This window comes from Amyelois transitella, chromosome 23 (genome assembly GCF_032362555.1).
Source record: "Amyelois transitella isolate CPQ chromosome 23, ilAmyTran1.1, whole genome shotgun sequence".
NCBI lineage: Eukaryota > Metazoa > Arthropoda > Insecta > Lepidoptera > Pyralidae > Amyelois > Amyelois transitella.
The window spans coordinates 4,203,631-4,275,719 of record NC_083526.1 but is presented as its reverse complement, the minus strand read 5'-3'; the positions used below and the strand labels follow the sequence as shown (position 1 = coordinate 4,275,719).

The following is a 72,089-nucleotide window of genomic DNA, read 5'->3' as shown; positions in this document are numbered from 1 at the left end:
CATTCATCCTTTGTTTCAAAAGCAATCTCCGACGTCGAGGAATCAGGCCAAATCCTACACCGCCTGGACCGCATCCCATACATACAAGCTGATCCGTTACCGTCTGCATTGCGCCGACGCATACATACAAGTAATTCCTAGGTGCAAAATATGGTAACTACAGATGTGGTATCCGGATTATAACCGTAAAAGATTATGTATCCAACTCCGTAAAGAAAAAACAAAAAACTCAAAGAAAAATGTGATCATAATTCTTAGGTTTAGATTATTGACATTATAAATGTGGTATCCAAATTATGAACATCCAAGATAATGAAACCGAAACTTAACCCACATAAATGAAGAAATCTCAAAGAATGCAATGAGATAAATTTAGACAAAAGTGATTCCTGCTTGCAGATTACAGAAACTATAGATGTGGTATCTAGTATTCCTTCGTATCAAAATCTGTCTTAGCGAATCCAGGTTCATGGCATAAGTGTAGTGTGTCCCTGCCTTTTTTCATATGAGGATTTAACAGGGACTAACGCTATAAAAAGAACAGATAGGCTGGATCAAATACAATCAAGATGGGGGTATGTATACACAATTACACTACTCTCCTTGCTGATAAAATTGATGAATGAAGAAATCATTAATATGCTTATAATACGTGTATCGTAATACTAAGATACACGTATCTATTATAAGCATATTAATGACACAACACATTAAACAAGTATAACTACATAAAGAGGGTTATTCTGTTTACTAGTTATTTTGTCAATGGATCTGAATGCATGTTGTGTTCAATTACTGGTGCCACTTGCACTGAGATGACGTTTCAGATTATTCTAAACTAAATGAGCTATGTCACATACTATCAATCAATATCTACATGTGAGGGATGGTCAAGGATTTATTTTCAAAATAGGACAAGAGGTATCACTTAATGACGTCAACACAACTTCTACCGCCTCCTGTTATGAAGTCCTTTGTCTATGAACCAGAAACATACAACATGTATTCACGTCTATATCACAGATAGACAGAGCCAACAGTCTTATAAAGACTAATAGGCCACGTTTATTTGTAATTTAAAATAAGATAAAAAGTAATGAATCCTCTTGCAAAATAATCAAGTATCTTTTAATTCCAACTCAAATATTAGTCAAGCAGATTTCCTTTACTTCCAAAGCAAATAAATGTAGAAAATTCATACGTCCAGCACGTCTTTATGCTTATCGAGGTAGACAAAGCCGACAGACTTGAAAAATTCGAAGGCCCACGTTCAGCGTGAAGCTGAAATTAAGATTCAGATAGGCTAGTCCATCGCCTAAAATAAGAATTTTGGATTGAGTAAACAATCTGCACAGGAACAGAATCCACACACATAAACTATGTTTTATCTTTGTACCCAACCAGCATTGAAGTTTCAATAAAAATACTGATAAAAACATAGCAATCTGATTAATATAAGACATAAGTCCGATTACTACGGATTTCCAAGTGTTTATTTATAACATCGGAAACAACTCAAGTATATGTATAATGAAAGTGTTAAATTTATAACGATACTTAATAGTAAACAAACTGAAATACCTATATTAATCTTTATTAGAAATGTGTCTACACTTACCATTAATGTTGTCTAGACTTTAATATGTTATTCTGGAAATGAATGAACGCTGTAGTTTACAATTCACCAAGTAAGATTTAACAGGAATATACCTAGATATAGTCGACGGGACTGAATATCGAATGGTGTACTAAGAGTTTAAGTTTGAGGACTCGATATTATACTTCTTCCGTCTAGTAGGAAAAAATAACAAAATGTGACGCAGATTGTTAAAATCAATGAAGGTAAAATCTTGGGATTCTTGTTAAATATCTAACAGGTCACGTCTTTATCCTTTAAGGGGAAGCTGTCTACCCGATATTTTTTTAAAATGACCACGTTCTCCTTTATGTTTTAATGATGGAATTGAGATTCAAATAGTGACAGCCAAATGGCTGTCTTTAGGCAATGACGTAAAAAAAGTTTTCCAAATTTTTAGTCGCTCTCTAGTGTTAACACTACATATGTCTTTCTTCACTACACTTCAATTTACTTCTATTCCCTTAGTCGTGTCTTAAAAATTTAATTATTTAAAAATACATAACAAAATTGCTTTGCCATCAAAAACAATTGAGTTCCGAAATGGTTTTCGAACGTGAACTTCATTCGATTGCGTGGTAATCGGACCCCGGGACCCAACAAAACTCGATTAAGCAAACCGAAATTAAAAAAGGCGGAAGTTTCCCGAGGATTACCAAGTTGGCGATGGAATCCCTTGAGACTTTAATTTGTATTCAATGATGAGATCACAGCTATTTGCCCAACCTTGTCCTAATTATTTGTCCTAGTTCACCCATTTTAAGGGTCCTTTTTTCTTGAAATAATACAGGGCAAATAACACAAACGAAGTTAGTCATAAAATAAGTTTATCATTATATGCTTAGTCATAGATTCGACATTTTATAATGACTTATAGGTACTAATTAAGATCTAAGAGCTAGACTAAACAAAGATTTTTTTCTGATGACCTGACTGGGAATTGAATCCGGGACATGGTTCACAGGCACACTACCACTAAGCCAAACAGACCGGTTCTTTGGCTAGAAACTGCGATTCTTCTCGCAAAACTGACCGAGTTAACAAAAAAAGTTTGCATTACCTACTCATCTTTTGTTATTAATTAATTTCACAATTAATTATCTTTTCCACATTATTGGAAAATACTGTTTTTCAAAACAAAAAATAAAGTTATACATATTTTTCTTTTACCTTTTTGGGAATGATTTTGAGAAATTCCCTGAATGATTAATTGCTTGCTTTAATTGATTGATTGTTTGTGAATGTATTTTCTTGGCAACATTTTAATTTCATGCAAATATTCTTAAGTCTTTCTTTTTAGATTTTCAAGTCAGTATTAATTTTTCTTTCTATTTTTACTTTTATATACATACACAGATATTAGGGTGTGGTATATATAGCTAATACATTTGGGATTCTTCTTCAAGGCGATGGGCTAGCAACCTGTTTCTGTTTGAATCTCATTTCCTTCATTAAGCCATAAAGCTGAACGTGGCCTTCTTTTCAAGGCTCTGTAAGGGATAAGACCGTGAATTAATGTATGTATGTACACCACGAGATAAACTAAGAAAGTCTTTTTGTAGTGTTTATAAAAAATAGACCCTTTTTTTGCAATATCAATTCATTTTTATCTGTAGAGGACACTTATTGAGGACCTTAAAGAGTTTTTTGTGCAAAAAAATTGGTCCAGGTCCGCTTTCGAAATGCATTGGTTCTGACCCTCGTTTTGTGCGATCGGACCATAAATATATATTGATTGAAATGTACCTTTTGTAAACAGTTTTCCTATCTCGCATTAATCCCCAATGACATTTTACTTTACCAACTCTAAAGTACTTGGGAAGACCCTTGATCCTAATTTAGAGTTTCGATAACAAAGTTAACCCTGATTTAAGATACTAATCTTGAAGCAATGACGCATTTCATAAAGGCAATAGCCTATTGATGTTAAAATTAAACCATTGAACGGGGCGGTGGGCTAAAAATAATTATATAGGAGACCTTAGGCTGCGGTTTGACTGGAGCGGATAAGTATTCAGTGGAACAATTAATAAATAACAAGAAGAATTAAAAATAAAATTTATAATCGACCTTTTTGTTGACAAACGGATACTTTTTATATTTTCCTTTACTTTTCTACTTTCAAATCAGTTTGGAATAAAACAGCAATCTTCAGGTAAAAGATATGACCAGCAAAGGCGCCTAACTGTCCAAAGACCTTAAACAAAATTACTAGCAGTGTTACTTTCAGGACAACGCATTGTTAAAACAGTCAAACAGACTGTTTTCGGTCGATAGGACCCTAGAATTTGCACCATCGATTTCTATGGATAGAATAAATTCTGGCAGGGTTGAAGCAAGAGACTATTGCACAGTTTAACACAATACGTTGGCATTGAAACCGTAGTTTAGTTAGTTCGTGTCCCACATAACCACCATTAAGGAAACCGTGTCTAGCCATTTATAAAAAATAAACAGAAATCTCTATCGCCATCAGAGGTATAGAGAGATATGAACACTAGCTAATCTTCAAACCGTTGCGTATCATCAGCTAAGCGTCAGCCTTACCCCGTGGACAGGCGAACGAACAAATAGGTCATCGGGGGCGCCACAATAGTTTGCTATGTGAGGCGTCGTCTCCTGACCAATACAGGCTTGAGATTCGCTACTGGAGTGGAGAAGTCTGCTTTTTATCTATCAAGGTATTTCATTGCTTCTTCTTCTTAGTCGAACACTCTTGTTAGAGTGGTCGTGGTTGCGCAGACGAGGTACATGGAAAGGTGTTCGGCGGGTCGTATTCTTTCCCTTCGTCTTAAGCTTCTTAATCATTAGCAAACAATTCGTGTAAGATGTCACATTCAAGACATCATAGGTCTACAATATGATATTTGGTCAGCCTTAGTTAATGTCACTTTTTTTAATTCCTCGTTAACATCATCAGGTTGAACAAGGTTTTTTCCAGTTTTGTGAATAGCCACACTGTCACAATCTCTAGGTTCTGTCTTCACCTTACCTTAACAGCTCGTAAAAGTCCACTGCTGCATCCCCAGAAATGGAGGATTTTACCCAAAGTCACCACGCTGGGCAGGGATGGTGTCCACAGTGTCTATTGATACTGGACTATGTTGTAGCGTATGAAGCGACGCTACCCACCTTCCCTCCTCCTCACCTCCCACTTAATGCTGCTCCCGATGGCGCTATTCTACTCTGCTGGCAACAAATGGTCTACGCAGTTAGGGGTACACATGTGATAAGTGTATAATAACGAGCGTCAGTATGAACATGTAGGCACGGGATTAATTCCTACCACGGCCGTCGGCTATGTACCACTTACTTTTTTCCGAACATTAGTTTGAGTACTTACCACTATAAGTAATAATATTACGGTAAGGGAAAACATCGTTAGGAAATTTTCACATTTAGATTATTGGAACCATGATCCAATATGGATTAGGCTTCCTTATCCAGGTGGCGGAGGTCAGTTGCTTTGTGTAAAAAGACTATGACTACTCAATCCGGGAATATGGTCAAAGCCGCACCCCGGGCTCCTCTCCAGAGATAGATAAATAGATAAAACTCTTTATTGCACCATAAGAGTAAAACATTCAAAACAGCACAAGACAAACAATGATGGTACAAAGGCGGACTTATCGCTTATGTAATCTCTTGCAAAAAAAAGGTAAAGAGGTGGGGATCTAAACAGGACTAACACCAGGCAAAAAAAAAATTGAAAGTTTAATAAGTAAATTATTTAATAATCTTTACGAAAGATTATTTTTGATAGGCGCATAAACTATTCGAGTGCAGTATTAGTAGGTCGTCGGGTGAGTGCCATGAACAGATTTCTTACATTGTACTTGTTTTATTGCTCGTAAATATTCTTCCGCCGCGGTAGATTGATAATACCAACTTAGTTGCTAAATAGCTCAGTTCAGTATACAGAAAACTGCTATTGTTTTTAAATTGCATTTTTAAGACGCTTTCTCGTTGTCTGTTTAATCATTTCTGCTGTTGCCTCGGTAATATTTTCTTCTATTTTGTTTTGTTTCTTGAAATGTTTTAGACTTCTTACTTTGTGTAGAATTTCTAGAGGCCAAGCTTATTTAATTGCAAATAAAAGCTGGTCAAGGTTTTATAAAAAATATGTTGGTTACAAATATTTTTTTTAAATGTCTTACAAGCATAGTGAAGAACACTTAAATAATCAATTATATGTAAATCTAATAAGGTAAAAATTTAATGCTAGAAAAATTAACACAACAAAATGGAAGTAAAGACGGCCATACAGCCATACAGCTGAACGTGACCTTTCAGTATTTTCAAGACTGTTGGCTCTGTCTACGCTACAAGTAATATAGACTTGACTATATGAATATATATATGTATGTATTACATGAAAAAAAGGATGCGAGTGAAGCCAAGACTAAGCTTGTGTTAAATCAAAACTTTTTAAACAATTAAGTTATAAAATTTACTCGTGACAACACAATCAAAAATTATGCCCGTGATTGAAACGTATGTTAGGTAATTAATAGTAGGTATAGATAAATTGTACGAAAAATAAAATAAAGTCCTGGCATTTAAATAATAACTGTTACAATTTTAAATTTAAAGGTGATTCCAAATACTTCTACTCAAATTTTGAACCAATGTCTTTTTTGGTTTAAGAACACCCAAATGAAAATCTAACGAACCTTGTTTCATTTAAATACTACCTACTATTAATGTTAATAAATCATAATTACTAGTACAAACTATCTCAATAATTCATATTCAAAATTATCGATTTTCATATTCAGAATAGATGATTGAGTTCGCAACTAATAATTCCTGTCGACTAAGGATTTTGATCTATTTGAGCCAAGATTATTTCGTAGATCCATTGGGAATCACCTGGACTAATATTATGTTTAATGAAATTGATTGATTGATACCTCTAAAAGAGATAAAACTGAGTTATTGTATTGATTTCATTAGAAGGAGAAGGATATAACAAAAAATATTATTTTCGTAAATATTAAATACATACATAAAATCACGCCTCTTTCCCGGAGGGGTAGGCAGAGACTACCTCTTTCCACTTGCCTCGATCCCTGCATACTTCCTTTGCTTCATCCACATTCATAACTCTCTTCATGCAAGCTCGGCGGTTTCGGGTACTTTTGACCTGACCCTTTACCAGGACGTCCTTAATTTGATCAAGATATGTTCGTCTAGGTCTTCCCACCCCGACCTTTCCCTCCACACTCTCCATGTATATCTGCTGTAAATATTAAATTAAATAAAAAAACAAAACATACCTACATTATAATACGCAAAAGAAAATAAATGGCGTTGTTGAAGACGCGCCTCGTGAAATATCCAATATGTCTTCAGTTAATGCGAAAAAAAAGGATCATCATGTGTTGTTCTTAGATCGAAAATAAATGTAATCACTGAAGAATTGAGATTAAAGCTTGAGCTAAAACAATTGAGACAAAGTCATTGAAGTGAGTAACGACAAAGTAATGAGACGAATATTTCAATACTGACGAAAACATCAATCACAATTCATATTGTGACTTAGCAACTTACCATGACGTTTGCTTACATCTTAATTCTAAGATATATTTGACACGTGGCATTTCTTTTGTCTTATATTATTCCGATTTCTATAGATCTAACGATATTCCAAAGATAAGGCACGTATGCAATCAAAAATAATATTTGGCTAGTATCGATCCGATGTCGGCGCTAATCTGGATTAATTTAGTTGATTTGTCTGTGTTCACGGAGAATATATTCACTGGAGAACGCATAAGCTCATTTTTCCAAATGTAGTTATATTATCGACCGAGCGGGCGAATCGAGTGGAGTTTCCCAATCAACTAGGGGAAAATAGTTTTTTTATATGTGTGTTTGTAACGCGATAACTGTCGAACTGTCTGATTTTTAAGTTCGTTGTAGGTAGTAGGACGGACATCCGAATCAAATAAGTAGTTTTTGAGAAATTCACAATTTTGAAGAGTTCGCGAGGTTTTACTTCCGCAATTTTCTTGATTTGAAAGGTTGATAATCTTAAAAATGATATCTAAAATCACAAATTAACTTTATCATTTATCATATAACTTTGAATTGGGATACATTATTAGAGGCAAGTATACCAATGTACATATACGTGAGAATGAGAGGGTAGTGGAAATAAGAAAATAATCATACTACTCGTAACACCTAACACTAATGTAATTCGGACAGCTAATTTGCTAGATGCTCGCTAGTAAATTATTTCTACTTTGTATGTTTTGTTTTGTTAGACTGTTATAAGTGTTGTATTATATTTAATAACCTGTTGTTAGTTATTTTTGGTACCTGAATCCCAGCTACGGTGAGGGAAAACATCGTGAGGAAATCTGCACATTCAGGCAACTGGATGTGACCATGATCGATCCGACACGGGTTAAGTTCCCCTGCAAAGATCAGAGTGGAGTCGTTTAAAAATTTGACTCATCCAAGCTAGGATCCAAGGTCAAAGGTATATCCCGGGCTCCTCTCCAGAGTGGCGAGGATGCAGCCGGGACAACATACATACATACATATAATCACGTGTATATCCCTTGCGAGACAGACTTGAGATTGAATGGTGACAGGTTGCTAGCCCATCGCCTAAAAGAAAAGTCTCAAGTTTATAACCCTATTCCTCTGTTTCAATTGTTGTTTTATCACAAGCTGTCTGAGTAGAAGAAGTAGATTGATTTTAGTCCAGAGTTTAATTACCGCACTACAAATTGTACGAACAGGGCGACCAATGGGAACAATCGCTTTGTTGCTTTCTATTCAGACAATGTACTAGCTGAGAGCCTGGGCTATTTACATACATATAATCACGTCTTTATTCCTTGCGGGATAGGCAAGACCTACAGTCTCAATATGACAAAGGCCACGCTTAGCTGTATTTGATGCTAGGCAATTTCATTTATTTATTTATGTACATCAAGGATTTAAAAATACTACTAGAACATAGACTAAGGAGAAATTTAGTATAAGGGCACAATTTAGACATTTTCATTTGTATGGTAAGTTGATATTATTTCGTCAAGCCATGACATTGACATAACAAAAAATCACTAAAAACTGGACGGCCATGGTCAGAATTTAGATTCAATAAGAGACAGGTTACTAGATCATCGGTAAAAAAATGAATTTCAAATATACGAACATATCCCTTGATAACCTTTTACATCCTACACGGTAAGGGAAGCAGCTGGCTCACACGATTTCGTCGCTTCGCTCCCTAACGGACAGCTCGGAAGCAGTATATATTATGTTTAAATAAAATATATAGTTTTAAAAGATAAAATAAAAACCATTAAGGTTTTTACAAATTGCAATGAATTTATTCAACAATTTATTTATGGTTCTTATAAATCGATCAGAAATTACATGCAATAAATCTGAAAGCTCATGAATTATTCCGCGGAGCTCCGACGACTCCGATATTTCACCGTGTCTTCTACTAATTGGCGATTTATCATGATTAAATACAAGTTTTTTGATTAATGACTTTTGCTAATCTGACGAAATTAACATAAATACCAGCGGCGTCTTTTGTTTTCAGCTCAGCGCAATCGCATTTTCGATTTAGTTCTTAGGTATAGTTTTATTAAACTTCATCATGTAATCTTAAAATCTTATCGAAGTTAAATTAAAAGAAACATTTTATGGTTAGGTTATATGTTAGTCAACTTTTTCTTTTCTAATATTACACGTTTATGAGTTCAAATACTATGTTAAAAACAACTGAAAGACAAAACCAATTCCTAGTGACATTATAAAAGATAATCTATCTAATTTGTTTGTCAGTCGGTACGCTTATATCTGCTACGCTTTCATGCTTTACTAATTTTGATTAAATCCTAATGGTTAAAACAGCTAACATATTTTTTTCCATGGCAAGGAAAAATTTAATAATTACGAGGAAAGCTCGCAAATGCTTGTAATCAATAAAACAAACACGAATAATATATATATATATACGGCGCAAAAGTCCAAAGAACAAAGCTTCAAATCTTACATGCAAAATGTTCTAACAGCGCCGCGAACACAAAAGCGGGCTAAAAAAACTAAAAATCGCGCCGCGCGTGCGATTTAGTCCCGAACGTTTTGAATTTGGATTACGGAGCACGAGGAAGGAACTAAAGTTTAATCCTACTGTAGGTCCCGCATAGTCTATAGATTTAAAATAGACTTAAAATTTATTTAGACCTGATATTTAATAATCTTTTGAAATTTAAAGATCATTTATTTACTTTCTATAAAACTTTATTGAGCCCTTTAGATAATATTTTGCAATCATTGTCAAAAAGTGTGTTTATAAAATGATTTGAAAGTTTAGATCACCTGAAAATGTTTCTATTTTCATTTTATAATGTACCTAATTTGTAATTTCATTTTACAACTGAAGTTTGGTAATTATTTCGCAATTTTTATTTCATACAAACATTATTGTGTGACCAAGGTGTACGTTCCTACCTACGTAGGTAGGTGGCGAAGGCCTTAAATTCAAATATTTTATAACACACACACTATTAAAATTTGGTCTGTATTGTCAAAAAATAATATCTTTACTGCTCAGAAAATATGCATGATTATACAAATTAAAATACAAAACAAAAACATTTCTTTAATTAATTTCGAAAATAAAGGCCATGTCTAAATTTCCGTTGCTCTTCACGTAAACCCACCTTGATCTAAAGAAAGCGCGCAGCGTTTCTGCAGTCGACTTTTTGACTGCGCTTTGTGATCGGTTTTATAAATTACTTGCATTTTTGCAAAACCCATTACTTTTAGTGCAAATGTACTAATAATACGATATAAATCGTTTAACATTCGCAAATAGTTACTTAAGACGTTCATATAGAGTTATGGATAGTGGGCGTCTGTAGCTTATATAGATACCTATAAGGCAAGCTTGGGATTCTTCTTTTAGGCGATGGGCTAGCAACCTGTCACTATTTGAATCTCAATTCTATCATTAGGCCAAACGGCTGAACGTGGCCTGTCAGCCTTTCAATATTGCAGGCTCTGTCTACCCCGCAAGGGATATAGACGTGATTATATGGATGGATGGCGTCTGTAGGCCAATGGATAAGGTGCCTGAGTAAAATGCGTGAACAGTGCGCGTGGTGGCACAGATTGAAATCTTCAGTCATTTATTAATGCCTGTTCTTTATTATGTACATTCGTTTGAATGCGAACGGATGCTTTTACGGTGAGTGAAAACATCATGAGGAAACCTTCACTTTCAGGCAACGGGTTAAATAGGTTTTCCTATAAAGGCTGCGGAGGTCAGATGAGGTCACTGTCGCGTTAAAACTCGACTCACTCAATTCTGAAACACGGTCAAAGGTACGCCCCGGCTCCTCCCAAAGAGTTGAGTATATATAGGAGGAAAAAGAAAGAGTTTAGGTATGAGTTGAAACATTCATTGACATCAATTCCATCATTAGCTGACCGATACCTTTCGGTTTTTTTAATATTGTTGCCTTTGTCTACCACATAAAGGGGGAAAAACAAGATATGCGTTCTAATACACTATTAATATTAATAATCAAAAATACACATTATTTTGAAACAGTAATTACAATTACAACGCATAAAACATGGCGTTTGTTTGCTGCCAAAAAGTTAACTGTCCTGATTTAGGTTTGACTGCTTCGTCTTAATTTATTGCTGTAGGAACAGTTGATTAATTGTTTAATTAGAGAATCACGAGATTCCTGGACGGAGTGGACGTGCGTTCAGGAATCTTGACGATTTGTTTCGAGAAGATAAATGTCTGTTTTGATAGCGCTTGAGCTGACTTAGAAAGTATTTACATACTTGTATCACGTTTATGTACGAGTAGCATAAATATTTATTTATTTGGTTTGTCATAAAACTTTACCGTAAAAAGTATCAAAAATAAATATATAAGCAAATTTAAATTTAATTTGTTTTATGTACATATAGTTCAATTATTAGTTTTAAATTTTGTTATAATCCATTTAAAATAAATTTTGTTATTGCTTTATTAATGAAATCATAAAATCATAAGATCAGACTTTTGCATAGATTGTGGCCGTGTAGAAAAAATAGTTTAAGTTAACTATAAAAAATAATTTCAACTTTAAATATATGGCTACCCCTCTTCTGCAAAATTCCATGGAAATTAAATAAAATAAATTTTGCCTTGCGAGACTTAACTCATAAGCTTAATATCGGGTCGTGATTTTCACGAACTTATGAATTTTCTAAATGACAGATCCATTGATTTTAGAACATTCTAATATTAATTTGACCCTTTATGACATTGTGAGAACGTTAAAAGAGTTAAATTTAGCAACCATCTGACCTGTTTCGCGCGTCGAATTCGGTAAATGCTGACCTACTAAACAACCAAACACCAAACTGATTACAATATGTTGTGGCATGAGACTGCACAGATCCTCGTGTATAGATTACCAGCTTTGCCCTTCTAGTTACTCCACACTGGATGTATACAAAATTTCATGGAGATTGGTTTAGTGGTTTTGACGTGAAAAACAAACACAGAAACACATTTTCACATTTATAATATTAGTACCTATGAATATCTTTTACGTAGGTATTCAATGATAAGAACTATATCTTTGTAATGGACCGATTTTGATGAAACTAATTCTCTTGTGAGAAACCGAGAAATAAAACCTACACATATTATATTAAAAAAATTTCAGCGGTGATGACCATTCTTCATGATATATATTTTTTTTATTAATTGTATCTAATGTGTCCTTAGTCCGAAAATAACTCTCTTGAACTACTGCTACTCATATCTTCAGGCCTGAAAAATAGATGAATAAATATTGAACAACACTCAACAGTCCATAATTAGCTCAAATACTCTAAAATCTTAGTTTAAACTTTACTGTACAATATAGATAAACAAATAAATAAAATCATTTTTCAGGGACGATTCTCATTAGGGCTGATCGTATACGAGGCATAAGATCAATTTGAAAAGTTACATTCATTATTAGTTGCTATTTATACTGCACAGTGTACGACCACACCACAGTGCCGTGTGGTTCCTGGCAATTAAGAATAGGTCCACTCAAATTACTAAAATATCGTGCAACACAGACGGGGTTGACTATTACGACTCATTGCTAACTTAAAATTGATATTTCTTTAGACCTGAATCTCAAAGGCGCCGCGGTAGAAGCTTCCCAGTCGTCGATTTCATTTGCAGCAGGCCTAGAAAATAAATAAACGCAGTTATTTTCTTTTATTTTGACGACCTCTGTGTTAAAACTTAATAAAATAAGAAGAAATTTATTCATAGCCATTTACAAGATTGCTTGACAAGGAAAATTTTTTATAGTACCTATACAAAACACAATGCTTAATACATACCCCTCAGGATGGTTTCTCCAGGATATAATTTTTTTTCTGATTTCGAAACCTCTTGCGTAAGATTTGATATTGCAAACTGAATTCACATCCCTGTAAACAAAAATTTTGCATAAAGAATGATATTTCAAGTTATGCACAATTAAAATGATGATGTCAAAACCAAAAGAGCTTAGGTACCACTTCTACTATTGTACAGTCTTTTATAATTAAAATTTTTATGGCGGTCCAAAAATGGCGTACTAAAATAATGGTCATAGGCGCAACCCGGGTTTTTCTTTAGAGAGGTGGGAATGTAACACTAAGGCGACAAAGAAGAAAAATAAATCAGTTTATTCTTACCATGATTCAGTTTAATTGAGAACACAACTAAACAATCCATTGCATTGGGTGCTCGTGGGCAGAAAGAGTTCAACAAACAATGAAGAGGCAGTGACACGATGAAAAGACATTGCGTCTTTTCATCGTGTCCAATGATTTCAATGAGTCGAGAGGGAAGGGCTAATTGACTTGGGATTCTTTTTGTAAGCGTGGGGCTAGCAACCTGTTAGTATTTCAATTCCATCATTAAGCCATATAGCTGAACGTGCCCTTACATTCCAAGGCTATTGTCTCTGTCTATCCCGTAAGGAATAAATACCTGATTTTATATAGATTATATATATGATATCTTACTGTAATACGGTCTCATTGAGGACACAACTGAGAAACAGCCCATTACATTGGGTGCTTGTGAAGAGAAATGGCCCCACACATCTCGAAGAGGCAGTGACTCTGTAAAGAGACGCCACGCCAATGAGGTATTCCCGATTGCCTATAAACGTAACGAGAGGTCCGCCATGGTCGTTCTGAAATTATAATCATACATACATACATACATATAGTCACGTCTATTTTCCTTACGGGGTAGACAGAGCCTATAGTCCCGAAAAGACTGAATGGCCACGTTCAGCTGCTCGGCTAAATGATGGAATTGAGATCCAAACAGTGACAGGTTGCTAGCCCATCGCCTTAAAAAAGGATCGCAATTTTGTAAGCCTTTCCCTTATCCCTTAGTCGCCTTTATCGACATCCATGGGAAAGAGATGGAGTGATCCTATTCTTTTTTATATTGGTGCCGGGAACCACACGGCACTATCTATTTTATTATTGAACTTTTAAAGGGCTTCAGGATCTAATGGGTCAGTCAGATCATCAATAAAACCAGATTCAGTTCCAGGGCGTCATTGCCGCCAACATTGTCCTCTTTCTCCATACTCTTCATCAGTTTTAAACGTAATAGCGTCAAGTCATAGAATCTGTAATAAAGGGTGAACTCTATATTTGTAATAGGTCTCCATATTTTCCTATGGATATCGTTAAAGACGTCTAAAGAAAAGGCAAACTCATCTAAGTACTAAGCGCAACGTTAACCAGGGTCCAGTATGGGACATAGGGGTTAGTGCGAGTTTTACTCGATCAAACGCGTCGAGCAAGTCATCACGAATTTGTATGGAATTGCATTAGTGCCATCGCGTTACCACTAGATGGCGCTGATCAAATCACTTACAAATTCACGGAGGAGGAGGGATAGCCAGAGATGATGTAGCAGGTTGCTAGCCCATCGCCTAAAAGAAGAATCTCAAGTTTATAAGCTAATCCCTTAGCTGCCTTTTACGACATCCATGGGTATGAGAGGGAGTGGTCCTATTCTTTTTTTTTTTGGTGCCGGGAACTACACGGCACACGGTTCTGATGATTTGTCGGCTATCAATGAAAGGTTACCTGACAGATTCCCTTTCCTCGAAGAACCTTTCCATCAGTTGTTGCATATCTTCTTGTGTTATCGGAAAACGAGTTATTTTTGCACTGTTTAAAATATAAGGTGTTATTAAATGTAAAAAAATATTATGTACTTTGAACAGAAATTAATTTATTACTCTTTATACCATTTGCATTTCATATGTTTAAATGGTGACAAAAACAATATAAGTACTCTAATAAACAACGAAGACCCAGGCTAGCACAATCATGATTAAATATGGCAAGATAGTTTTAATATTAAAAAAAAATATTTAATGTACAGACACACTTTCAATTAACTTTCTGCATGTATAAGATGATAATGATTTTGATGATATATTGATTTCCAAATATATGAATAGACCAACCAGTAAAATAGCTAAACGTGGCCATTCAGTCTTTTCAAGACTGTTGGCTCTGTCTAGCCCACAAGGGATATAGACGTGACCATATGTATGTATGTATGTATGTACCAACCAGTACTCCTTTGATGCCGCGTTGTTTTTCGATCTCAGTAACACATTGCTCCTCAACAGGATTCGCTCTGTGAATTATGTTCCCTTGGTCGTCTATATTTCCTGGTGCGTCAACGCCTGTTCTAAAAAATCTTTTAATGGTAAGTTTAATTTTAATATTATCAGCGCTAACACTGTCAATGTCATTCAATTAGCATCATAGACTATTGGCTCTGTCTAGCCCGTAAATCATAATAATACAATACCCTATGTCCTGCTTCGCACTATACATATGTATACAAAATTTCATGGAGATCGATTTAGTTTTGAACTATTATTCATTATTATGGGACACTTATATATTACTTAATATGTCGTTTGGTTTCATAACATTGGTTGACGTCAAATAAATTAGTTAAAATTAAGTTTACTTCCGCATCCAAAGCGTCAGTACAGAAGAAGCGGTGACAAACTGCACTGGAGCATTTGCTTGAACAACGAATAATAATGTGGACGAGAGAATACATTGTTGTGATTAATTGGCTTATATGAAACAAGCTGTGCCCGCGACTTGATCCGCGTGGTATAGTTATTTTGGGCATTATTGAAGCTCTCAAGGATGAATAATTTTTCCCGTTTTTTTTTTCACATTTTTCATTATTTCTTTGCTTCTTATAGTTACAGCGTGATGTTATATAGCCTAAACCCTTCCTCGATAAATGGTCTATTCAACGCAAAAAGAATGTTTCTATTAGGTAGAACAAGTAGTTCTTGAGATTAGCGCGTTCAAACAAACAAACATACTCTTCAGCTTTATAATATTAGTATAGATTTAAATAATAAAAATAAACTTACACAGCATATTGTTGTCGATAATTTTGGTAAGATTAAGATTGGCGTAAGCTTTATGACATACACTTCTCTGCCGTATTATTAACGGCGCATATTGTAAATACTTTACATTCAAATCTGATTTGTCCTCAGGCTGAAAGAAAAATTTACGTATACATACATATAATCACGTCTATATCCCTTGCGGGATAGACAAAGCCCACGGGTATGAAAAGACTGAAAGGCCATACGGTAAGCTGTATGTCAAAATGATGGAATTGAGACTCAATAGTGGCAGGTTGCTAGTCCATCGCCTCAAAAGAATTAATGATACAACAGACAAAACTTCGGGAGTAACATAGCATTTCTGTCGGACAGAAACGGGAATTTAAGTATAACGCGGGCGGAGTTGCGGTTAACTACAGAATGACTGACTAACCGGTTTCCAAGTCAAGTTGTGGCCCCATCCATAGACCTGCACATCGATTCCTGGATTTTGGTATTTGGGATCAAAGTTGATGTCGATAAAATTGGGCGGGTAACTACATTCAGGTGGCGCTGAGTTGAAATCAAACTCGGATTCCACTTTAGCGAGCGCTATGTCGATATTGGACCAATATTCGATGTTTTCGTCGAAGTCGTAAGCTGTAATTTGAGCACGAATGTGATTATGTTAATATTTTAGAAGCAAACCAAAAACAAGATCAGACTACCTAAGTACATAGATATAGACACGTCTTTTTCATTTACTTAATTTCAAACAAGGGAAAGGCTTATAAACTTGGGATTGCTATTTGAGGTGATATGCCGGTTGCTAGCAGCTAAAACATCACTTAAAATAACAGCAATATCCGTAAATAATTACCTATCTGAATCTCAATTTTATCATCAAACCTTGGCTCTGTCTGCCCATAACAAATAAAAGACGTGATTGGTATTTTATGTAAAATACCTAGCAGTTGTATCGTGTGGCTCCCGGTACTTAATTATAGGACCAATCCATCTCTTTCCCATGGATGTCGTAAAAGGCAATAAACTTAGCATCGTTTTTTGGGCGATGGTCGAACAACCTGTCACTATTTCAATATCAATTCCATCATTGAGCCATAAAGCTGAACGTGGCCTTTCAGTCTTCACGAGACTTGGCTCTGTTGGCCACATTCTATTCTAAGTATTCTAAGTATAATTTAATATTGTGAAGTTGACGTTGTTGAAGAAAATGCTGCAGTGCAGTTTGTTACCGCTTCTTCTGCACTGACGCCTTGGAAGCGGCAGTAAACTTAGTTTTTAAGTAATTTATTTGACGTCAACCAATGTTGTTAAACCATACGACAATTATTAAGCGATATAATAGTATCCTATAATAATGAATAAAAATTTTGAATTTGAATTTGTCAACCTCGTAAACAACATTGACGTGATTGACATAAAGAATACCTACACTTCGGCACACAAGTCATGACGATTCTCTTCCTAGTCTTTCTGGTACATGGATGCGTCCGTAAGTCCTCTGTCCTAACATATTCCGAGAGTCCAGAAATGGCGAATATGTAATCAACACTTTCGAGACACGCCGAGGAGGTCAGGATGAATAAACTAGTCACGATAGCGCCCCCACAGAGCCAGGTCTCATCAGGAGACTGGGCGCTTAAAGCTTTTACTAAATACACCTGGAAAATTAAATGAAGTTTCCCTACCTAATAAGGCTAGTTCCCACTAGTTCAATTGGTCAGTTCAATCGTTGTTCTGACCAATTGAACTAATTTGTGTTATAAAAAGAGGTGAGTACAACTTTTTTGTCTCAGTAATTCAACTTTCGGGAGAGTTGTACCAAGTTGAACTACTGAGAAAAAAAAAGTCTCACTAGTTCAACGATTGAACTGACCAATTGAACTAGTGGGAACTAGCCCCAAATAAAACTGCAGAATATTCAAAAATTGGCAATGTACGAGTTCTACTCGCCTTGTAAGGGAAAAGTCCGCATGGATATGAGTTAAACCACTGATTCATATTTTATTTACAGACCATAAAGGTCAAGAGTACCCGAAATCGACGAGCTTGCATGAAGACTGTTACCCATTTAGGCAATGGGCTAGCAACCTGTCACTATTTGAACCTCAATTCCATCATTAAGCCATACAGCTGTACGTGACTTTTGACGCCTTTCAGTCTTTGCAAGACTCTGCCTACCGTCAAGGGATATAGACGTGAGTATAAGAATGTAAGTATCCGTCCATTGTATCAACGTTGTTTATACAATTATTAAGTTAAAAGAAATAAATATGAGACTTATGAATGTTATATTTACAAGTGGAAAGATCTATCTCAGCCTAACCATCTGGAAAAGAGGCAAGATACAGGACGTACGACTCTTAGTCTTAGAGCCAAAAACTTAGTTTGTACATACTACGAGTATTATAATAAACAGTAACTAGTTCTAGATCAGATACTAGTATAATTAGTTCTACATTCATTCATGTTTTTAATGTAGACACTGTGCATTCGTCTACGATTTAGATTTAAGACATCTATGTATATTTGTAAATTGACGTCCGTGTAGTTTGTTCCGCCGCTTCTTCTACACATGCGCTTTGGAAGCGGTAGTAGTTATAATTAGATTTAAGTGATGTGACGTCAATAAGTGATACCTTTTATCCAATTTTGAAAATAAATCTATTCTATTCTAACGATTTATTCGTCTATTCGTCTCTCGTCTCTGCGTGTTCCAGGTTGCACTCTCCACAGACTACATACAACTGCAATACATTATGTAACACTTACCACGTATCGTTTTTTCGCATAGACTGTATCGCCATCCAATATCTTGCGCTGACTATGAATAGTATGCACTGTAATAATAGTTTATTCAAATATTTATATCTTAACCAGATGTTGCCGCTATAGGTTGGCGCCGGAGTAATATCATTTGAGTATTAACTTTATAATCCACCTGTGAAAACCCCGTTCAAATCCGTTGAGTAGTTTCGAAGTAATCGTACCAGACAGACAGACATAAATTGTCTCTTTTTGTTTCTGTTAGTCTTTGTTAACCGCCCCCTATCAGTTCATTGGAAAAATATTTAATGTAACTCCAGGCACTTAATTTTTAATACAATTATGTAAATTGATGATGGATAATTGATATTATACCTACGTAAATAAAATGTTTAACGTAATTTAATTATTTAGTTACGTGAGTCATTCCGAAAGTTTAGGGAAACTAAAAAAAAAATGCTTGCAGCAAATATTTTTGGGCTTTGTCATCAAATTTTATTGCCTCAGCTCTTTAAAACTCAAAGAAGACATACTCACAAAATATAAACACGAAATGTAAAAACGTTGATTTAAACATTCCTTCGCAATACTATGCAACTTGTATTTATCATAACATTTTGCAAACTGATTAAATTTCACGGTCGGTTGCCCTCTGAAATACTCAGTATGTACTTAATAAATACCTGCTACCACAGACATAGATATAGCTAGACACCGTGAATGCATTATTTAATTCTAGACATACAATCACGTGTATGTCCCTTGTCCGATAGACAGAGCCAAGTCTTGAAAAGACAAAAGTCCACGTTTTTCAATGAATAAATAATGAAATTCAGATTCAAAGTGGCAGGTTGCTAGCCCATCTAGGCATATTATATCCTATTTTCACTCTTTCCATCTCTCCGTTTAGCGGCAAAAAAAGTAAAACCTAAGCACAGGTTATAGGTCTAACTTCTATCTTTGACGCTTCGAATGGAGTGCCTTGTTGTGTTCGTAGATATATCATCTTCCCATATCTCACAAATGAATCGAAGAAAGCGGATATGCTGATAACCGCTGTAACATTGAAAGGTGTAAGTTAAATAATAAAACGACTGATTTACCTTATATCTGACGTTTACTTACAAGATTAAAATATTCAACAATATTAATGGAATACAATATTGAAAACATAGGTCAGATGTGCATGGGAAAGTTTACATTATTGTTATAATATACAAAAAGAAACTATGAAACAGTAGCTATCATTGTATGGTCTATACTTAACATATCTTTACAAAATTTACATACATTTTCATAAGGCTTATCATAAAAATACCTAAACTAACACCATAGGATATAAAAATTATGGAATCTTTTAAAGTTTTATCCTTAATCAATAATTATTAATTAAAAATGGTATGGTATTTTAACATTGAAGGTAATATGTATTTGTTAAAAATATAAACATCATTTACAGGTATTCTTAAAATATATTCATTTATTTGAACATTCCTACTTAACCTACTGATTTAATTTGGGGCGAAACAGCTCACGACCGCCTTGCCGTTGTTTGCATTTACAGAAAATAGATAGTAACATTTAGAAAAGAAAAACATTTGGATGTCAAACGAAAAAAAAAATTATTCTTACAGAGTAGATCAACAAACAATACTTATAATTTTGTTATCATAAAAGGTAATTATAACCAAACTGCAAAACCAACATAAATAAAAAAATGTCAGGATGAAAAAATAACTCGCAAGACTTTATTTTCTATAAATCTCTTTGACATCAGCAGATTTTCGTTTCCCTTCGTCTCTTTCCAATTACCATGATTATATGGAGGTATGAAAAAATTCAAGGTCATATTCCCGTTTGGAACTTGCTATGTCAGTATTTTTCAAAGTTAATTACTTCCCATACTTATTATAAATCACACGGCGATCGTAAGTGATATTAACACACATAAACATAGTATATAGTAGCACAATTAACATTTAGAGAGCTACCCTAAAAATAGAAAATAAAATATTATACTCTCAGTCAACATGGAATTTTTAATGATTTGGACAATAAATGGACGTCAAAACTACGGTTATGTTCTTTATGATAAACGTTAAAATATTATCAACGTATTATGTCTTTTTATGTGGCCATAACTTAAAGACATAGATTTTGGAACGCCGTACAAGTGATTCAGGATGAATTCATACGGATTTGTGAGAATCAACCAATAAAAGCAACCCACTTTTGGTAAAATTTAACCTGGTTGGCCGATTTTTTAAAACCAAGCCTCCGCTGTAATATTAACCTATAGGCATATGGACTTGATGGTATACTATTGTAAATCTTAAATCACAAAAGATTAAATAGTATATAGTTTCTGATAATCTGAATGGTGTCAAAATTAACAAGAGTTCAAATATAGTAGAAATTTATTAGTTTTAACGTTAAAAGATTTGCACTTGTTAGGAAGACAATATAAATTTATATAACATTACTTATCGTCAAATTTTATATATCTGAGATCTTTAATAGTGTGGACAAAAAAATTATAAAACTTAAAGTATTGTAGGGACATAGAGTGACGCTTACTAATTTTTTATAATTATATTTGAAATTTATTTGGATGTGACGTATCGACAGTGATGCACATTTCATTTATTAGTAAACATATTAAAATTGGGGTTTTTAAAAAATACATACACTAGATGGCAAGAGAATGAAGTCAGTCATCTAACTGCTATCAAAATATCAGGAAATTAACCTATAACGGCCGATCGAACGCGGTTATTCACGAAAGTTGAAAAGAAATATGTCCTAAAAATATATATCCAATAACAAAATGAAACATAAAATAAACCGATACTTTCTGTTGTATTATCGCCAATGTTTGATTTTCAGATTCGCAACAGATGTCCATAATTACAACAGGCTTTGAGACTCGACGTCACTGTGTTGCCATCTAGTGTCATAATCTTGTAAACTCTGTACGGAGTTGCCAGGATTGTCATTATTTATTCATATAAAAGTAAAATTACAAACACACATTTATAGTATAATTACGTGGTGTATCATTTTGTATGGTCAACCCCTCTAGCCAAAATGTCAATCGACAAACGAAAGTGCTGTCGTCAAAGCGATAGCCAAAAATAGATTTATCACTAGATGGAGTAATACCATAAAAACATGTCTTAAAAAAAAGATGGTATAATTTTTATTCTAACTGCGGTAACTAGCGCTATAATAATCTAAGGCGTCAGCGGCTACTGGAACGCTTCCGAGCGTTTGACACTTGGCTATAGGGGCAGGTCAGGACCAAATCGTATAGAGGATTTTTCAAACATTCAATTAATATTTTTATACTATATGATATAACAAAATAACGGTTTCATCTATTAATCAGAAGGTACCCATGTAAGACCCACAGGTGGGGTATTTCACCGATGGGTCTGGTTCCGGTTGGTGGTGAAGCACTCTTCGCAGACTCTCACCGGCTTCAATTGGCCAAATCGTGGTAGCGGAATAGAGTTTGAACTGCACGAGGCGCAGAATACTTTGCCTGAAGAGGTAAAACAATTTTATATTTATGATTGTTATGATGGTCTTGTTACTATACAAATAATATTTACTCAATTAAATCATACACATTTAAGAAAAAAATTACTGATTGATCGAAGCAAATTTGAATCTCAATTCTAACAGCTGAAAGTAGCCTATCAGTCTTTCAAGACTACTGGCTCTGTCTACCCCGCAAGGGATATAGACGTAATTATATGTATGTATGATCGAAGCACACCCCTACTTAATTCTTAAGTACAGGTCCTTACAAGCTAAAATATGGCATAAGTAAGTAACTTAAGGGCAGTGTAGTAGGAAATAAGATACAAAAACTAAACATGAGACTGACCGCAGTTGCGACAGTGGTGCCTCCTGCGGAAGGCGGTGAAGTGCGCCCGGCAGCGCATGCAGGCGGCCGCCGCGATGTCCGGCACCCACTCCGGCAGCCGCTCCGGCCGCTCCGGCGCCGCGGGCGCGGGGGCGGGGCTGCGGGGGACAAACAAAAGATCAATATAACTAAATACCTACAGGTAAGGCGACAATTTCCCTTTGAATGTATTCTTAATGTCATGTCAAACAATTTGAAACTTTTAGAAAAATATTATCTATTAATTATAGACCTAGACGAACGTATCTTGATCAAATTAAGGGCGTCTTGGTAAAGGGTCAGGTCAAAAGTACCCGAAACCGCCGAGCTTGCATGAAGAGAGTTATGAATGTGGATGAAGCGAAGGAAGTATGCAGAGATCGTGGCAAGTGGAAAGAGGTAGTCTCTGCCTACCCCTCCGGGAAAGAGGCGTGATTTTATGTATGTATGTATTATAAATCATCTCGGCATGTTAACAACTTAGCGGTGGAAGAACAATCTACAGTGCATACGGAACAGTAGCCGGCTGGTTATCAGTCGCTCGGTGACCACGGATCATTGTAACATGATTCATTCGAAACGTTCGAGATATATAAGAAAGTGTGAAACCTGTATTATTTATAAATAGTTTAAAACCAGTAAAAGAAAAATATTGCCAAAAAAAATAATTGCACGAAATCATCAATATTCCTTTCCTCTCTATTTAACAACGTAATGTATTTTCGATTGAATTCTCGAGATTACTGAAGGTCGGGATCAGATAAAGAACACTGTGAGAATATATGCTTATCATAAATTTATCATTCATTCAAATATGCTATGAAAAGACAAGAGAAAATGAGACTATGAAAACGTTCATTCTTCCATAGTACAAGGCCGACATAATGCAACTTCAGATCACTTACGTATAAGTCTTTATCCAATGCCAAATGTACGAAATCGATTTCTTTTTGTAATGAAGAAACCGTTCTACCAAGGTACCAGGCAAATATAACTCATAAGAAGATCACGTTTAACATAAATCTCCACTGACGCTTGCGAATAAATTACTAGTATTATCCACAGATTTTCTTCAAAGCAACCGTTTTAAGTACTAGGCTATCATAACTCATAACATCACTTACGTATAAGTCAAATCTCCTGTAGACACCGAAGCTTGCAAATGGCTGGTGTTATCGACAGATTTCCTTCTCGGTGCTTCTTCGGCGGCGAGAGTGGTCGCGTTGACCGTGTTCCGACGGACCAGACGCGAGTTCGATTCTGAAGGGGTCGAGTCTGATGTGCTGTCCGCGTACACTTCCTCGGCCGAGTATACGCTGTCAAATGAGCTGCCTGGAATCCACACATAATAAAATAAATCCATCAGTAAATCCTACTTCCTACTAATATTATAAATGCGAAAGTTTGTATGTCAGTCCATACTGACATACAAACTTTTGCGTGAAAACTTCTGAACCGATTACGATGAAATTTGGTATGTAGGTAGCTGAAGACCCAGAATAACATATAGACTACTTTATATCCCGAAGTTTACGCGGGATTGATAGGGTTTTCCATGCGGACGAAGTCGCGGGCGGTCTCTAGTATACTATAATTGTAACTGACCGATGTACTAGAACATCTATATATATGAACAGCTGAAGCCAAAAATGTGACTTTTAGAATTTCCGTCTGTTATGTAAATATGTAATTGCAACACGTAAAAACTGTTGCCCCAAATTGTGAGTGGTTTGCTCAGATGTAAGGCTTGGTCTAACTTAAAATTCACTAAGCAGGTTTTTTTTTTGGACTGTGAAACATATTTCACTGGAGTATCTATAGTCTGATTCATAGAGAACACCAACTTCAGGATGTTCAGTACATCAGCAGACAAGTTGATTTGATATGGGACGTGATATATTACCATTCTGGATGACTTGGTCCTCCGTGGCCTCGTACTCGATGGTGTCCTGCTTGTCCGGGGTTGGCTCCGGTGTGTCCGGAGTCTGGTTCATGAGGAACACCGACTTGAGGATGTTCCGTAGATCAGCAGACGAGTTGATTTGATATAGTACGTGATATATTACCATTCTGGATGACTTGGTCCTCCGTGGCCTCGTACTCGATGGTGTCCTGCTTGTCCGGGGTTGGCTCCGGTGTGTCCGGAGTCTGGTTCATGAGGAACACCGACTTGAGGATGTTCCGTAGATCAGCAGACGAGTTGATTTGATATAGTACGTGATATATTACCATTCTGGATGACTTGGTCCTCCGTGGCCTCGTACTCGATGGTGTCCTGCTTGTCCGGGGTTGGCTCCGGTGTGTCCGGAGTCTGGTTCATGAGGAACACCGACTTGAGGATGTTCCGTAGATCAGCAGACGAGTTGATTTGATATAGTACGTGATATATTACCATTCTGGATGACTTGGTCCTCCGTGGCCTCGTACTCGATGGTGTCCTGCTTGTCCGGGGTTGGCTCCGGTGTGTCCGGAGTCTGGTTCATGAGGAACACCGACTTGAGGATGTTCCGTAGATCAGCAGACGAGTTGATTTGATATAGTACGTGATATATTACCATTCTGGATGACTTGGTCCTCCGTGGCCTCGTACTCGCTGGTGTCCTGCTTGTCCGGGGTTGGCTCCGGTGTGTCCGGAGTCTGGTTCATGAGGAACACCGACTTGAGGATGTTCCGTAGATCAGCAGACGAGTTGATTTGATATAGTACGTGATATATTACCATTCTGGATGACTTGGTCCTCCGTGGCCTCGTACTCGATGGTGTCCTGCTTGTCCGGGGTTGGCTCCGGTGTGTCCGGAGTCTGGTTCATGAGGAACACCGACTTGAGGATGTTCCGGAGATCAGCAGCGAAGTTTGTTTGCAGTTGGTCAGCGACGCCAGCGATGCAGACGAACAAACGGTGGATTAGGTCTTCACTTGACCTGGAATCAATAAATCAATATTTAAAAAAAAAACTCATTATTGACAGGCTACTTACAGCCGTAACCACTAAACTGAAACAACGGACTAAAGTTATAATAATAATGAGGAGTGGATCCGATGTAACTTATGATTCATAGGGGATTATTCAAATGCATATGACGCGCTAACGTATGATGGACGTGCTTTATATGATAACATAAAAAAGTCTAAGATGCTCCTAGGACATCTGTGATAAAGTTAAAATTAATCTAAGTTGGACCAATAATCGAATCCGAGAACTGATCAGCTCTACAAACCAAACCAAATTACTGGATTACAGAAGCAGAGAAAATGTGTGCAGATATTTTTTGATATTAAAAATTCAAAACGGTTATTCATTATTATGGGATTTTCGTTTCACAACATTATTTTATTCGACGTCCACAGATGTTGACTAAGCTGCCGCATCCAAAGCGTCAGTGCAAAAGAAGCTATAGCGGTTATAAACTGCACTGGAGCATTTCTTCAATAACGTCAACTTTACAATAATTCAAAGTTGAAAGAGATGATTTAGATTGGACTATAGTTTACAGACAGAGAGCAAGAATGAACCACTGGCATATAAAGAGTGTACATACGTAAACTTTTCCCTGGCTTGTTGTCTCGCCGCCAACTCCTGCGCTTGCAGCGCTAACGCTATTTGCTCATCGTCCGCACATTCCGAAGCGCCGCAAGATGTTCCGCTGAAAAAATATCATAAAAAACTTAGAACTTCAATTAAGATAATGAACATATTTTTATTATTTTGTACCCGGAATTGTTACACCACAAAAATATTTTAAATAAAAAGCTCGACCAAATTTTAAACAAATAACTTTGATATAAAGTGAAGAATTTCTACAAGTTCAAATTGCCTGGGCGGCAGCTATATCATGAATAGAGCGGCCAAAGGTACTAACTTATAATGCATCAAAACATATGGGCAATTCTGGCACGAAATCGCACGTAAGAACAGAGTAGAAACGTCTGTAATAAACATTTCAAATAGATTAACTTACCTCTCGTCCACAAAATGGTCCAAATTCAACCTCAAAGGATTATTATTCTGCGCCGCTCTGCTATCCAACAACACGATCGCTGGCGACCACATTTTACTTTTCTTTCTCTTACTCTTCCCACTCTTTCTCTTCTTATGCCGCGATGAACTCTGCGAAGTGTTCGCGCCACTACAACTAATATTATTGTCTTCAACTAGCGAACTAATTTTCTTATCCGACTCTCTATGCCTTCTTAACTCTGTAATAACTTCGTCTATCGTCATATATTCCTCTTCGGGCACATTCGCGCCCCAGTCTTGTGTTTTATCATTCGTCGCCTCATTCAACCCCTCCTCGTCTGAACTTAACCTATTTAATACATCTATACTCGACGAGCCAGCTTCATTCTTTATAGCATCTTCTTCGACGTAATTAATATTAACAGTGTCATTATTCACATCAGAAAATGAACTTTCCAATGTGTTTTTGGTGTTTTTCTCATCAGGACTATCTAGTACCCTGTTTTGTTTCATGAAATGATTCCCTTTTATATCCTTGCTTTGATCAGTATCAGGCGATCTATCTAAACTAGTATTTTCTGTGCTAACACCGGAATCTACTGGCGATTCGTGATCACTTTCATACCCTAACATAAACTTGACCCTTTCTTCATCTCTATCCATATTCATCTTCGCTGATTGAAAACTAGTATTGTCATTGTCATCATTAGTTTCATCTGGAAAGTTCTGCCTGTATTCCTCGTTGGTCAACAGAAGAGAACTCAAATTCGCATTGGCTATAGATATATTAGTATTTACAATTTCACTGTCGATGCTATCCGGTATAATTAATGGGAGATCATTATTCATCATCGCACCGTTTATATCTAATTCCTCGGAATTGAAAACGGCCGAATTATTGTGTGATAAGGACATGACCGCCGGGTCGTGGTTTATCGCGTTCGGTATTAGATATCCGTGGCTCGTCGAAGGCATACAACTCAATTGTTCGTTCCTCGGCCCCAAGAACTCTGAATCTTCAGTTATGAGTGGCATATCGTTGGTTGAGAACGAATGCTTTTGATGTTCGATTTCAACATCGCTCGCGACAATCGACGAGAGACGATCTGCTATTTCTGTGACTTGTTCGTTCAGTGACGTCACTAGATCGTGGTCAGGCATTTGTCTCTCTGTAGACGTCGACGCCGCGTTGATGACTAAGGGATCGAACATCATAAGGCCGTTTGTGGATAGATTCCTTAGTGATGCTAGGTCATTAGAGTCCGCTCTGCTTTGCTTTCTAGATCTCTCTTCGTGGAATGTGTCAGTGCTGGCGGTGCCTGCGGAGCGGCGCTGCCGGAGCTCCGCGTCGGAGTCGGGCTCCGGCTCGCTGCCGGGCTGCGGGTCGTCGGCGAGGCGCTGCAGGCCGTCTATGAGGGGGGTCATGACCTCGATGTTGTCGGGAAGGTAGTCCCCGTCCGTTATTGTCGGTTCGCTGGAACTAATCGAAATATATTTTCGAGGAGATGATCAAACTGGGGAATATTATACACAATATAATTATTCTTACAATTAGGGAAAAATGATAAAATTTTATGCTTAGGTTTTCTTATGATGATCAAATGTGGTCAAGAGGTGGAGGTCGAGTTTCCTCATTAAGAACGCGACAAACGTACCGTGTCTGTATCTCTTATAACACGAGTTATACAACGCCAATAATCAAACAAGATTTAAAGGTCACGTTTAGATGAATGAATTATTTGATCGAATTTAGATTGCACCTCATTTTATTAATTGAATAAAAATAAAATTGCAGCACGGGAGGAGTAGCAAGCAGTTAGCGCATTAAAACCTTTCCCACTATTATTCATATCAAATACATGATAGTAAAAAATAAAAACCATACCTCTGTGTATACAAATCTCGACAGTGTGCGTGGTCCGCATAGAATCTGGAGACGAACTCGCCTATGTCCGGGTAAGGACATGATTCATCGTTTGTCGTCTCTGCAGCTGAAAATAAAAAGGTTCTGTTAAAATAAATGTTACATAGAGTAGCGACATCAGAGCAGTACAAGATTAATTAAAAAGTCAGACCCCGCCGCCATCTTGGTCACACAGCAACGTCAAAAGTTATGACATTTCCAACTACGTAGTTAAGATTTCATTTCCAAAGTATAAATTTTGGCAAAGCGAATAAAAGATTGAAACATACTAGGTTTAAAAAACAGTCACTTTAAGTAAATTTTCGAACAAATCCATAAACCAAATGTGACATCAATGGTGTAATTAACTAACTACTTATTGTAAGTGTTAATATTTTTTGACTTAAATGTTAGGTCTACATTATAACAATTTCATTTCAGAGGTAAGAGGAAGATCTAAACATGCCTGAATTGACGTCGGCAGGGATCATCTATGTGGGTTTATACGTCAGAAAATGGTCAAAATCTAAAGATTTGCAGCTCGGGACAAGGCTCGCCAAGTTATCTAAGTCCTTATTGATACACAAAACGCGACATGACCTCGTTTAGTTTGTTATTTGTCTATCACGTGACGCAGAAACGACACATTTGTGTAAGTTGAAAGTACATAGCGGCCTCAGAATCTTAAATTTAGTACACATTTAGCACTCTGTATATATGTATGACATGCCGTGACATGCGTATATGTGAGATTAACATGTCCAATATCCAGAGGAGGGAGCCAATCTTATGCTTCTTTAGTACTGGTATTGTACTCACCTAGTTCACTTGATAACTCGTTTAGTACACGTTTATTGCAATCATTTAAAACACGTTAAGCACTTGTTCGGAAGTCATCTAGTATCTATCTAATCTAATATATTTAAACGAGCAATTCTTGTATATATATATAATCAGGATCTCGGAAACGGCTCCAACGATTTTCATGAAAGTTACAGATTAGGGGCTCAAGGAATCGATTTATCAAAATCCTAGGTTCGAGAAAAGCTCGTTTCCCAAGACATATAAACATACTAAAGTAAGATGTTTGCAAAACTTGACTAATATTGAAACACGTTCTACCAAAAACAAAAAACTGAGCAACGCTCGGTCAACCAGGTACTACTAAGTATAAAAACGTGAAAAGCTGTTATACTGACCTGGTGGCAGGTCGAGGCTGGCCAGGCCGGCCACGCCCTCGTTGGTGCACAGCAGCCGCTCCAGCGCGCACAGCTCGCGCCGCTCCAGCGTCCACAGCAGCGAGCGGATCTTGTGCAGCAGCGTGCGGAACGGCCGGAACATGTCCGACATCTCCTCTGGGAAAAACAATGCAAATACATTAGTGCTGTCAACAAGAAACGAATCCTATTCTTTTTTCGTTCTCACAATGTCGTAAAGGGTCAAAGTACCTAATATTAGAATGTTCTAAAATCAATGAATCATTTAGAAAATTCATAAGTTCGCGAAAATCACGACCCGATATTAAGCTTATGAGTTACCTCTAGCAAGACATAATTTATTTTATTTTATTTCCATGGAATTTTGCCGTGTGATTCCCGGAACCAATACAAAAAAGAATAGGACCACTCCATCTCTTTCCCATGGATGTCGTAAAAGGCGACTAAGGGATAGGCTTATCTACAACTTGGGTTTCTTTTTAGGCAATGCGCTAGCAACCTGTCACTGTTTGAATCTCAATTCTAACATTAGGCCAAATAGCTGAACGTGGCCATTCAGTCTTTTCGGGACTGTTGGCTCTGTCTACCCCACAAGGGATATAGACGTGACCATATGTATGTATGTATGTAACAAGAACAACAAACAAAGGAAAGGTAAGTTCCTCTTATTAAACAGTGGGAGAAACAAATACATATGTACAAGAAATGTACTACATAGGTAGTTTAAGAGTCGACGACACGACCAAAGAGACTACATCTCAATCTAAATGTAGCATATAGAGTTAACCAAATATCTAGTTATCCGCATTGAACTCTATGACGCGGTAATAATAGGCAAATTTGCAGTGATTTTGGATAGGTTGATATGCTACTAACCTACCTAATATATCTTTTTTGAACGAATTTGCTTATTTCGGACATTTTTTGTAAGATTTAAATCTATAGATAACCCTAAAATTACCGTGACGAAATCATACCTGGCGGTTTGTCTATGCTCAACGGCCCACTGGAGTAAATGAGGAGGCCGCTTACTATGGCGAGGCGAGGCACCGCGAACATCAACGCTGGATCGTAGGAGTCCACCTGGATAACAAAAAATACAATCAATTTTTGATGCACATTGCAGGCAATTTTCATTGTAATACTAAACATGGACATCGAAATTCTCAGACAGGAATATGATTAAAACGCCTTGGCGAGTTCTAAAATTGTTGCGGTTTAGGAGAAAAATTCTGACACCATTGTTTGCATAGTTAAGGCAACTAGTCAATAAGGTGAAAGGCACATTGTAAAATAGACTTGACATACCCGATCCTAACTCATGGTCAAAGTCCCGCAAACCCAGGTTCCTCTCCAGAAAGGTGAGAATGTATGCAGGGACTAACGCCAGGAGAAAGATTGATTATTATCCCTAAGAGGCTGAATTCGTAAACAGAACGACTATTTGATGAGCTTCTACATCATTGTTTATTTCTCACTCTGATAATGGCGGAATCTAGGGATAGGGAAATCTAAATACCTATGGTTATATCTTCAATTACACGTAGTCACCAATGCATTCTGACCGGTAATATCAAGAATTGAGAAGAAAGGTCTTTAAGATACCTGCTCCTGCGTCAGCAAGTTCTGCTTGAGCGCGCGCCGCAAGCTCTCAGAGAACAGCACGCAGATCAGCTGCTGGGCTTCGAACTCGTGCGGCGTCTTCACGTTCACCATGGCGCTGACGTAGCACAGCTCAAACTCCGCGAACAGTCTGCAAATATTATTATATTTATATAATAAAAGACCAGATTGATAATGGTATATCCTCAATTCTTAACTCCACTTGCTACGATCCTTACAGACCTCCCGCTTCCTCTAGACTCATTACTCTTTAAATTTTTTTTTTCTCTCGATTCGCTAAATATATAAATATATATGTTATATGTTATGGAAGTATGCAGAGATCGTGGCAAGTGGAAAGAGGTAGTCTCTGCCTACCCCTCCGGGAAAGAGGCGTGATTGACATGACATTTGACAACATGACTATTGAGTGACATAATATGTATGTATGTAGGTTATATGTTTTAAAACCTTGAGTTTCTTATACGTTTCGCTGTTACCCCATAACTATAACGTAGGGATTTTGAAAACAAAAGTGTGTGCGCATTATTTGAGCCCGCGTGCACTACCTTATTAAGCTCTCATGCAGATAGAAGTCAAATGATAATTTGAGAAAAATGATTTTGTTTACCATAAGTGCAGAAGAGAAAATGTTATAATAAACTTTAGTTCCATCAGTAACATGGCGAAACAATAACGGTAGGTTACTACGGAACACTAAAAAGTTGTCCCAAAGGGTGATTGGTTACCCTTTGAAAAGTAAAAATATAAAAAGGAAAGTATTAACAGCATATACAATTAAAAAACAAAAACATGATATGTAAAAATTATGTCATTTTTTTCATTCAAGTTTCTGGCCGGTTTTTTGTTGATGTCTATTTTTATGCCAAAACTAGTTTATAAAAGTCACGTCATGCTTTAATTATTTACCCAAAATAGTCCGTCATCATAAAACCTGTCCTTATAAAGCACTTGTGCAGTAGATGCTTACTAAAGGTTCAGTCTAATATTAAATTTGAATGCTTAACCGTGATGGAAAGGAAGATGATGGCTTGATGGATTTTGGCCTAATAATATTAAGATCCATTTTCGAACGGACGGACAAACGTTTTGTTTCGGACACATTTTGAGCGGGATTGTGAGTCATAAACGTCTTTGCTCAATTTTAAAAAAGACAGTGGCATTCTCACGTTTCACTCGGACTCGACGACAATTTTTCAATAAAAGAAATATAGTAATAAGATACAGACCTGTCAAATATCCTCAAGCTCTCGTGCAGCATATCGTCATGCTGCGAGAGCGCCAACTCGCGCGGTCTCAGACACTGCTCTCGGAGCAGAGAGCGCACGGTCTCGAGGCTGCGCGTGAGAGCCTTGGCCAGGGGACGCATGGCCGCCGATTCCTCCTCGCGGTTCATTATGGAGGAGCCGGCTGCTAGGCACTGGAAAGTTGGAAATAATTTAAGGAATTGAAAAAAAAAAGAAAGAAAATCCCCAAAAAAGTATCAATCGACGTAAGAATCATATCGCTGCCATACTTGATGTGGTAGTAGTGGTGGCCATGACAAACGCCAGGATAATGATTACAGATGTATATATTTATATATATCCGGGGCAAATTACACAGATATAACACTATTCTATTAAACCAATGAAACTTTGAAAATACGCAAAATGGACCGCATAAAATGGAAAAAATAATAATAATAATAATGCTAGTAGCGAATACTAGCAATGTAAGCAATAGAATAAAAGGTAATACCTCAGCTCCAAACCACAGCTGTCCAGCCAGATTATCCTGGAGCACGTCCTCGGGAAATTTGACCCGAAAACCGCGCGCCACCCGCTCGTCTCCTAGCAGCTGGTCCATTATCTGACTTGTGATGTTTAGCACTCGGTCCTGCAAATTGGGAGTTTAAAAAATGTTAATACTACAAAAGAATTAGTACAAAAATTAAACATCATTTCGAAAGGGTTAGCGTCGTGTTATGTTTAGCAAATAAAAACAGTACCTACAACTTCTCTTTCTCAGGCGCTATAAGTGAATAAGTAATGAAAAGTAATAAAATCTTATTTTCTTTCTTATTATTAAAAATTCTTTATCATAATCTTGTAAATAGGGTCACAGAGATGAGACGGAGTCACCTGTTTAATAAGTTTGTTTGTTTATAAACTCTTTATTGCACATAAAAAATAAATATAACAAATTGCAATAAGTTTTGTTGTATATGCTCTCTCAGGTATATAAGTAGGTATAAACGAATCTCAGCGTAAGTGGGTACGGCAAGACTTAACTTCTGACTCTCTCATAGAGTATTTCTATGACATTCTGGGTTGTTTGCTTAAAACGCAACGGTTCACCGACGACTGAATGTATCTTCAAATTTGCATTATGTAACTGTTTAATGCGTTGGCAGTTATACGATAAATTGACTGCCTGTCGACAACCCTCCCTGAGAAAGTCTTCAACGCCAATTCACATTAATTCATTTCGTTAAACATTAAAATGCGCTCTTTCCGGCAACACCGAATAACGAGTTTTGAATGACATTAAACATAATAATAGCATTATTGATTTCACGATATCGTATTGATGAAATCGGCCTCGGCGACAGACGTGGAAGCACGTCTCGAGTTCACGGTCTGACACCCCGCGGGGTTACGTTTTTCTAATTTATCATTATTAAGGGTAACCGGGAAATTGTATTACTATAGAATAATATAGTCTGAAGGTTCCAAATTCTTTTTCTAAGAAGAATAAAATGAAATCAATGGGAATGCTGGCAGAGATTTATTGGAAAGAAGCTGTGACTATATACCATATTTCTATGTATTTCTATCTTCTATTGATGTTTTGTATACAAAAGTTTTATGTACCTAAACAAAAGTGATCATATCTACAAATTACAGTGGAGAAAGTTGTGAGGCAGCAACTCTTGATTATAAGTGTAGCTGTGGACCGAGCAACATGAAGAGAACTGACAAGGAAGGCCGACCCCAAATAAATGGGAAGAATTAGTCGACAAAACACGACGACATTGAAGCAACTGACCTTCTCTGAATATTTACTTATGGATTAGACTTTTCATTAACATTTTTAACTTGTTGTTAGTGAAGCGTTGTCCAAATCAAAAATAAAAAGCATTTTGTTTGAAGAAGAAGTCGACCATGGGAAGAAGCCAAGGATAAGAGAAATATCTCTTATCTTCCAAATAATAGCACACTTTAGGTATGGCAAAACAAAGAGATTATATTTTTATTCTTCGTGCAGCGTACAGTTATAAATATGATTCATAATATATTTTAGAAAAAAAAACGTCTGTACGATATCGATAAACTTACACAATCTTTATATAAACTTTGCTAAAATAAATATAATTAGATAAAATAAATTTACCATTGAAATTGTTAGGAATAGGGATTCCCCAGTGCACGTGGCATTGAAAACCGGTGATACATGACAAGATAAAACAGATACGATGCATAAACCAACACCAACTTTTGGCGTAGTGTAATTTAGAAATTTTATTGGACTAAGTACGGTCCTTTTGTAACTTTTGCCTTTACCAACCAATCATTTTTTAGCTTTAGAACTAAACATAACTTCAGGATATGATGATGGATAGCCACCAAAGATATAATATTTACCGAATATTTTAGGTGGCGAATAATATTAGTCTTTTTCAATTATTATTTAAACAATCGAGCCAACAGTCTCTTGAGATTCCGAATGTCACTTTCATCGATCGAGTCTTTGAGTCGTTGCCATCCCATCGCTCAAAAGAAGAAGCCCAAGTTTATAAGTATGTATATCCTTTGAATAACTTTTATATATATGTATGTTTACTGTATTATATACCTACAATGACCTACATACAGTATTATAATTTTATTTTATTAAAAATTATTTTGCACGGTATTTTCTCTGATTTATCACTTACATACATAAATACCTACATATGGCCACGTCTATATCCCTTGCGGGGTAGACAGAGCCAACAGTCTTGAAAAGACTGAATGGCCACGTTCAGCTATTTGGCTTAATGATAAATTTATCATTTATTTACCTAAAAATAAATATTTCGGCGGTAATTGCATCGTCCTTACCGCTTTGTGAGGAAACCGTGTCAAATATTCCAATATATTCAAATGAGAGTGCGAGTGAACGATTAGTGCAAAACACGGCCGGTTTGGGCAGGCCATTCGAACCAGTTCGACGACATGTTGGCTGTTACGTCTGCTTTTTATGCGTATTACTGTACCATTGTACTGCGTAGTTACGATGGATTAATTTACCTATGTGACATATATATTTAAAGTTGAACTGACCTTCATAGCCAAACATCTGGTGGCAGCAAATATATATTTTAACTTTAAAAAAATAATAAGTAAGAACAAAGTCTATTCGCAAATAAAAACGTGAAATTAAATAGTTTAGGCGAAGGCAGATAAATATAAATTGATTTCTTTTCCATAGAGGGCGTCATGTCAGGTATATCTGCCTTTAACTGTACTAATTATTACGTGGTTCTGAGCGTTTTTCATCTAAAATGTAAATTGCGACAAAATTGAGACCTATGTAAAATTGTGACGGCCGGTATGTATGGGTATAAGAGCCAGATGCATAAATTCCATGTTTGCCAATAATTTGCATAAAAAAATATTAGTATGCAAATTAATCATTAATTATTCATTGCCACTCGTATAAATACCAAAACCCAGTGCGATTGTTTCTCTACTTGCACTCTGAACGTCTGATGAAGCTGTAAAGGCTTGATGATGAACCACATACCCTATAATATATCCTCCTATCTGCTGACAGAAGCTTCTCCAAGACATGATCAGTCTTGGCTGCCATGGAAGTCAGGCTTAATGGCTCCGGCGCCATTACTCTCCGGATTCAGGTCGGCCCAAGCAAGGAGAGGTAGTTATGTAAATGGTTTTCTGAGTGGTGTTTCTCTTCAAACTATTGGACACTTACTGTGTAGCCCTGCATGCAGACAAACGCTTAATCAAAGTTCGTGAATACTCCTGCACTTCAGTGACATCATACTGACTGGTCTACTCAATTATATAATACCCAGACTGCTTGCTAAAAAGAAATGTATTTTAATGGTCAAAAGATCCAAATATTGACACGGAAAAAAAACTTGTATCTATATCAGTAGGTACGTAGAACGCATAATACACATAGTAGGTATGTCAGATGATAACAATAACAAATCATTCGCATGCGAAAGTAAATGTCAACGGTATTTTTATCTTGAACACATACATTCGCGGAAATGATTTCATTGTTCAGAATTTAAAAATATTACTCATGTAAAACGTGTTACAAGCATATTATTTCTCGAGTTGATCGAAACATTATGCAGTATGTAAAAGAGCATGCAGGGATTGTGGTAAGTGTGAAAAGATGTAATCCCTGTTCAACTTACGTTATGTAAGATCAAAACATACCAGAACTAATATCAATTCCAAAATGAGAGATCAACTAAATGTGGCCTTTAAGTCTTGTATAATATCATAACGATGTTTATATGATCACAACAAGTTGTTTTTATTAATTTAAGAGGTTGCATGCTGTTCTCGTTGCAAAGAAAAATCATAGTGTGTGCCATCTGCTTTTCTTTCCGCACAAACTGTACTGAAGACTGTCCACAGAAAGGCTGTGATTTAGGATTTTTTAATTATACATGATGGGTGCAGTTACTATTTCTGAACCTCAATTCCAATAAAGACAACCAGATAAACGTGCACTTCGAATCTTGGAACCATGACGTTGGTTTACCCCCTTAGGCATACAAACTTGGTATACGTTTATTAGTTAAAGGTGTTTAGTAATATGTGTCGACGGTTCAAAAGGATGAAATTATATGACTGGATTTCTTCTACCTAATAGTCACCTAATCGGTTTCGCCAACGACCATTTTCGCATTATTATAAGCAATAATAATAAAATGTAAGAGGGACGCACGCTTTCTAGAAACGCGGCAGTGTTGGAACCAGTAAGTCGATACAGCTTCGAAAGTGGAGTAAAATTTATTGACTAGCCATCGACTGCGGTTTCGTTTACTTTCCAAAGAGATTTCAATATAACAAAAAATTAAATGTTATATTATCTGAGAAGTCTACCTAAACATTATCACAAGGAACTTACCCGTGGCGAAGTTATCATACGTTTTTGACAAAAAAGACAAATTTGGATCAATATGAATGTAGTTCATCCACGCGAAGGAAGTATGTAGAGATCGTGGCAAGTGGAAAGATCTAGTCTCTGCCTACCCCTCCGGGAAAAGGCGTGATTTTATGTATGTAGTATGTATGTTGAATCTAGGAAATTCAAGTATGAAACCTATCTTCCACCAACACTCTTAGATTGCATGAAAAAGGACAGTAGCACTTGGTAGTAGGATAAAACTAATTGTTGTTCTAGCCACGAGATATTTTACACATTTTTGCGGCACCACCATTGCGGAATTAATGCTATCTCTTTTTTTAATAAATCTCAAGTTTGGTTTAATTATACGATAGTCAAAGAAATTAAAAAATTTGTGAATTTCATATTCGGTCGGAGTTCGGACGCGGATAGTTTCCTGACATTGGTTTTCATTCGTCATATGGTTATTGGACCGGCAAGTTACGAGTACCTACGCTAAAACTTGGTCATATGAAACCAATTTCGAGCAAGTTTCACTGGCGGTCAAAACACAAATACTTTGTCCCGCCAATTCATATAAAGTTGATTTTAATTATATTTAGTAACCATTGCAAAAAATTGTACCGTGTGATTCCCGGCACCAATATAAAAAAGAATAGGACCACTAAATCTCTTTTCCATGTTTGAATCTCAATACTATTAATAAGCCAAGCGGCGTAGCGTGGCCTTTCAATCTTTTGATGACTGTTGGCTCTGTTTACCCCGCACGATATAGACGTGATTATATGTTATATTATAATATGTTGTAAAGAATATAAGATATAGATCCACATTATGTTGTCTGAATGTAAAACTACTAAATCAAAATTACTTAATCCCCCGCGACAGGACTAGATTAATAAAGACATAATGAAAGACATAAATAACAGAAATGAAATATGGCAAAATTACAAAACGAACCCACAAAATATATTTTTGGAAAAAGAATTTAAAGTTGCTAGATCTAAAGCATTCAACAACATACAGAAAACTAAAAAATCGTATTACTTTAAGTACTTCAAAGAACACACAAGCAAACCGAAGAAGATGTGGAGGGCTATTCAAGAATTGGCTAACAACAAAAGAAGAGATCCTGTGAAGCTGAACAAACTTGTCATGGACTCAGCGACAGTAACGGATGAACAAGAAATTTGCGAATGTTTCAATCGCTTCTTTTCCACCATTGGCTCAACTCTTGCTTCCCAAATCCCGAAAAATCGATTAGCCGGCACTCGTACTTCACGTGCATCTGCAACGAGATCTACTGAACTCACGAACTTCGCACCGGCAACCGCAGACGAAATCAGTCAGATAATTGATGATCTGGACCCCAATACGAGTTCCGGTATTGACGGAATCAGCCCAAAAACAATTAAGTGTCTGAAGAACGTAATCCTCATTCCCCTCACGGACTGTATAAATTATTGTCTGGAACGAGGAGTTTTCCCGGATTCCCTAAAACTTGCCAAAGTTACACCTATCTACAAGTCCAGTAGTAAATCTGACCCATGTAACTATCGCCCAATTTCGGTTCTGCCTGTTATTTCTAAAATATTTGAAAGAATAATTTATTTTCGCCTAGAAAAATATCTGACCTCGATAGACTTTCTGTACAAAAAACAATATGGTTTTAGACCCAAATCGAATACGCTCTCGGCGACCGTGGACCTCGTAACCAAAATCAAAAACAAAATTGATGAAAAACAAATAGTTATCGGTATATTCATCGACTTAAAAAAGGCGTTTGATACCATCAGCCACAAATTACTCCTCAAAAAACTGTCTGACATTGGTATATCTGGAAAGGCACACGATATGTTCAGATCATATTTTGAAAATCGTAGACAAATAGTCAAAATAGGTATACATCAAAGTTCTACCAGTCAAATTGATTTCGGTATCCCACAAGGTTCAATATTGGGTCCACTTCTGTTCCTCATATATGTCAATAACATCCAACACATAGGCCTAAATGCAGATATCTCTCTCTACGCAGACGACACAAGTTTATTCTATTACGGTAATTCAATTAACAATATGATATCTAAAGCCCAAAAAGACTTGAATAAATTAAATAAATGGTTCTTGTCAAATTTACTTACAGTTAATGCCGATAAAACAAATTATGTCGTATTCACTGCAAAAAACAAGAAAATAAGTGAACCAATACAACTTAAGATAAATGACATAGAACTTAAACAAACAACTAGTGAAAAATATCTTGGACTCAATTTGGATCACTACCTTAACTGGAATAAACATATAAATTTAATCAAAGCTAAACTAACCTCATTAACCGGTACTTTGCGTGGAGTAACAAATTGCCTTCCACATAAAATAAAAAATTTATAACTCCCTAGTAAAACCGCATATAGACTATTTGATTGAGATCTGGGGTACAGCAAACCAAACTAATTTAAAAACAATACAAGTAGCTCAAAATAAACTTATAAAATGTCTTTTTAATTATGACTTCAAAACACCTACTGTTAATATATACAAAAATACAAAAATAATGACAATAAGGCAAACATACTTATACTACACATGCCTGTTAATATATAAAATTATAAATAACCATGTCCACACACTAATATCTTTCCGTAGAAAAAGTGAAATACAAAAAATCAAACTACGCAGCGCAAACCATTTAATACTACGCACTCCAAGAACAAACTATGGAAGATTTAACATACAATATGAAGGAGCGAAAATGTATAATAACCTACCAAAAGAGATGAAAGGAGTAAAATCAATAGCTATTTTTAAAAGAAAACTAAAAACATATATACACGATTTTTATAATTAACAAACTTACATCACCTTGCGGAAAACAAACAAATATAACATTACAAAAAAAAAAAAAAAAACAAACTAAATTCATTGCTGACACATCTAGAATAAAGTAATCCTTGTGTTGCCGGGCGCGATCGCTTGCAGTCGATGACGAAGACGACGTCACTCCGTAGCTCCGTAGATCTACCCTACTATTTTTTTTCATATTTATTATTCTATACCCTCTGTGTCGAGGCTATTGGTTTTTTTATATTTATATTTATTTTGTATAAAATGCATGCCCATACTTTATATAAATATTGTTTTCTCAGTAAGTGATTTATTTTATGTAAATCTTATGAGAATAAAGTTAAAGTTATTCTAAACCTAAACCTTACCCCGCACGATATAGACGTGATTATATGTTATATTATAATATGTTGTAAAGAATATAAGATGTAGATCCACATTATGTGGTCCACAGATTTTTTTACAATAAAATATAAAGATTAACTATAAATAAAACAGAAAGGGCATCCCGACGGAGGATCTTATTGAAATGCGTATGGAAATAGAAAAGCACTTTAACAAGATTGCACAACTGGTTGGCAATACGATGTAGTTTTATGTGTTTCTGCTGACCTATGGTGCATCATATTAAGCAAACAAGTCATTGGAAATACTATTTTTATAGGCTCTACAACTACAAGGATAAAATACTTTAAAAATAATAATAGTCTTTTTCACCGTATCAAGCAAAGTGCAATTTTTGTAAAAAAAATACTCATGTGATCTTTAATCAGAAATGTATTTAAATATATGACGAGAATGCACAATGTTAAACTATTATCCGGTGTACAAAATACAGGTCATATATAGGTCTCTATATGTAACTTAGTTTATTGTCACAATGGAATTGCATTTTCAATAAATGTATGTTCATTATGTACAGAAGAATATTTAATGCTTGTTCTGCACACATACTCAAAAACTCTTCACCAAATTATATGCAAGCTTAAAGCATCAAAAAGTTTCAAAAGCTCTAAGTATTCAACTGTTCTTCTTACATGTTTTGAAGTAAAAGAAAGTAGAAAGTCATATCGTGCGTGCGCCAGATGTCCAATCTGGTATAGGAGTGATATGAGAGATTATCGACAAATATTAATAGGGTCATTATGTGCATATCCTAAAAACACTTTGTGTCTGCGTGCCTTTAAAATCTGGAAGTTGAAATAACAAAATGTAATATTTCCCAGATGCTTTTTAAATGATAATTTCTGATAATAATGAATCTGGATTGACATGTCCCATAATAATGAATAAAAAATTAGAATTAGAATTGCATTCTCAAGTATGGAAAATGGTACTTCATAATGTTTTTAAAATTCCACATTTTGGTTCTGCGTTTGTACGTTACCCCTACATGCACGTTACATAAATGCCTTGGTACCTTAAACCTGTCGTTGCATTTCGTGATAAAACAATTAAGTATGTGTGATAAAATTATGCTTGAGTTTCGAAATGTATTGTTTTGTGTGCTCGACGATAAGACTTAAAATAATACTGCAACCGCTTCATTGTAAATGAGATAACAGTTATGGACGCTCCTTTCTTAGAAATTATACATCAAAGCATAAAGGACACTAACGTATCAAGCAGGCCGGATAACATATTTTTTGTATAATATGACATTTATAGAACAGATTAATCTATAAGTACTTTTACTTATTATAACCTGTTTATAGCAAGTGAAGTTTGTAACTTTGACTTGTAAGGGCTAATCTTCGGAAATTCTGAAACGCTCATAAAAACTCTTTCAACGTTAGAAAAGGAAGGTAAGGATAAGGGCTAGAATAAAAAGAAGGCAGGGAGAAACACCCTTACTTTTACAATTGGTGGATCAAGCGTTTTGCAACAAAGCCATATGGAGCATAATGACATTGCGTAGTGACGTTATCGTGTCGACCTCCACGGGTGAGTCACTGAGCGCAACTACGCAAATCCACATTCAAGGTACATTTCCGAACGGACAGACTGTATTTACACGTGATCCATGATCATTAAAAACAAATCATATTTTATAATCACTAGCAAGTGCATTTTAATTTAATCCACAACAAAGGGTAGTTCTTAGTTTGGCGTCTATGTCTGCAAACCTGAAACATGTTAGCTTTCGAAAGCTTATTAGATTATAGATAGAATATTAGATTTATGGTAGTACAATAGTACAGATGATACCAAGAATAAATACAGAAATTGTTTTCAGATGGAACACTCTGAACCTTAGACGACCTTCATCAAAACCTCATCTATTTATTGATTTTAGAAGAGTGGCTAATATGACGATCATTCTCAATGCGGTGTAACAGTCATCCTCCTTGTTACAAGGCAAGATGTATCGGACAAGACAGGACGCAACGCAAACGTAATTTTTCTCCCCACATCCGAATCAAATTTACTGGCCTTCAGACCAAGCATGAAGTGTTGCATATTATCAACATTAATTATCTTTTAAGTATCTTGCACTATGTGTTTGCAACTTCATTCATAAACGTAAAAGATCATCAAGTCTCGTCACGCAATAGTTTAACTTTGTTAGGCATGCTTCAAGGTTCACTTTTATTCAAGAACGTCCCTTGAAAATGAAAATAAACGGAAATGAAAATAGCTGTAATTCTGAATTTATACATTTGGGGGCACGGAATTGCCTCCGCCAAAACGAGTCGAGCTTAGCGCATGATTAGACTCTACCTGCCTTTTATCCAAAGATTTTTTCGTTTTGCTGTAAATATCAAGAAATAGAAATCCACCGAACAAGTTCTTTTTGAAGAAGGGTTCTGCTGTAGTAGCGATTTCTGCCGAACATATATTTTATCTAAATTTAGATGACAGTCAGTAAAGACGAATTCTTTAAAAAAGTATGTGTTAATGATTCGGGTTCAACTAAAAATACTATACCTGTGCATGGCGGAGCTGGTTGACGAGCGTGGAGCACCGCTCGGGGTCCTTCCGGCCGTCGAAGGAGTCCAACTCTGCGGCGACCATGTTGAGGGCGTCGTCCGCGAAGAAGAATTGAGCTAGAAGCGATCGGTCGTCCCTCTGAAACAAAAGACATTAGTTTTTGGAGATTATTCTGACATAACATTTCTATAGTCCACTTCTTTAGGTACTGCAATAAATGTAGGTATACACTCTTGATACGTCTACTTATAAAAAAATACACTTATAAATTAAGTAATGTGAAAGTGTTTGTTTGTCCGCCTTTCCCGTTAAAACTATTTAAACCGATCTCCATGAAATTTTGCATGCATAAAGTGTGGAGTGCGTAGAAGGACATAGGTTACTTTACACACGCGAGCTGAGCTGGAGGAGAAAGCTAGTAGTTTATAATCAATTATTCCACTAAAATGTTATCATATATTCGGAATGTACCTAATGTTAGGAACACTTAAGGAAATAGTATAGACAATAAATAATGCGACCTTTGTTGGGACCTGTTGAGTTTTACGAATCCAGATCACGCTCTTAATAAATATATTAAACCTTACGTACGAAAATGAGGTAAAAATAGTTAATTTACCTAATAAAATGAAAGGCTCATTGTTGGAATGGCTACCATAGAAATAAATATCAAATACTTAAATTCACGATAAAATCGGCACAGAACTAGTACCCAAAAACAGGACGTGGTATCAACATGGCTTTATAACATGTTAATGAGTCGTTGGCTGAAACACGGTGGCAGTGAACCCAGGTAACTGGGGTATCAACCTTCAGAGCCGAATGGCACCAATATAATTCACATGCCAAACAATTATTTTTTAACCTGAATTTCCTAACAAACGCACGTCCATATTATTTGAAGTTTAAGCAGAGTCAATAGTCACAAGATTGGAAGGCTACGTTTAACTGGACGGCTTAATGATGGAATTGTAATTGAACTTATGGATTTAAGTATCTAGGTATAATTGCAGTTAATATTCATTTTTTATTATTATATAGGTAGGTATATATTGTAACTGGCTATGTTAAATTGCTATATAGTTAACATTTCTATTTAAGTTGCATGTTTTCAAATATTTTCTACTTATTATCGTACTATTATTATAATCTGACAGTCAAGCCAACTTTGAAAACATTTTTGTCTTGAAGATTTATGAATAAATAAAACAAAAAAGTAAAGTCTGTATGTGTGTCCCATTAAAAATGCCATGCTATTGTTTATCTACTGTGTCCCGTTAATGGCCGTGTAAAAGTAAAAAATCATTCGAAACCGTTCTACATTTTATTGATATTTAATTGTACTTGTGTTGTAATTGATGTTTATTGTATTTAAACAATATTCAAGTTGTACCAGCCGGTTAATATGCAAGCACTTGTTATAAACTAATTTTGAGAAAACCGTTAATGCAACATACCAATTAATTCCAACTACACAGTAATGGAGGCTTAGATTAAATACTAAAATCTAGTTAACCTTGGCTAAACAAACAAACGAAGCCCTAAATATGTATATATAGAAATGATAAGTTGAAAATAATCAGTACCTACAAAGAAGTGTTCGAATTTTAATATACTAGCTGTTGCCTGCGACTTTGTCCGTCTAAATCTCTTGTTTTATATACTGAAAAATTTTAATTAAAAGAACCGTTCAGTACTTTTGCGTGTAAGCGTCAAACACACACATCCTTACACACTTTCGCATTTCTCTAATATTAGAATATTAGTGTACGATTAAGGAAAAAATAAAAAACACTTGTGACCACTATGGTCATGTACAGTTTACGATTTACGAATAAAATCGAATGAATCGATTGAAAAAAACCACAAAAACAAACAAGGAAAACATAGAAGTAGCACTTCAAAAATATACACTTCAAATAACATAAAAAAAATATCCTATTGTAATGCATACTTTTGCACTCACGATTTTTACAATCACAGTGAACGGTTGAGGCAGACCAAGGCGACAAAACGTCACACTTCGTCGCCTGTCCTGCCACTTTCATCACGATTGATAAACAACTTCAAACCTTCTGATGCAACGTTAAATAATATTTTACAAAAACAAATGACATTTACTGCGGAGAATAAAATAAGAAACACGAAGTTGGGATTTAATTCGGGGTTAAGAAATGCATTATTAAGATATTTGATATGGTTTGAAAGATCGAAAATAAGGTAATTTTATGAGAAATTAACAGCCTTGTTCTTTTAAAAATATTATTTTTTTCTATTTATTTTTAAATTGTTGGCGCACTTCAAGTCGTGTCAAGAAAATTAGTAGTTTCCTACTTGTGTACCTATCTAGATTCTCCCGTTCTTTGTTTTGAAAATAAGTATTTTAACGTAAGTATTTTTAAAAGAAAAACCTAAGTGAAGTTCATGTAGTTTCATCAAGGAGTTTCTAAAATATATTTTTTGCAGAGTAAGCACTCCAGTTTTGGAAAGGCGCCAGAAACTCGAATACAGTAAATATATAACAATAAATGATGTAAGCTTGGTCATCTCCATCAATTGAATAGTACCGTATCTACCTATCCTATAGGGCTGTTTCTAGGAACTAAAATCAGTTGTGTTCATGTCGTGCCATATATTATTTGTTTTTATAATATAATTTCTATCACCAGAGTGCAAAGCATTATTCACAGAAGTAGTTAAAAGATAAAGTCTTACTTTGTAAGACTTACAATGATCACCCTGCTGCCTAAATGTATTTGCATCATCGATAACCCAAGCTCTCACAGCCAAATGTTAACACGATTTTTTCCTCAATTAACTCATTCATTTATATTAATATGCCAGCTTTGGGATTTCCCAAAGTAATGAATAGGGCATGGGGCATTCTATGTAATACCTCAATGTCATCTGCCAACAGCTACAAACAAAATACGAGGAAGCCAGTAGGTTGTGGTAAAAGGTTAGGTCAAGAGTACCCTGAACTGAATAGACGAGCTTTCAATTATTGATAAATATTTGGAGAATTGATGGTATTTTATGCATCAAGGCAAGTGGAAAGCAATCTTATGTATTTGAACCATACGATAAGCATGAGATGTTTTTCAAAGAGGTTAGTTTAATTCCTATCTGATTAAGGTTTGACGTCATGCTTTACCAAATCAGAAAGTAGCGCGAAAACTATCGCTGTCCCGTTTCACATCATAATAAAAAGCGAGACAGGGATAGTTTTTCGCGCCGTAAAACTGATTTGCTTGTGACATACCTACTACTGGGGCTGGACTTGCAGTCTACAACCGAATTTTTTAACTAGTTACAACGAATAAGTACCTCTATATTCAACAAAAACTTTTCCGGAAAATCATTTCATGCAACAGTACATCGTTTACTTGGGCGAATCAAAAAACGTCCAAAACAAAGGAGCGGTTTCGTACCACTCATTGTGTCCGGTGAATCAGAGCGATTGCCCATTTTATAATGAAGCCAATTTTTATAACCCACTAACCTATTTGGAGAATCAACGCTAACAATACTAGACTTATTGTTTTCACTGATAATTTATATTTAAAAGATCAACGTGAACCAATTTTCAAAGGGAATTTAGAATTTTAAGTGTTATTCGATAAGGACATGACCAAAGTAGATCATACAGATATAAAATTGCGCTTCTTTGCCGGAGGGGAATAAATCATTCCACTTGCCACGATCCCTGCATACTTCTTTCGCTTCATCCACATACATAAATCTCCTGAGGCAAGTTTAGACCTTCCCGGTCCACGGATCCCATTCACACTCTGCTTGTATATGTTACCCAAAGAAGATCCGTCGTTGTATTCACGTGCCCATATTTTTTCATTTTTAAATCAATTTTTATTCGTAAATTTCTACTCATGTCCTCACACTAAATTACCATTGCCATACATAATTAAATAGGAAAGAAACACTACCTATCTAAAAATAATTCAAGGGCTCGCAAACGTTTGCCTTGTTCTATTACACGGAAAACAAAATTACATAGTTTTCCTGTATAGACGGTTTGCCTGCAAAATATTAAAGGAATATTTTCTGCTTGTTTGTTTTATGCAAAAAAAAATTAATAACTATAACAACAAGTAAATTACCGAGTATGCATTACGTTCTGTAAATATCAATCTGTCCGCTTAGATCGTTTAATTATAAATAACTCGACACCTAATGCATTTTAATACGAACAATCTGATTGATCTGACTCTGCATTCATTTTAATTCAAAACAGAGATGGTAGAACATCAATAAAGCTTATACATATATATGGATTTTGTGTTTAGTTTTCGTAAAGGCATCTTATAAACGGTTTTTATTTTATGAATGTACGCCGTTCACGTCACGGCTATTGAGAACAACAATAAAATTATTAAATTATCCTGAAACCGCATAATGCATAATGAGAATAATGCAGCAAACAATGGCAAGAAATGAAAATATCTAACAATGAGGAAAATATTTTATCGAAGAATTATTCATTGATTAATCAAAATATTAGACAACACGCGCAGGTCTACCAGCTTAAAATAATAAATCCCGCTAATTTCTGTTCCCGCGGGATTTCCGAAAAATCGTCTCTTAATGAACCTCCAAGCCATATTTCAAAGTTGCGATTCGGGCTGTGCGTTGATATCGTTGATGTTATTGATCAGTCACTTAGTTATTATTTTTTCAAGCTTAGTAGCTGAAACTTCAACAGTAACCAACCAAATGAAAACATTTTTAAACAAAGCATGACTCATAAGATTGGCAGTGCTAACTTTACCAGACAATACCTACTTTTCAGAGTAAGCCATTATGAATATAAAGGAGAAAACTAAGTAAAAAAGGTCTCTAAAACAATACGACTTTAAATTTTGTTTGTCAAAAGCCAGTCACATAATTAAGACGACAGACGGACCCCGTGGTCCGGCCGAGTTTGAGGCCCGGGCCTCAGCATTAACGGAAGTTGAGAGAGAATCACATAAGCATATTCTACTCCACATGAAGTTAGCCTCCAGTTACCAATGCAGGCTTATAAACGTAGGATTCTCCTTGTATGAGCTAGCAACCAGTCACTGTCGGACTCACAATTCCATCATTAACACACAGTTGTATGGGGAACTGAACGTGGCCTTTCAGTCTTTTCAAGATAGTAGGCTCTGGCAACGCAAGGTTCACCCCGTAAGGCATAAAGACGTGATTGTATGTAGGTATGTACCAATGCAACTCACAGAAAAGCATTATTCAATACATCAAGTTTTATCATTAAGATGCAATCCTAGTAGTGAGTAATGTTTGCACAATGCATCTTAATGCAAAATCTTATCTTGACGGACCGCTCAATGTTACACATCGCACGCAAGCAATGTTGTGGCTATTGTGAATTACATAAGCGAATCTTCTCACAGGCTTGTTAGGATACCTAGAGCATTATGAAAAGAGCTAGATATGAGCAATATGAGAGCGATAGTTACATTTAAAAAGACGAAACAATAGGGCGTACCCAACACGAACTGATAAATGAATGAATAAGTTCGCAAAACATTTGGCATTGCCAACGAGTTTCGCTTGCTATTGAGAAATTGGTGAAAAAAGTGAAAGTGTGCAAGTGAGACGAACAGATGCTTATCCTACGACCGCGATAAGGACGACGTCACAGGCCGATAAGGTTATTCCAAGTGTCAATACGTTAAAAAAATGTGTACTTCATTAATTTGAACGTAATAATGGAACAGTGATAAGCACAGTAAACACCAACTGTTTGAATACTAAATTACGATTGTAATGGAAATAAACTTAATACACAAAATTATATCTTTAACTTTGTATGTGTAAGACATTTTGGTATGAACAAATTATTATTTAAGAATACCTACTAAATGTAGCTATTGTCTGCATGATGCATTTCTTTAGCAGAAACTTAATTTTAAACCTGCAAACTAAAAAATTGATAGCGCCCATCCTTGTCTAATTGATATGATAAATACGGTCTTATATAGCTTATGGTTAACTTAATATGATATACCTGTATTTCAAATTGTAAAGTGTGATAATTGTAATAGGTGTAAACCGTTTTTGTCTCAATAAATAAATAAATAAATAGCAGTTTGAGTGACTTTTTTGATAAATTTATCATCATATGAGAGATAACTAGTCCTATATTATACAAACTTGCAGTAAAAGGTTGACCCTTTTATAAAAATATTGGGTAGGTTGGTACCAACTTTATTTATATTTGCTAGGAAAGTAAACATCAAAACAGCTATTTCAAGCATAGATCTCAAGTGATTCTGAGAGATCTGTCATTAGAACTGCTTGAGTTACCCCTGAAAAAATTTACTGATTTTCTTCATACCTTCAATTGGTACATGTAGCTGAATGTGATTTCAGACGAGAAAAAAGCTTTCAAAATATTTTCATTAGGGTTGGCACTAGTGTCCGACCGAAGGTCTATTTTTGGCCGAAGCCGAAGCCGAAGCCGATTAATCGGCTATCGCCACAACCTTCGGCCGAAGCCGAAGCCGAAGCCGAAGGTTTATATTCTCTCAGCACTCAGTAATTCATTTTGTTCAATATTGTCTACAAGCTACAATTAATATTAAAATCATTTCAAAACCTCAATATTGAAGGTTTATATATTGACTGTTTCATATAGAAGTTGATGATATATCAAAGAGGTGGTTGGTTTAGAGATAAACTAACTGTTGCCCGCGACTTCGTCCGCGTAAATTTCGAGTTGAATTTTAATCATACAGTCAGATACAGACAGACAAAAAATGTAAAAAAAAAATTCTCTATCCGTTTCAGTCAAAATATTAAATGTACAGAAAAAATATTTTTATCGTTTTATTATATGTAGTATTTTGATTTTCAGTTTTTTTACATAAAATACTCAAACAATACAAAAAAAATATATTTTTAATAATAAAAAATATCTTGTAATTTTTGGGATTCGAACTTGGACCGCCAACTTCACAGTCTCACGGGCTAACCACTGGACCATCGAAGCCGTTGCGTTGGTGTCGAAATTAAAGTAGACTACATACATATGGTCACGTCTTTATCCCTTGCGAGGTAGACAGAGCCAACAGACTTGAAAAGACTGAATGGCCACGTTCAGCTATTTGACTTAATGATAGAATTGAGATTCAAAAAGTGATAGGTTGCTCGCCCATCGCCTAAAAAAAAATCCCAAGTTTGTAAGCCCATCCCTTAGTCGCCTTTCACTTATATTTATATGTTATAGGTATAATGTCGTCGTATAATGATAAATGACTTTGAATTTTTAATTTCGTAACTTATTTGCCGGCATACTGATGCCTTGAGTTCATTCAAATGTCGATAACTTTTTTTTTTGTGAACCGATTTTGATGAAACAAACTTTTAATGTTATTCTGAGTTAAAACAAAGCAATTGGTGAAAGTTTGAAGTAAATCGGTTTAGTACTTTCGGAGATAATCGTGATCATACATACAGACAGACAGACAAGAAATTAAAAAAAAATATTTTTGCTTTCTATTATTCATTCTACTTAAGTGTCCCTCTATCCATTTCAGTCGAAAATACTAAATGTACAGACAAAATATTTTTACTGATTTATTATATGTATAGATAAAAGTTTGTGATTTACCTACTGGTAAAAATAATGATTTGATTTCTTACAAAAACACTCGTTTAAATACACGTACGGACTTCTTTTGATGCATGCAATCAGCAATGTGATATTTTGACAGTGACTCCCCGCCGCCTCATGACTTTCGTAACAGTTCGTTCAATCTCGACGATCGCTCGGACCTTCGGCGAAACCTTCGGCTTCGGCCGGATTTTGGGCCGAAGCCGAATGTTTCGCCGAAGGTGGATTTTTTGGCCGAAGGTGGCCGAAGCCGAAGCCGAAGCCGAAGCTTCGGTCGGACACTAGTTGGCACTTTCTTCTACTTAATAGTTGGCAATCATCGGTGTCAACTGTCTGTTGGCATTTTGTTGATTTGTACGTAGCAATAGTTTTAAAACACATATAAGATAGCCAGCTGTCTCAAACATACTGAGTCAAATCCTATAGCAGATAGCAGCCATGTTCCGATTACCTTTTTGTGAGTTTCATAAATTATATTAATAGCTATCAGATGCTTCTTTCTATGAGAAATCTTTATAAACTGAACCATTCATTGGACATTAATTAACCTGAACATTCAGGTTAATGTATGTGTCATCATGATAAAACATGGGTTAGATTCAACTGTGAAGATTAGATGCGAGTAATGTAGAAACCTGACTAACCCAATTCAGGATCATAATAAAATGGTGCACCCTGGATTCCTCTCCAGCGAGGTGAAGATGTAATGGTTCTTAGTAACATATTTGCAATGTATGTTTCTACTAAATATGTAAGTAATTTTTTATGGGCAATAAAGATAATTTATATTGTTTAGTATTTTATTAGTGCCCGAGGAAGAATATATTATTACCTATGGTGAATCAATATCTTACACTTACAAGTCATAAGTACCTAATCATTTAAGTTCACCAGTTCACTGTAGCATGTTATATGATGACAACAGGAATATAAATCAATCTGGGACAAACAATTTGTTTATGTGAAAAGGTTATCAGGGAAAGATAGGGGAAGTATGCCACACATTATTTTACCTATGATAGTATAAGTATATAATATACTTTTGCCAAATAATGATTATAATTAGTTAAAAATCCTCTTACTTAATTAAGAAAAAGAACCTTAATCATATTATATGATCAGTTTCAGAGTAGACAAAAAATTCATTTTTGTTATTATGTGACTTGCTATTCACTTTTTGTGGGGCACGTCAATTGTCTACAAATTATAGACTTAATGTGCGATAGAAGAATCGTTTAATTCGTCGTTAGGCAGTTGGCCCGCAGACGGTGCGCAAATTACTTACTATTTTGCTGGCTAGCGAGGAATCGTTTCACTGCTCGTAGTTTGTCTTTAATCGTTCTATCCTAAATAAAATCCTAATTATAGTGTAACAATACAAAACAAACATTTAAATCAACGATTGTAGACAATTGACGTGCCCCACGGTTTTATTTTAGTCTAGTCTATGCATATGTTTATAATTCCCACGACTGTATCTATTTTATTATTTTTTGGTTTTTAGTACATTTATATTAAACATTGCAATGTATGTTTAACATAAAACCGTTTAACTTAAAAAGTTTTTTACCTATTTTTTTGATAATAGATTTGAGTCCTTTTTGACCTCAATCTGCCTAGTGTAGTAAGCAAGATGAGGCCTAAGGTGATGCACATAAGCTCAAATAATACCTATTCACACTTGCCTTGAAAATACCCAATTTGTGTGTATCCCCAATTAGTTTTTATGCATCGGAAATGAGAGATGTGGGAGATCCATACTTATGTGATAAATTCAGAAGTCTTTATGTAAGTATTATGTATTTATACATTTAAAAAGTATTGAGATTTAAAAATAGTAATACACATATTAAATTACAAAGAATACATTTCTCAATAGTAAACAAGATGACAATTTGAATAATTTGCATACGTAAAGTAGTCAAAATATCAAGTACTAAATAAACATTCACAAAACATAGGTCAATGACGTAAGGCGTAATGCCTACATAAAGCAGTTACTCGTAGCGTTAACAAAGGAAGGTAACAAGAAAAACTAATAGAAACACCTGCCTTTTTTCCATATTGGGTCAACAAAAGATTTCAAGGCTCCAAACCGGACCAAATATTTTAAAACTTAAATGTATTTTATTAGCAAAAAGGCCAGTACACCAATAATTGACTAAAATATTCAAGTATAATCTACTTCAATAAGCTAAAAAGGAAATTACGATACAAATTGTTTTGACATACCTTTGGTTTGTAGAACCATTTTCTGAGAGACTCCATTGGACCAGTTTTGTATAACAGCCGCATATGAACAAATCACTGCAAGATCACACACATCATAAAACTGTAATAGCACCAAAATTCACCACCTGAACGCGAAGAACACAAGAATTTTGCTAATATTTACGTCAAATAACAGAAACGGCGGACATCTTTCCAAATCCACGATTCGCGTTTAATGAATGAATGTTGTACACTGGTTGACAGAACTAGTGAATGATGACCGAATGGTTTGCGTTTTGTTCCTAGAGAACATTTAGTAGTTTAAATATATAATCGATTGAAAATTCTTTGCGGGATAGTACATATTAATCCAGTAGCACTTTTGTTATGATTTCCCTCATTTTGTATCATATTAAACGTATATAAGTCGTTTAGAAGTTTTTTTTTATATACTTTTTGTAGCATTCTGTAAGTAACTTTTTGTGACAGCATTCTGGCAACATTTTAAAAAGAATGAACTGGGAGAACGAAGAGCGAAATTTTATTTTTAAGCGAAATGGAAAATTTGACAACGCTTTGTCGTCAATGATTTCTGGATCCGAACATTTAGGCGGGAACTCAAATTCCATTTTTCTTCATGAGTATAGGTCGCGCGGTGGTTTAAGAACGCTCGGCAAAAGTAGAAGGGGCATGCGCAGTGATCAATTTTTAGGTCTATTTGGTGCGACGAGGAGAGAGGGGGGGCGGGTGTGCGCCGACAGCGACACGTATTGGTGGATTAGTCACTTTTTACTTCCCGCGTTGAGTTCGTGCGTCCCTTGTCTCTTGGGTACTGTTGCGCACAAATTGTTTTATCGTATTTGTACGCGACAACTTAAAATAATATATCAATTCTCAAACAGTACAAGTCGCCCCTACCCTATGTCCGTCCACGGTTGAATATAACTATGTCAAATTTCAACAAAATTGGTTCAGCCAGGTCAGGTTAAGTGTGAAAACTGAACATGCATACACACATACACATTTTCGCATTTATAATATAAGTAGGGATTATAAGTATTTATAAGGCACAAAATCCATACTAATATTATAAGTATATTATAAGATATGGATATACATAGTTAAATAACCGAGTTAAAACATAGGCTACTTTTTTTGGAAAATCACGCGGGCGAAGTTGCGGGACAACAGCTAGTATTAAATAAATAAAAAAAAAACATTTCCCTTAGCATTTTTGAGCGCGAATGTACACATGCGCCGTTTGCCCCCACTATTTTTTCCGAGCGTTCTTTAACCACCGCGCGACCTATACATAGGCACAAAGGTAGGTTAGGCACCCAAAATCAATATGTTCATGTTGTAAGAAAAAAAAATATTATTTGGTACATACCAGTTGAGTACTCTAAAAATGCGGTCGAATTACGAACCACCTACTTTATTGAAATCGGTTAAAAAGATATATCTCAGAGTTCACAAATGACTGGGGGTCGTATGCTCGGGGTAAGAATACCACTCATGTATTATAACGATGTTTGCCGAATATGGTACCTGCCTACGTGATAAAAATATATTTACATAAAAAATAAATAGATCGATAATTAAGGGTAAAAAAAAATTCGTGATTTAAAATTTAAAAGTCATCGTAAATTTCAATAGGTATTATATATGTACTTAAATTAATAAATTAACGTCCTGTGCAAAAAGCGATCTCTCCTTCCTCTCTTGTTTGTCATCTCATCACAGTCAAACCACTGAACCTATTTTGAAAAAGACTTGGAATTTTAATTTTTGAAAAGGATTTATTTTAAAGTTGAGAAAAATAAATGTAACACCACTGGTCTAGTGGTGTTGTAGAGAGTGTAATTAGACCGTATAGAACCTTAAGCCCAAATTTCAAATCTCTGGACCTAGAAGTTTGGGCTGTTACTTGATTTGTCAGTCAGACGTATCAGTTTCGTCTTTATATTAATTTAAAGATAATAAATAGTTCTCCTAGGTATGAAATACCGTGTGGTTTCCAGCTCCTTAGAATAATCATTTCCGGCTCTCCATCTCTTTTCCATGGTGTCGTAAAAGACGAGAAGGGAATTGGTGCATATCGTCTATCGTCTATCTTCCATGCTGGCTTAGTAGCGAAGGAAACTATATTTTTAAGCGATGGGCTAGCTACCTATCACTATGCGAATCTCAATTATATTATAAAGCCATAGAGCTGAACGTGGCCTTTCAGTATTTCCGAGACTGTTGGCTTTATTTAACCAGTAAGGGATGAAGACATGATTATTTTATGTAGGTATACATATTTATTACCAAATGCTAACTTGCGTATCTTTTCTTTCGTATGGAAATTTCCTAATCCGTGACAAAGGAAAAGAGGTAAGTATTCGTTAGTGAAACTAAAATAAATCCATGAAAATAATGGCGTCGTCCTTAACTTTGCAATCGGACACTCAAAGAGGAGGCATCGCAACCTTATCGATTACTGTGACTGTTACTTTTGTTTATTGTCAAAAATATTCGATAACTAGGTAGGCATTTTCCAGATATCACAAGCTATTTATAAGTTAGTAGGTGTAACGATGTAATTTTATATTTAGCTGATTCTCTTTATAAAGAACATATACATATAATCATATTTTTATCCTTTACTTTTATAAAGAAGTTTGTAAGTGATTTGATGGAAATCGTACACAAGTACTGAATTAGCAAGATATGTAATCTAGTTAGTAAAATGTTTAAATAAAATAAATAAATAATAATAAATAAATAAAATCTGTTATTTTTAGGTTAGCGAATCCCACCGTTTAGGTGAAATTCGCTTAAAAACAGTATGTACTAAAGTAATATTTCTCATGCCACGAAAATTATTTTACAAAGTTCTTAAATAGGTAAGATTGTATGTAATATTTTTATAGTTACTAACTACAAAAAAATTAAGCCTAGCTTATACAGCATACTGTCATTTCCTCGATAAATTTTCATTACAATTTTTGTTGCACATGTTTCATAGGAGATGGTTTAAATAATACTAGGTACCTACTACATTGACGGGGAAAAAACCATGCCTTTTTCCCGGAGAAGTAGACAGAGACCAGTCGTCATCTTTTTACTTGCCACGATCGATACATCTTTCGCTTCATCTACATTCATCATTCTCTTCTCATCATCATACTCCTGTATGAAGGAAATTATGTAGGAAGTTATGCAAGGAATTAATTTAACAATATAATCTTCTGGGAAGAGTTTAAAATATACCAATTATAATGCAAACCCACGGAAAATACTCCGATATTCAATTTGTCTCCTTTGATGAACAAATTGTGCCAATGGAAACAAAAATAACAAATTAACCTTTGTAATTTTACCTCGGTCGTGTAATTGCTGAACGCCGTAAAATAATATTTTTATCCTTTCGAATGGTTAGATGTGTATTGGGTCAAGTATTTGACAGCATTACATAGTAATGAAATTATGAGAGTTAAGTACGGTATATCAAGGGTTCCATGTGACAGGGTGCGAAGGTTTTATTTTTAGGACTCGAATTAAGTTTATGTATCTAGTAAAAATATATTATACAAATTCTAAAATTTAAAAGAAGAACATATACGAATGTTTTATTTTTAGGACTCAAATTGAATTTATGTATGTACTTACTTAAACTACACACAAATTCTAAAATTTAAATTTAAGAAGAACATATACCTATAGTATACGAAGTTTTTATTTTTAGGACTCACATTAAATTTATGCATGTAAGTACTTAATCTACAAACAAATTCTTAAATTTAAATTTAAGAAGAACATATTGAGTTTGGGAACTTTAAATTCAATTGTTTTAGTCACCTTTTCGCTATAACGTAAGTAGTTACTTAATTGTATTAAAAATAAAATATAGCTAATTATACCCAGCTAAGCTGATATCATAATGTTTACATATTCATTTATTTATCTGTAAATGACCCAGAGAACCGAAAACTGCAACAACCGATTTTTTTTCCACTGATACAAAATATGTTTCTTTTTTCGGTTATTTATAAGTGAAGTTTCAATTGGTACACGTATTGCTATGGCATTTACAATCTCATAGGATGACGACAAGCCATAGTGACTAAATTACCTCTATAATCACAGAGATATACAAATTGTAATTATATGAACCTTGAATTTAAATAATTAATTGACACTATCATAACATTGAATTAAATCGTTCAGGATGTGGTTTTGGTGACTTAAGAATGTTTTTGATCCGTTGCTATGGTTATATCAAGGAAATCAATAGGTACTTACATACATACTTTCATATATAAAATCACGTCTTTATTAACTGCGGGGTAGACAGAGCCTGCAGTCTTCTTTATTTTTTACCTCGAACAGATGTGAAGTCTTTGCCAAACACTTATCCCAATAAACAAGCAAAATTTAAGCAATAAATAATATTTAAGACAAAACTCAACAGCAATAAATCCAACACCTACGTACCTTCATAACAGTTTCTCATACATTTATTTATAAATTTTAATATGTGTACATAGAAATACACACATAAGTATATACATTTAGTACTTACATTACCTAAATTAAATCAGGGATAGACTACATCTTTCCCACGCGAATAAGATATTCCCGGCACCATTAGAAAAAAGTATAGGACTACTCCATCTCTTTCCCATGGATGTCGTAAAAGGCGACTAAAGGATTGGCTTATAAACTTGGGATTCTTCTTTTAGGCGACAGGCTAGCAACCTGTCACTATTTGAATCTCAATTCTTCCATAAAGCGAAACAGCTGAACGTGGCCTATCAGTCTTTTTAGGACTGTTGGCTCTGTCCACCCCGCAAGGGAGAGAAACGAGAATTTTAATTTGTCAAGGAAAGTGTTGTGGGCAGACCTAGTAAGTTAATATTGCTCACTTCTAGCAAAAGCAATTATTATTATAGCCCTTATCTCCTTAGAAATCAATGTTGCCTGTAATCATTTCATTGGGGGTAATTTGACACTGATAACTAATTAATAAGCGGGATGGAGCGTGGGATGACTGATAACAGCAGAGATCGGCGCCCTATCAAAGGACTGACATACATAGGTTCACATAATCACGTCTGTATCCGTTGCGGCGTCGACAGAGCCTACTTGTAAACACTGAAAGTTCATGTTCAGCTGTATGCCTTAATGATGGAATCAAAATTCAAAACAGTGAAAGGTCCATTGCCTACAAGGAGAATTCCAAGTTCATTAGCCATTCCTTTAGTCGCCTTTAAGGACATTCATGGGAAAGATATGAGTGGTCCTATTTTAAAGTGCCAGAAACCACACGGCAATAAAAATGAAAAAATAAATTTACATGAAAATCTATTCTTAAGAAAATCTTCAAATCTGCGCAAACCTTGAATTCTGAAGCTAGCTCGAAGTATAAAAATATAATTTTCTTTTCTCCAAAAAATATACTATGCAAACTAAATTCGCAAATTCTGTGATAACCTCATGAAATTCTAAAACTCAGGAAGGTTAGCTATTCCTGGTTTCCTTGTTTATATTATGTGCTGTTTACCAACACAATTTAACAGGTTTTTATCGCTGGGTTATGTAAGATTGGATTTGTTCGTTTTTTTTTTTCTACGAGTAGATTGGCAGAGTTATTAAGTTATACACTTTGTCAAGCTTTTACAGTCACAATACGCATTAAAAATGATAAAGACACATAGACAGTTGTCTCTGTCTACCACGTAAGATATAAAGACAAAGAGAAAGAGACGATCAAATGTATGATATTTAACCCACGAGCTAAAAGTTACGTAATATGTGTAAGTATGTTATTTGAATGTGTCACTTAGGTATAACGAAAATACTTCAATGTTTCATTAATTTTCCGCCATGCAAGTGTAAGGCTTTACATGTTTTAGCAAGAAATTAAATTCACCCAAAACTGCACAGAATAAAAATAATATATAATTTACACCTTAGTTTTTTATTTAGGTATAGCGCACAACGGAATTGAAATGAAAATAGTGATAGAAGAAGTCAAGAATAAAGCAGAACTTTGGGCCACTTATAAAAGGTATAGTAGTTAAGTAATAAAGCAGACCAGCAGTATGTGGTATTCTTTTCTTTCTAGCCCACTGTACGTACACGAATAATTGAGGCTTCACGCTACAGATAAATCTTAACAAAAAAAAGGATGATTTTTTTATTTCAATTCAACTTAAGCTTAATAAATAAATTGCGGAAAGAAGTGAAGATTCTAAGATTATGTTCAAATATGGTGTGGATGAAACCGGGACTAAGGCCAGGAGGAACAAGAATTCATAGTTACCTACGTAATATGGATTAGAATTTTTAATAGAAGCAAACCTTTTATAATTTATGTGTTTGTGTAATGAAATGTATGTTTTGGTTGACAAAACATATCAAGATCAAATACGAGTTTATCTTCTGCACTCTCTTTATTTTATAACTTGTCAATTTCCGGTGCTTATGCAACTAATTGAAATACCTTTGTTGAGAGTTTGTTAACATGATTTCTCATAGTGAAACAAGATTCTAAACCCAGTAACCCCGAAGGAAGAATGCCCACGTAGTACTTGGTACTATTATTAATTTACTTTTCCAGTAACAAATTATATGCTATCCATCAATTACCCCGATTCTTTTGACGTATGTGTCGGGCGGATATTAGCATTTTTAAGTATTAGGTACTACAAGCTTTATTGTCCTCTCAAACTAAATTTAAAAGCTAAAACACCATTTCAAAAGTCTAAACTATATTTGTACAAAGTTTTCACCGAAATTGGTTCAGTGGTTTATCTCTGAAAAGGTAACAAACAAACTTACTTTCGAATGAATAATATCAGGACTGTGTGTGATGAAAATATGGATTAGGTAAGAAATGTATCCGTTTACGCGACGGTAAATGAATGAAAACGGGCCGTCATTTTATTTTACGGTTACGGTATGTGTCATAATTACTATTGCTCGGTTTGTTATATTGTATTGCCCTTCAAATAGAGTAATAGAAACCAAGCTTGGGATTTGAAAAAAATATTTGAAATCAAAAAAAAAGAAACGTTCAATTAAAAATAAGATGAAGCGAAAGAAGTACGCAAAGAAATGGAAAGATGTTGTCTCTGCCTACCCCTCCGAAAAAGAGGCGTGATTTTATTTATGAATTTTATGCTATACTAGGTATTGATTTCACGGCGCCAAAGATAAGTACCAATATACTTAATGCTTTGAAAGAATGAGAAAGTAATATATACATTACTTTGAATACCAAGTGATGGTCATACGTGAAGGGAAAACATTGTAAGGGAACCTGCACATTCAGGCAACTGGTAACCATGAGCTAATAAGGGCTAGCTTCCACATCAAAGGCTAGATGTGGGTGGCTAGGGTGCCGATTCCTGGAAAAACCTGACTCATCCAGGATCTTTGGTCGAAGGCGTATCCCGGGATCCTCACCAGAATGTTGAGGATGTAACTGGGACTTAAGTCCGAGGAAAGAAAGAGAGAGAAAGATAAAGGTGCATGCTAAGTAGTTTTAAGCGCCAATCAGTCGGCTAATAAACACTTTCAGTAATGGCGTATGTAAAAACAAGGGACTTTATAGAGTTAAGAAAATAAATGTAAATTTATTCAATGTTTTTGACCAGAAAGGACTCCTTATTTTTAACCCTTTTAAAAACAATAATTTATAGCACTTATCCTTAATTAATTACTGCAAGGGCGTAATTTTCGAAGAAATGCGAAATTTTATTAATATCTACTCGCAGTGAGACATTAAATAACGCTAAAAATATTAATCTTGTTTTATATTTATTTTAGGCCGTTCATTATGATCTTAAGTCACTATCATTGTATGATATTTATTTAGTTCATACTGCAAAGTGTTAATCTTCGGCTAAAATGTGAGTAGGTTTGTTGATAAAAATACACCACTCTGGATGAACTGCGTCATTCAAAACTAAATTTAGATAAGATGAATATCTTTCAGTTAAATAGTTATGGCACCGAATTTCGGGCAACCGATCCCTTGATTAATTTCACATTTTAAATCCATAGTTTGATAAACCTATAAAGGTTTAATCTCATATCATTATTCAAAAGAACCTTTCGCATATGGCCAAAATCGACATTATGATAGGTACTTTTAATATAACTTATGTGTCAGTGCATTTTGGACGCCCGTTAAAATATGTAAGTGCGTATTATTACAATAGGCAACTAAATAAAGTAAAACATTGCGATGCAATTTAAATTTTAATAGGTCAAATGCGTTGGTCTGCGATAGCAAAAGTTGTGAGGACAAATTACCTTTTCTCATCATATGCGGTGACTGCAGTGAAATTCTCACTCAACATGGTGATGACAAACAAGATCATTGTGTCAAGAGTGAAACGTGTAAAAAACTTAGATTTACATTGAATTTAAACCGCCTTCAAAAAAGGTGATTCTTAGTTTGGCCTGAATGTATTCGTATGTATGTACTACATACATACCTATGTATGTACGTATGTTTGTTCGCTATTAAATTGCGTTTCGCTGAACCGATTTTGATGATAAGGCCATATGCAAGGAATAAATGATTATGATTTATGTGGTTTTCAGGAAAGGGTTTTGTAACACTGAGTTTAAAAAAAATACCGACTTCAAAAAAGGTGGATAATAATTGGTGGCGGTTCCCTTCTCACAAAAGTTATTCAATGAATCCAGTGAACTTGGTGACACAGAAGAGTGAAATGCCTCAGAAGAAGGTTAAAAACTCATTGAAGGCTCAAGATAACATATCTACTGATGTTAACTCTTACAATAATATACAGTGACTCAACTGGTGCCAGATGAGACTCCATTGTGATCTAACTTGGAAATGTCGAGGGCATCGAATTATGTTAGATATGGAGGAGCGAATGTGCAAGGAAAATTGAATAATATAGATATAAGTTATGTATTAGAATATATTAATAGTTTTTGTAAAAAAATCTAAGTTCCCACTTTTGCAATAAAGTTTACATCTGTGAGTTTTAAAGTACAAAGTCTGTTTTATACAGCTTACTAATAATATGTTTTTTCACAACAATTAAAGATTACTTTAGATCATTCTTTTGTATGGGATTACTTTTATGCTTGGACACCTACTTTGTACAACATTTATATACATGTGTAGTAATGATTTAAAATACCTAGAAAGTGATGATAATTTCAATATGATTTATTAAATTGATCAAATGATAGTAACTCTGTTATAATGATTATTGAATTCAATGCATAGATTTTAATTGTTGTGAAACAAAATATGTTTGTACCTATAGTGGGCTCAAGAGATATATGTGTAAAACTAACTGTGCCCGCGACTTCGTCCGCGTGGAGTAGTTATTTTGGGCATCATTAATGATGCCCAAAATAACTACTTAGTATAAAGCCCTCAAGGATGAATAATTTTCCCCGTTTTTTTCATATTTTTCATTATTTCTTTGCTCCTCATACTTGCAGCGTGATGTTATATAGCCTTAAGCCTTCCTCGATAAATGGTCTATTCAACACAAAAAGAATTTTTCAATTCGAACCAGGAGTTTCTGAGATTAGCGCGTTCAAACAAACAAACAAACTCTTCAGCTTTATTATATTAGTATTGATAGAATAAAGTAAACCTTACCGGCTACTCTTACTTTTATAGCAACTGTGACAAAATACATAAATTTTAATACATAATTAACAAAGAAATGGGTCACATAGGTCCAGGTATGAACCGATCACGATGAGACCTGGAATCTGTACCTTTTATTAATTTTGTTGCAATACTAAGCTTAAGATTATAAGCTTCATTCCTGTGTACGTACGATCAACGGACAGGGTGTGAAAACTTTGCTTAAGGGCGCTATATAATGGTCGCAAAATTTGTGCGTTTAAATTTACTCGCAATTTTATTTATATGTCATTAGTACGTTATAAACAGCAGAAATAGTAACGATAAAGTTGTTGTTTGTTTTATTTTATAATGTTTAATACTATCTTCGGCAGAATTTTAGGAAAAAATTGCATTGCTAAAATTATTATCAAAAGTTTATTATTATAAACTTTTGATACTGCGGGATCAAAAAATTTTTTTGTCATTGAATTACAAAAATAACCTAGGTGCAATTGAAGATTTTCTATAATTTATCATAAATCTCCTGATAAATCACTCCTCATTATACTTTAATTTTTCGTAACGGATACAATATTAACATATAGGTTTTCATTAACACAAAATGATATTTTATATATTAAACTCTCTAAACTTTTGGTACCACTGTCTCGCGCCCCTGGCTGTATAAAAGGTCTGAAAATTACTTCAGAAACCGTAGTCAACTATTTGTCCTGTAAAGGGTAACACCGTTCCCCATTCAAATTTGGATATTTGAGTTTCGAGTCACATTGTTTTCTTTTAATAAAAATATCTGGCCAGTGTTCTGGAATCGCGACATCTTTAGTCAAGAAGTTTGCATACAAAACAAAGGTAAATTAACTACTATTTTTTTTTCTTGGCAGTGGAATAAATTTTATTTTGGAGTTAAGTACTTCAATCTGTATTAATATAAGATAGCACTAGTTAATACTCTCAGCTCAAAGGAGAAAAAAAACTCGTTCATTTTCCATTCCCGTGGGAATTTCGAAATATCCTCGCTCAATACTTTTTCCAAAGAATATATATGGCAATTTTTTTCTACACCCCACAGTTTCACCAATACTTTGTCTGTTTGTTGGTTGATCCATTTTAAATATAATATGCTTATCTTTCAATTAAGATTGGTGGAAATAAACAAAATCTAAGGCAAATGGACTAGCAACCAAACTAAATATAGTCTTCGAGTATTGTGACTGTTGGATCTGTCTACCCCGTAAAGGTTAAATATATGGTTAGAAAATTGACATAGTTGTAACAGTTGGCGCTATCGGATATTATATATTATAATCTACTTTTGGTATGTCTAACGCACTACTTGTAAAATAATGTTATCCTTTAGTCATCTCCTATGACATTACCGCTATATTTAGCGGTCCTATTTTATACGCCGGAAACCTCACATATAAAATTTGCATAAATATTATATTAAAACGGATTTAGTTCAACCTCAAACTATTATTTGGCCCCAATTTTATACAAACGGTTTTTCTGCCTGATAAGAACAATATCCTAATTTAATTACATTAAATCTCTAACTTCGCTTAGGTCCGAGTAACTACTTCCTATACTCAACGAAAGAATTATAATTTTGTTGGTAACGAAGTTACTGGTGCGAGTTTGATAAACTTAGAAACAGACTACCTGACTGAGGAAATGGGCTACATTTTCTTTTACTTCTAGAATAGCTTTTTTTTTTAAATTAACCTAAGCATCCAACTCATAATGGTTCCGGTTTAAAGCACATTCATACATATAGTCACGTCTATATCGCTTGCAGGGTAGACACAGCCAACAGTCAAATAAAAGACTGATAGGCCACGTTCAGCTGTTTGGCTCAATGATAGAATTGTGATTGACCGTGTTATTTTTCATTGTAATATATAATATCCCATCACAATATTATAAATGCGAAAATAATTTTATTTGCTTGTTGTCTCATCAGGCGTTATCTTCTAAACCAATCTTCTTGAAATTTTTCGTATGTATTATTACGAGTCTGGAGAAGGACATAGGGTACTTAGTTTATATCCCTGTAAAACTATAACATACATACATACATAAAATCACGCCTCTTTCCCGGAGGGGTAGGCAGAGGCTACCTCTTTCCACTTGCCACGATCTCTGCATACTTCCTTCGCTTCATCCACATTCATAACTCTCTTCATACAAGGTCGGCGGTTTTCTGTACTTTTGACCTGACCCTTTACCAGGACGTCCTTAATTTGATCAAGATACGTTCGTCTAGGTTTTCCCACTCCGACCTTTTCCTCCACAAACTAAAATTCTCATGGGATTTGCGAAAACTCTACTCTTTTGTAGGTGGCGCTAAATTCGTACGGGCGAAGGAGTGGGTAAAAGCTAGTTTGATACTAAACTTGAAGAATCTTAAACTCGTAGAATCTCGTAGCTGGTCGTAGCAGATCTTCAAACTTCTCGTAGCAGATTGCATTGACTTTTTCACATTGCGGTACATAGCAATGTAAAATAGTCACGTTTTTCTTGATTGTAGTAATACTTCAACGTGTTAAATTATATTTGACAAATAATCATGATTTAAAATTACGTTATTTTATTCTGTTAAGTCTTTATTTCACCGTTAGATTTCAATCAATTATTATTTTATTTCTTCCTCTTTGTAGTTGCAAAAGATTTAATGCTACAAGGAAAACATTATGTATATGAATATATGAAAATTGTATTTACTTTAACCTTGATAATAAAAAAAATTCTATCAAATTTCATTACGTGCCTACGAGGTAATGCGTGACCTGCGTAGATCTGCTACGACGTGCTACGAGACTCTACGATCATAATATATTTAGATTTAGAACGTTTTCGTTTATATCTTGTTTTATATACCTATATATTTATAATGCAATTGACAGGTATATTAAAAAAACTATTCTGTTGCTGACTAACTGATAGACAACGCACAGCACAAACCGCAAGGTCAAAAAATTTGAGATTTAGCTTGAAGGTCTAAAAGTGCACTTAAAAAGGATTTTTTTATTAACGCGTGCGGATCCGCGGGCGTCTAGTAATTGAAATAATATTTGTGTCTAAAACATGAAACGACCGACCACAAAAAAGGTAATATTTTATATCGAGTAGTTTTTCTCAATATTTATATGGCCTGGTGTTATTAAAACCTTTATAAATAAATATTAGGTATATATAGCTGAACGTGGCCATTCACATTTTTCAAGACTGTTGGCTCTGTCTAGTCTAGTTGCTGGTAATAGACGTGACCATATGAACGTGTGTATGTACAAATATATATTTGTTTTTTAAGTTTATTTTTCTTTGAATATTATTTCCTTTCATCTAACAGCCTACGTATATGTGTGATATTTTAGGAAGAAACAAAGTCTCTTTATATCCTAGTATTTTACCAGCCTAATGCCATAGTGATATAAATATAGGCCATGCAAATTTAAACGTATAAGTAATAAATCTAGGCTTTACAAAAAGTAATGTTTCTTTAAGTAAAACAGACTTAAACAAAATTGATGATAAACACCTTTTTCTTTTGAACGTAAATTATGTTTGCAAAACGTAAGCCTTTTTTGAATTATTATTGTTTGTAGATATACTGTTATGTGCTCAGTGGGCTATATTTAGAAGCATATCATTTTACTATCAATATCGTGCATCTATCCCGGAGGGGTAGGCAGAGCTTTCCACTTGCCATGATCTCTGTACACTTTTTTGTTTCATCCATATTCAGAAAACTCTTTGTCGGTTTATAATAAGAGTATATAATTAAGAGTTTGGAATAGGACATAGGGTACCTTTATCCTGGTAAAAACTAAAGTTCTCGTGGGATTTGTATCCTTTTGCAGGTGATGCTAATTTCGTCGCTTTTTGTGTACGGCGTTAAATTCACGCGGGTGAACTGCAGGTTTAAAAACCAGTTTTTAATAAACTCGAAGAAATATTTATTTGCTTTCATTAAGGTCAATAACACTGAATATTTAAACACAACTAATCTCACAAAGTTTCAAAATACTGATAACTTAATTACTGAGCTTTGTCTCTATACAAGGGAGCTTATGGTATTACAAGTAATTTTGTCTTACTACGCACATTACGTGTTTTACATACATACATACATACATAAAATCACGCCTCTTTCCTGGAGGGGTAGGCAGAGACTTCATCTTTCCACTTGCCACGATCTCTTCATACTTCCTTCGCTTCATCCACATTCATAACTCTCTTCATGCAAGCTCGGCGGTTTACATACATTACAAAAAATACGTTTTTTCCCCGAAGAGTTAGGGAGAGACAACATCTTTCCATTTACTTCGATCCCTGCATAATTCTATATTAGCTTCATGTACATTCATAAGTCTCTTCAGGCAAGCTCGTCAGTTTAGGGTACTCTTGATCTGACTCTTGGCCAGGAACTTACCAAGTTTATCAAGGGTTCTTTCGTTTGAGCCATCCACTTCTTACGTTCCCATTCACACTCTCCTTGTATCTTAAATCTTTAATCAAAGTTATTTATGAAAATATTTTTACGTTTCCAATTCAAATCATGCAAAACTCAAAAATAAACAAATAAATATATACGGGACAGATTACAAAGATTGAGTTAGTCTCGAAGTACGTTCGAGACTTGTATTGCGAGATACTAACCCAACGATACTCTATTTTATAATAAATACTTATATAGATAAACATCCAAGACCCAGGTTAATCAGAGAAAGTTCGTTTCTCATCATGCTCTGGCCGGAATCCGAACCTGGGACTTCTGGTGTCACAGACATCACAAACTTCTTATATGTCTATGTATAAATTAATATAAGTTGCAACAAAACTGCATCTCATATGTATTGGTTGATGCTCGATACTAAATCGACTTCGTAATATCCTGGGTAGTCAATCGAAGCTTTTATGATATTGTAGCTTCAGAAAACTGTTCTTCCAATGCAAGATATACTACGCCCTTCCATAGTATTGAGCTAAGTGTTCCTTCTTTAAAAAAGGATAACCTCCGACCCACAGTGCAGTCATATTCTGTAAAAGGCTGTTAACGTGAATAAACAAGTGTTTATCTAGTGCAACATAGATACATACATACATATAGCCACGTCTATTTCCCTTGCGGGGTAGACAGAGCCAACAGTCTCGAAAATACTGAAAGGCCAAGTTCAGATGATAGTTTACTACTGTAAAGAAATAAAATGAAGCCCTAGATGACAAATGTTCACGAACGAAGTTGGGGACAAAAGTTTGTCTGTTATTATCGAAATGTCATTTATTTATAGCTTTAATTATAAGTAATGGCAGCTCTATTAACTGTGACTCTGTCTGCCCCGTAAAGGATAAAAACGTGACATTAATGTATATATGCATGACAAGTAGCACGAACAAAGTTTAAATCTATAGATATTTTTTCCACTGGATCACTAGCTTTATCCTTGTTATAATAATTGATTAAATCTTATCAGTATCTTCACCATATTGTTTATGAGACGAGGTATTACCTTATTTCCATTATCTAAGGTCGTAAGGATTTGAAGAAGCTTGCATATTATCTGAGAAGATCCTTATAGTGAATTGTAGTTTTTCGAAGAAAAGCTTATTGTTGAAAGAATCATAAGTAATTTTTATTCGTGCAAAAGTAGTTTCAGTTTAGAATTAACATTAAAGTGTGGCTCCCAAGTTAATAAGTAAGGTATCCCCCTTTAGGCGATGAGCTAGCAACTTACCACTATCTGGAAGGAGATGAAACCGTACCTTAAGTTCACCACAAGGTTATGTTATATATATATATTATTTATATATAGTTATTACTATATACCGGCACCAGTAGGTAAAAGAAAAGGATCACTTCATCTCTTTCCCATGAATATCGTAAAAGGCGACTAAGGGATAGGCTTATAAACTTAGGATACTTCTTTTAGGCGACAGGCTAGCAACCTGTCACTATTTGAATCTCAATTCTATCGTTAAGCCAAGCAGCTGAACGTGGCCTATTCGTCTTTTTAAGACTGTTGGCTCTGTCTACCCCGCAAGGGATATAGACGTGATTATATTTATGTAAGTATATATGTTTGTTTTCATTCCAGTCCAAAATGGTGCCAAACATAACCGTGTTCGTCCTGATAATGGCTCTCAGTTCTGTTGCGGCCCAGACCTTCCAGTACTCCAGGGGCTGGACGAACGGCAAGCGGGACGGCCACAGAGCTGAGCCTGTGGCCAGCAGTCTCGAGAGGATCCTGAGTCCGTGCCAGATGAACAAGCTGAAGTATGTGCTGGAAGGGAAGCCGGTCAATGAACGGGTGAGAGTGATACTTCTAAAGGCTCAACATACATACATACATAAAATCACGCCTCTTTCCCGGAGAGACTACCTCCTTCCACTTGCCACGATCTCTGCATACTTCCTTCGCTTAATCCACATTCATAACTCCCTTCATGCAAACTCGGCGGTTTAGGCTAAAGGCTTAATTTACCGTGATATTAATACATAAGTAAGTATGTCACTATTTGAATCCCAACTCTATATTAAAGCCAAATAGCTGAACGTGACCTATGCGTCTTTACAAGACTGTTGGCTCTGTCTACCCCGCAAGGGATATAGACGTGATGCTATGTATGTATGTAAGTATCAATGAATAAACTCAGTTATGCCATCAAATTTAGATGTTGGATAGTGCAGGGCTCAGAAGCGTTAATACAAATTCAAACTTACGATAACTGGGAAAAACTCAAGTAAAGAAGAGTTTTTTCGCGATTTAATCGACATTAATTTTACAACATAAGGTTATGTGTTCCGAGTATAAGTATGTAAGTTCGAGTACGAACGTAGATTTTAAAAGTGGCTTCTGGCAAGTATTATGTTTTTAAAAAAAGACTGAATAAAAATCCCGACAAAAACAAATTTATAAATTACTTGAAGGACTCATCACTAAAAGTTTTATCTTTTTAATAAATAAGTAAGGTGTTTATTACACATCTTTAATCAAGGTTTCATTCAAAATGTCTATGGTTCACAATGAAGTTTTAAAGTAAACAATGACTTGTTTTTTTTTCTAAGTACCCAAGTCGTTTCATTAAAACATTTTTAATCACAGCACTTGGACTTAGTTCCCTGCTTAATAAAGACTTAGCTGTAGGTACTTTTTACAACTTCTTTTACTTGATAGTTTTATGTTTGGCTGTTACCGGCGCAGAGATGAAGTACATATTTCTTTTTTAGGGTTCCATTGGCAAAAATGGAATCGTCATGTTTCTATCTGTCCGTATGTCACAGCAATTTTATTTGTATACTAAACTAAGTTGGAATTTTATTAAGCAAATTGTCCAGCATGATTTTAGAATATATTTTTGGTCCATCTACTAAAATCGTATCATTGAAAAAAAATATTAATCATTTAAAAAACGTTTGTTACGGAACTACCTACCTACCTACTAGTGGGTATTATAAAAAGAATTAAGTATCTATGAATAATGAATATAAAATTGCAGGAGCAGTCATTTAGGGATTAATTTTTAAAATTTTGTACTCAGTCCTTATTCCGGATTATATCCAATCTTCTCTTTTAACGACTTTACGGGTTTATACTGCTTCCCATAATTTCTCACTATAATTATAGGTGCCTGCTTACCTCAAAGCTCTTAAAGTTTGATAGTAAGTTCGTTTCGTAAAAGTGGTAGAATTAAGATACATTATTCTTAAATGGAAGAAAAAATATTGCAATGTTGCAAAATATTCATTAACTAGCTATTATATTTTAAAGCAATATGCAAGGTAAATTTCTATTTGTTGAGTAAATCACAGAATGTTTGGACGATAAAAACAAAAAAGTGTTTTTTTTTTTGTTTTGTTTTTGACAACATATTACCTGTAGTCCATAGGTAATATGTTGCATCGCTCAATAAGATGCGATGCAACACACTCTCTTCACTACACAGGGTGACTTTTTTATGATGGAATTGAGATTCAACGAATGATAGCCCATCGCCTTTAAGAGGTATCCTAAGTTAATAATTTTATTTAAGTTTTAAGTAAACATTTAATATTTGCTTTCAGTTATTTATCCCTTGTGACTACATGGACGAGGAAGAGAACCAGCCCAAAAGGTACAAGAACGAGCGTAACCAGGACCCACTCTTCGAAGTATTCCAATAAATTCCAACAATACAACATTAGTTCGTAAAAACATGTGCCACAGTTTTCCAGGTTTGTTTTTATTTATTATATGTAGGAGTATATGATATTTTGACGATTTATTTATTCAATGCTATGAAAAATCATGGTAATTGTAAGTTTATTCTAGAGGATCTACTTAGTATACAGAAGTGATGACTGTTCGCATTTATTTATTGATTGTATCCAACTTATTATTTTCAAATATAATAAAAATCAATCCAAAATTAAAATTCAAATCTATAAAAATGAAATATGACAAAATAATAGGATGTTAATATCTTTTAAGCATTTATGTAAATAATATTTTTGGTTTGGTATAAAAAAAATACATATATTAATTCTGTGTATGTAATAACGTTTTTGACTGTATAATTTTTTATGTTTCTGCAAGCTCATAGTAACTGTGCCTTAGAAAAATTAAGGCAAACTTTAGAGGATGGGACTGTGTGACAGATTATTTTTTATTTTAACAATCTCCAATTTCAAGCAGTAATCTTATAACACAATATGCTGTAACTTGGTAACAGTTGAATAGGTAATATTGGAAACAATTTAGTAGAGAACTTACTTTTTATTTTTACTTGTCTATCTTTAATATGAGAGTATTTTTTTTTTTCAAATTATTAACTGCGTGTAAGAGTGTAGTACATTCAAATGATTTCATTACAATGCATATGTGGCTGGATTTATGCATTGTTTCTTATCAAAAATTGTACTGTCATTACTTTGTAAATATCAACGTTGTTCACATGCACTAACATTTTGTATTTAATAAAGAATTATGTAATTTTATGCAAAAAAGCAAGTAAATTATAGAAAATGTTGACAACATTGTTGTAATTTTATCGAAATAATTATTTAAACCAAAATAAAAGTGATATTGTACTCTAATGTATATTCATTAATTCCTTTTTCGTCTTCAAATTTCTAAGTTTGAGGCAAAATTTGCAGCAGATAAAATTATAAATGATACTGTACTGTGTAGAGTACCTCAATCCTGCTCCTCAATACGTCCCTCCCTACTTACCT

At 35.0% G+C, this 72,089-nt stretch overlaps 3 protein-coding genes across 3 annotated transcripts; 1 reads left to right on the top strand and 2 right to left on the bottom strand.

Moving 5' to 3' along the window:
* Positions 1 to 12,342: 12,342 nt before the first annotated feature.
* On the bottom strand, positions 12,343 to 19,593 carry LOC106130646 (uncharacterized). The gene is made up of 11 exons (XM_060950897.1): positions 19,551 to 19,593; positions 18,874 to 18,941; positions 17,534 to 17,762; positions 16,532 to 16,737; positions 16,117 to 16,246; positions 15,284 to 15,399; positions 14,789 to 14,872; positions 13,700 to 13,872; positions 13,028 to 13,117; positions 12,809 to 12,868; positions 12,343 to 12,455 (listed from the first exon to the last, which is right to left on the bottom strand). The coding sequence occupies exons 1-11, from the start codon at positions 19,591 to 19,593 to the stop codon at positions 12,407 to 12,409; spliced, it is 1,248 nt and encodes a 415-aa protein (XP_060806880.1). The 3' UTR covers positions 12,343 to 12,406.
* Positions 19,594 to 19,971: 378 nt separating this feature from the next.
* Positions 19,972 to 53,494, bottom strand: LOC106130748 (lateral signaling target protein 2 homolog). Its single transcript, XM_060950961.1, has 14 exons — positions 53,260 to 53,494; positions 43,389 to 43,529; positions 33,219 to 33,356; positions 32,708 to 32,898; positions 31,461 to 31,608; positions 30,833 to 30,938; positions 29,838 to 29,993; positions 28,621 to 28,726; positions 26,737 to 28,215; positions 26,317 to 26,421; positions 25,496 to 25,698; positions 23,902 to 24,109; positions 22,760 to 22,896; positions 19,972 to 22,411 (listed from the first exon to the last, which is right to left on the bottom strand). The coding sequence occupies exons 1-14, from the start codon at positions 53,320 to 53,322 to the stop codon at positions 22,290 to 22,292; spliced, it is 3,303 nt and encodes a 1,100-aa protein (XP_060806944.1). The 5' UTR covers positions 53,323 to 53,494; the 3' UTR covers positions 19,972 to 22,289.
* Positions 36,744 to 71,224, top strand: LOC106130715 (pro-corazonin). The gene is made up of 3 exons (XM_060950960.1): positions 36,744 to 36,858; positions 68,974 to 69,186; positions 70,941 to 71,224. The coding sequence occupies exons 1-3, from the start codon at positions 36,826 to 36,828 to the stop codon at positions 71,037 to 71,039; spliced, it is 345 nt and encodes a 114-aa protein (XP_060806943.1). The 5' UTR covers positions 36,744 to 36,825; the 3' UTR covers positions 71,040 to 71,224.
* The last annotated feature ends 865 nt before the right edge of the window (positions 71,225 to 72,089 follow it).

Bases quoted from the DNA above. Each gene is read 5' to 3' on its own strand.
- LOC106130646 (XM_060950897.1), bottom strand. From the start codon at position 19,593: ATGCATTCACGGTGTCTAGCTATATCTATGTCTGTGGTAGCAG. The intron at 16,738-17,533 runs GTAGGTATTCTT...CTCAAATTACAG, and splicing joins CATGACTTGTGTGCCGAAGT to CTTACGACTTCGACGAAAAC. The intron at 13,873-14,788 runs GTAACCTTTCAT...TTATAATTTCAG, and splicing joins GAGGAAAGGGAATCTGTCAG to AACGACCATGGCGGACCTCT.
- LOC106130715 (XM_060950960.1), top strand. From the start codon at position 36,826: ATGCAGTATGTAAAAGAGCATGCAGGGATTGTG. The intron at 36,859-68,973 runs GTAAGTGTGAAA...TTTTCATTCCAG, and splicing joins AAGAGCATGCAGGGATTGTG to TCCAAAATGGTGCCAAACAT. The intron at 69,187-70,940 runs GTGAGAGTGATA...ATTTGCTTTCAG, and splicing joins GGAAGCCGGTCAATGAACGG to TTATTTATCCCTTGTGACTA.
- LOC106130748 (XM_060950961.1), bottom strand. From the start codon at position 53,322: ATGCGGCTGTTATACAAAACTGGTCCAATGGAGTCTCTCAGAAAATGG. The intron at 43,530-53,259 runs GTATGTCAAAAC...CTTTTGTTTCAG, and splicing joins AATGGTTCTACAAACCAAAG to AGGGACGACCGATCGCTTCT. The intron at 31,609-32,707 runs GTCTGTATCTTA...TAATATTTGCAG, and splicing joins AGCTTGAGGATATTTGACAG to ACTGTTCGCGGAGTTTGAGC.